Below are 72,089 nucleotides of genomic sequence, written 5' to 3'. Positions count from 1 at the left end.
CCTACGGCCTCCTCCACGTCTCCTGATGTACTGGCCTGTCTCCTAGTAGCGCCTCCATGCTCTGGACACTACGCTGACAGACACAGCAAACCTTCTTGCCACAGCTCGCATTGATGTGCCATCCTGGATGAGCTGCACTACCTGAGCTACTTGTGTGGGTTGTAGACTTCGTCTCATGCTACCACTAGAGTGAAAGCACCGCCAGCATTCAAAAGTGAACAAAACATCAGCCAGGAAGCATAGGAACTGAGAAGTGGTCTGTGGTCCCCACCTGCAGAACCACTCCTTTATTGAGGGTGTCTTGCTAATTGCCTATAATTTCCACATGTTGTCTATTCCATTTGCACAACATCATGTGAAATGTATTGTCAATCAGTGTTGCTTCCTAAGTGGACAGTTTGATTTCACAGAAGTGTGATTGAGTTGGAGTTACATTGTGTTGTTTAAGTGTTCCCTTTATTTTTTTGAGCAGTGTATAACCCAACCCTGATCTGTACTTCTCCACAACTTTGTCCCTGACCTGTTTGGAGAGCTCCTTGGTCTTCATGGTGCTTCTTGCTTAGTGGTGGTGCAGACACTGAGGCCTTTTAGAACAGGTGTATATATACTGAGGTCATGTGACACTTAGATTGCACACAGATGGACTTCATTTAACTAATTATGTGACTTCTGAAGGTAATTGGTTGCACCAGATCTTATTTAGGGGCTTCATAGCAAAGGGGATGAATACATATGCACGCACCACTTTTCTGATTTTAATATATATATGTGTACAAAATTTTGTGATATCCAATTGTGATCTTGTCTGATCGCTGCAACTCCCAAACGGGCTCGGGAGAAGCAAAGGTCAAGTCATACGTCCTCAAAAAATGACCCTCCAAACCGCGCTTTTTTACATCCACCCGCTTAACCCGGCCGCACCAATGTGTTGGAGGAAGCACCGTTCAACTGACGACCGCCGTCAGCCTGCATGTGTCCAGCCCACCACAAGGAGTCACTAGAGCACAATGAGCCAAGTTAAGCCCCCCCCAGCCAAAACCTCCCCTAACCCGGACGATGCTGGGCCAATTGTGTGCCACCCTATGGGACTCCCGGTTACGGCCGGCTGTGACAAAGCCTGGGATTGAACCCGGGTCTGTAGTGACGCCTCAAGCACTACGATGCAGTGCCTTAGACCGCTGCGCCACTCAGGAGGCCAGCCTAGTAATTTTTTTACCCCTACCTACACGTACATACCTACACGTACATACTACCTTGTACCCCTGCACATTGACTCGGTGTTGGTACTCCTTGTATTTAGCCTCGTTATTGTTATTTTATTGTTTTACTATTAAACTTTTTTATTTAGCAAATATTTTTCTTACTTTTTAACTCTGCATTGTTGGGAATGGGCTCGTAAGTAAGCATTTCACGGTAAAATCTACTTGTTGTATTCTGCGCATGTGACCAATCAAATGTGATTTGATTTGAAAGGTCAGACCCAGGCTCCTCTCCACTGATCTGTTGTAGTTGGTACAGCTGTCTGTACACGCTACAGCTACGTCTTGGAGCCGTCCAGCATCCACACGTGTCACAGTTGCTGATCAAGTCTGCCACGTCCAGTAATATAGAGCCCCAGTAGTAGTGGGCACTGATGGCTCTCTGGCACCGGATCAGAACAGAAGTGAGAGTAGGTCGGTGGGGAAAAGGGCCCATAAGCGGCAGTGAGTCCAGAAAAGATAAAAAGGCGGCCTGTATATTGCAGTGAAACTTTTGTTTACTATTCACAAAATGATTTACAAAAACATATCCATAAGAAGCAGCAGACCAGCATATTACACTGCATGACCAAACGTTTGTAGACACCTGCTCGTCGTTGGAAAGGAAAAGGCGCAACGCTTGCTCACCATTAAAAACTATTTCTTTAAAAAAAAAAGTTTAAAAGATTGATGTTTCAGCCTTCAATGGCCTTTTTCAGAATAATTACAAAGGAAATGGACAACTTCATATAGGGCATGGGGAAGACAATTAGGGGGGAAACTCTCTTCAGCTGGTGGTGCTAATGGGAGACGTGTGGTAGACCATACAGTGTGGTACTCAGTGTGTGGGGTACAGTGGTCAATGTCTTCATCTAGTGTTGAAATACAGCAGTGGAACCAGTAAAAAACTACTGGAAAACTGGGCAAGCTTTTTTCAACTACAGTAGGTGTAATTGATTTACAACCATTACTATATAATACATATTGAATATGTTGGGCATTGGAAAATAAATAATGGGGCTAAGCAAAACTAGTTATAACAACTAAAAACATCAAAAGCTTAGGCAAAGAGGTCTAACAACTGGTTTGGACAACAGTTCGTGAGCTTGTAAGCAGTTCATGAGCTAGTAAGCTTCCTCCATATGTAAACCAGAGGTACAAATGGGGGGGTGGGGGGGGTTGTCATTGGACCAACAAAGGGATGGGAACCTTCACAAAAGCATACTATAGTCCTTCTCTAGGTTAAGACCTCCGGGGACTAAAGTATATAAGGAATGGATCCAGAACGTGTCTCTGGACCTTCGGTGTTTGTCAACGTCACCTGCTCATGGAACATCTCATTCCAAAATCATCGGCATTAATATAGATGTGGTCCTCCCTTTGCTGCTATAACAGCCTCCACTCTTCTGGGTAGGCTTTCCACTAGATGTTGGAACATTGCTGCGGGGACTTTCTTCCATTCAGCCACAAGAGCATTAGTGAGGTCGGGCACTGATGTTGGTCAATTAGGCCTGGCTCGCTGTCGGCGTTCCAATTCATACCAAAAGTGTTCAATGGGGTTGAGGTCAGGGTTCTGTGCAGGCCAGTGAAACTCTGCCACACCGATCTCGACAAACCATTTCTCCATGGACTTCGCTTTGTGCACGAGGGCATTGTCACGCTGAAACAAGAAAGGGCCTTCCCCAAACTTTTGCCACAAAGTTGGAAGCACAGAATCGTCTAGAATGACATTGTATGCTGTAGCTTTAAGATTTCCATTCACTGGAACTAAGGGGGCTAGCCTGAACCATGAAAAACAGCCTCAGACCATTAATCATCCTCCACCAAACTTTATAGTTGGCACTATGCATTAGGTCAGGTAGCATTCTTCTGGCATCCGCCAAACCCAGATTCGTCCGTCGGACTGCCAGATGGTGAAGCGTGATTCATCACTCCAGAGAACGTGTTTCCACTGCTCCACAGTCCAATGGTGGCAAGCTTTATACCACTTCAGTCGACACTTGGCATTGCGCTTGTGTGCGGCTGCTCGGCCATGGAAACCCATTTCATGAAGCTCCCGACGAACAGTTATTGTGCTGACGTTGCTTCCAGTGGTATTTTGGTATTTTATTAGGATCCCCATTACATGTTGCAAAAGTAGCAGCTACTCTTCCTGGGATCCACACAAAACGTGAAACATAATACAGAATTACATAATACAGAACTACATACATTTTTAAAAAGGCACATGTAGCCTACATATCAATGCATACACACAAACTATCTAGGTCAAATAGGGGAGAGGCGTTGTGCTGCGAGGTGTTGCTTTATCTGTTTTTTGAAACCAGGTTTGCTGTTTATTTGAGCAATATTAGATGGAATGAAGTTCCATGCAATAAGGGCTCTATATAATACTGTACACTTCCTTGAATTTGTTCTGGATTTGGGGACTATGAAAAGACCCCTGGTGGCATGTCTGGTGGGAAAAGTGAGTGTGTCAGAGCTGTGTGTAAATTGACTATGCAAACAATTTGGGATTTTCAACACATTAATGTTTCTTATAAAAAGAAGAAATGATGCAGTCAGTCTCTCCTCAACTCTTAGCCAAGAGAGACTGGTATGCATAGCATTTATATCAGCCCTCTGATTACAATTAAGAGCAAAACGTGCCCCTCTGTTCTGGGCCAGCTGCAGCTTAACTAAGTCTTTCCTTGCCGCACTGGACCACATGACTGGACAATAATCAAGATTAGACAAAACTAGAGCCTGCAGAACTTGCTTTTTGGAGTGTTGTGTCAAAAAAGCAGAGCATCTCTTTATTACGGCTAGACCTCTTCCCATCTTTGCAACCACTGAATCTATATGTTTTGACCATGACAGTTTACAATCTAAGGTAACGCCAAGTAATTTATTCTCCTCAACTTGTTCAACAGCCACACCATTCATTACCAGATTCAGCTGAGGTCTAGTACTTAAGGAATGATTTGTACAAAATACAATGCTCTTAGTTTTAGAGATGTTCAGGACCAGTTTATTACTGGCCACCCATTCCAAAACAGACTGCAACTCTTTGTTAAGGGTTTCAGTGACTTCATTAGCTGTGGTTAATGATACGTATATGGTTGAATCTTCAGCATACATGGACACACATGCTTTGTTTAATGCCAGTGGCAGGTCATTGGTAAAAATAGAAAAGAGTAGAGGGCCTAGAGAGCTGCCCTGCGGTACACCACACTTTACATCACCGACCATTTCAAATCCCCCCGTACCTTCTCCGCTATGCAATCCGGTTTCCGAGCTGGTCATGGGTGCATCTCAGCCACGCTCAAAGTCCTGAATTATATCATAACCGGCATCGATAAAAGACAGTACTGTGCAGCCGTCTTCATCGACCTGACCAAGGCTTTCGACTCTGTCAATCACCGTATTCTTATTGGCAGACTCAACAGCCTTGGTTTCTCTAATGACTGCCTCGCCTGGTTCACTAACTACATCTCAGATAGAGTTCAGTGTGTTAAATCGGAGGGCCTGTTGTCCGGACCTCTGGCTGTCTTTATGGAGGTGCACACAAGGTTTAATTCTCGGGCCGACTATTTGCTCTGTATATATCATTGATGTCGCTCTTGCAGCGGGTGATTCTTTGATCCACCTCTACGCAGATGACATCATTCTGTATACATCTGGCCCTTCCAAACGAGCTTCAATTTCATACAACACTCCTTCCATGGCCTCCAACTGCTCTTAAATGCTAGTAAAACGAAATGCATGCTCTTCAACCGATCGCTACCCGCCCGCCCGACTAGCATCACTACTCTAGACGGTTCTGACTTAGAATATGTGGACAACTATAAATACCTAGGTGTCTGGCTTGACTGTAAACTCTTCTTCCAGACTCCTATTAAGCATCTCCAACCCAAAATTACATCTAGAATTGGCTTCCTATTTCGCAACAAGGCCTCCTTCACTCATGCTGCCAAACATAACCTCGTAAAACTGACTATCCTACCGATCCTTGACTTCGGCGATGTCATTTACAAAATAGCCTCCAACACTCTACTCATCAAATTGGATGCAGTCTATCACAGTGCCATCCGTTTTGTCACCAACGCCCCATATACTACCCACCACTGCGACCTGTATGCTCTCGTTGGCTGGTCCTCGCTACATATTCATCGCCAAACCCACTGGCTCCAGGTCATCTATAAGTCTTTGCTAGGTAAAGCTCAGCCTTTTCTCAGCTCACTGGTCACCTTAGCAACACCTACCCGTAGCATGGGCTCCAGCAGGTATATTTCATTGGTCATCCCCAAAGCCAAGACCTACTTTGGCTGCCTCTCCTTCCAGTTCTCTGTTGCCAATGACTGGAATGAATTGCAAAAATCACTGAAGTTGGAGACATATCTCCCTCACTAACTTTAAGCATCAGCTGTCAGAGTAGCTTACCGATCGCTGCAGCTGTACACAGCCCATCTGTAAATAGCCCATCCAACTAACTACCTACCTCATCCCCATATTTGTTTTTGTTTTTCTGCTCTTTTGCACACCAGTATTTCTACTTGCACATCCTCATCTGCACATCTATCACTCCAGTGTTAATTGCTAAATTGTAATTACTTCGCCACTATGGCCTATTTATTGCCTTACCTCCTTACTTAATTTGCACACACTGTATACATATTTTTCTATTGTGTTATTGACTGTACATTTGTTTATCCCATGTGTAACTCTGTGTTGTTGTTTTTGTCACACTGCTTTGCTTTATCTTGGCCAGGTCGCAGTTGTAAATGAGAACTTGTTCTCAACTGGCCTACCTGGTTAAATAAAGGTTAAATAAAAATAAAAATAAAAAACATGTCTGACATTAGAGATGCTTCCATTAAAGAAAACCCTTTGAGTTCTATTAGATAGATAGCTCCGAATCCACGATATGGCAGAGTTTGAAAAGCCATAGTACTTAAGTTTTTTCAACATCAGGTTATAGTCAATAATAAAAGGCTGCACTGAAATCTAACAGCACAGCTCCCACAATTTTCTTATTATCAATTTCTTTCAACCAATCATCAGTCATTTGTGTCAGTGCAGTACATGTTGAGGGCCCTTTTCTATAAGCATGCTGAAAGTCTGTTGCTAATTTGTTTACAGAGAAATAGCATTGTATTTGGTCAAACACAATTTTTCCCAACAATTTGCTGAGAGCTGGCCGCAAGCTTATATCCGCAGTTTGGAACTCGGTAATGAGGACAGACGATTTTTACACGTTACATGCTTCAGCACTCGGCGGTCCCATTCTGTGGGCTTGTGTGGCCTACCACGTCGCGGCTGAGCCGTTGTTGCTCCTAGGCGTTTCCACTTCACAATAACAGCATTTAAAGGTTAATCAGGGAGCTCTAGCAGGGCAAAAATTTGACTAACTGACTTACTGGAAAGGTGGCATCCTATGATAGTGCCACTTTGAGTCATTGAGCTCTTCATTCTACTATCAATGCTGGTCTGTGGAGTTGCATGGCTGTGTGCTCGATTTTATACACATGTTAGCGACGAGTGTGGGTGAAATAGTCTAATCCATTAATTTGAAGGAATGTCCACATACTTTTGTATATATAGTGTATGTTACAGCAGGTTGCTGATCAGCCCAAAGTGACACCTGTCGTCATGAAACTTTCATTCACTTTCTCCCTTTTTTGGACCACTCTGCGATGCGTGGCTTCCCCCCTCTATTCGATAATTCTGGGACGCCAGAAACCTTTCTTGTGATATAGAATTCCATCTTATAAATGGAGAGAAATAGAGAGAAATAAATGAATTGTTTAGGCCTGGGGAGAGGTCTGAACCAGAGAGAATTTAGCTCTTTATTTCAACACTAATTTCTGGTTATTTGATATTCTGCCCCAAGTCCCAGTGTGCAGGTAACTATCAAATCAAAGTTTATTTGTCACGTGTGCCGAATACAACAGGTATAGACCTTACAGTGAAATGCTTACTTACAGGCTCTAACCAATAGTGCAAAAAAGGTATAAGGTGAACAATAGGTAAGTAAAGAAATAAAACAACAGTAAAAAGACAGGCTATATACAGTAGCGAGGCTATAAGAGTAGCGAGGCTCCATACAGACACCGGTTAGTCAGGCTTATTGAGGTAGTATGTACATGTAGATATGGTTAAAGTGACTATGCATATATGATGAACAGAGAATAGCAGTAGCGTAAGAGGGGTTGGCGGGTGGTGGGTGGTGGGACACAATGCAGATAGCCCGGTTAGCCAATGTGTGGGAGCACTGGTTGGTCGGCCCAATTGAGGTAGTATGTACATGAATGTATAGTTAAAGTGACTATGCATATATGATGAACAGAGAGTAGCAGCAGCGTAAAAAAAGGTGTTGGGGGGAGCACACAATGCAAATAGTCCAGGTAGCCATTTGATTACCTGTTCAGGAGTCTTATGGCTTGGGGGTAAAAACTGTTGAGAAGCCTTTTTGTCCTAGACTTGGCACTCCGGTACCACTTACCATGCGGTAGTAGAGAGAACAGTCTATGACGGGTGGCTGGGGTCTTTGACAATTTTTAGGGCCTTCCTCTGACACCGCCTGGTGTAGAGGTCCTGGATGGCAGGAAGCTTAGCCCCAGTGATGTACAGGGCCGTACGCACTACCCTCTGTAGTGCCTTGTGGTCAGAGGCCGAGCAATTGCCGTACCAGGCATTGATGCAACCAGTCAGGATGCTCTCGATGTTGCAGCTGTAGAACCTTTTGAAGATCTCAGGACCCATGCCAAATCTTTTTAATTTCCTGAGGGGGAATAGGCTTTGTCGTGCCCCCTTCACGACAGTCTTGGTGTGTTTGGACCATTCTAGTTTGTTGTTGATGTGGACACCAAGGAACTTGAAGCTCTCAACATTTATTTATTTAAATGTATATATTGGGACGCAACTACCCCATTCTCACTAAAACACAAAGTTATGGCACAAATCGTACTTGATGCATTGTCTTCTTTACACTTTCTCACGTTTTTTTATGGGTTTAGCGATGTGAAATTGACATGCAAGGCACATTACCGCCATAGAGTGGGAAGAACTGATACAAGTACTCATACATTTGTTTCCCCTCCCATCATTGTTTTAATGTATATACAGCATTTCATTTTTTGTACTAGTAGCAATCTTAGCTGAAAAAAAGTTTAATATGATCTTATCTAGATTTCTTTCAGATTTAGGGGATTTTTCTTTTGCTAGTGCAGTGCTCATAAATCCCCACTAGATATCACACGTTGCACTTCATAAACCCATCAACAATTTGCAACAAGGTTGTCTATACAAATATTTCCATTGAGTTCAGACTTTTTTTGATTTCCTGATCATAATATATTTGTGTGATTTAACACTAAAGAACAACATGATACAAACACATGCATTACAATACACAATATTGGCAGTTTTAATCATCAGATCTACAGAACCACCATTTCAGGGACAAGAGTGCAATTGGTAATTTACTGTGAAATGTCATTAGTATTGGAAGGTTCAAAACTCCATCAGGTGTGTGTATGGTCCGTTAGTATCCAGCTTCAGCACTTGTCTGTTCCCATATGTTCCATGTTTGACAATCATCCCAGTCTCACTACTGTTACTGGACAAAGCCAGTTCCTTCTTACACAGGGAGACAAAGTTAGAATAGAGCTGTAGGCCCTCTTCTTTCCCAATGTTATGGTGGTACTGCATGCCCTTCCCTTTGGCCTTGCCTCCCAGTGTAGCCTGAGGCACGATGAGGACGTTCCCAGGCAGGTCCAGCACTGACACATACTTCCCAGAGTCAGCTTCACACAGCTTCAAGTTGAGCAGAGTGTTCACTGTGGAGTAGAGCAGAGGGATCAATAACCATTCAGTACTAGCAACATTGCTTTACGATTCCTTGAAGAGCAGTGACATTTACTCGTCACAGTATTGTGAAGCCCAGGTAGTTGCTTTTATTGCAGTATTGTCCAAAAACTGGAAAAAGCACAATAAATACCGATTTTTTGAATAATTTCCTCTGTAGCGCCTTTAAAAAAGCAGATGTAGACCACCATCCCTCTGTCAATCTGAAAACATGAAATCTTATGAGTAGCCATCCCCCAATTATTATTTTAGGCAAGGTGCAATTCTTATTCTGAGCAGGCAGACCATATTTGCACTTAAGAAAGTAGTTGAAAATAATTCAATAGTACCTCCACCCATTCAGCCTCAGACTGATCATCTGCAGGTTTGACCTGAAGCCTTGCATTGAGACACTGCTGAAGAACAGTTCTTGCTAGTGGAGAACCTGCCTTTTCAGTCATTTTGAAATTATATCTGCCTGTTTCTGATGATAAAGCACAAGAGGACTTTTAAACGGGACAGTGAGGGAAAATAACAGAAAAGAAACGAAAACGTTCGTGTCTCTGACACTCGCTTCCGGGTGAGGCTCCTCCTGACGCAAAGTTAACAAGTATACGTCATAAAAAATCGACATGCACTTGACCAATAACCTATTTTTTCTATGGCAATAACACAAGATGGCTCACTGTAGCTACAGTAAATTCTCACATTTATTAAAATTAACAACCGCTAACCTAAATAAACCAACAGTGTTACGGACAGGGAGAGACATTCAACATGCTCCACAACGCTGCAAATATTTCATACGTTTTCATAAGGTAATATTCTAGCTGTTGCTAAAATTGTTTACAACTAACTAGCGAACTAAACTCCACTCCATGGAGTGTTGTTTAGTTCGCTACAACTAACTAGCTAAGTAGCTTGCTACATGCTAGCTAAATAAATGCTAGCAAGTTTTGATTCACTCTACATAGCTAGTTAGCTAATCATTGCAAGCCATTGAGGCCAATTATGTAGCATGTTTGTTTACGTATCTGTATAACTATAACAAATTATAACTAACAGCAACACAATAAGATTTACATCATGTATCTACAGTACCAGTCAAATGTTTGGACACACCTACTCATTCAAGGGTTTTTCTTTATTTTTACTATTTTTTATATTGTAGAATAATAATGAAGACATCACAACTATGAAATAACACATATAGAATAATGTAATAACCCAAAAAGTGTTAAACAAATCAAAATATATTTTATATTTGAGATTCTTCAGAGTAGCCACCCTTTGCCTTGATAACAGCTTTGCACATGCTTGGTGTTCTCTCAGCCAGCAACATGAGGAATGCTTTTCCAACAGTCTTCAAGGAGTTCACACATATGCTGAGCATTCGTTGGCTGCTTTTCCTTCACTCTGCGGTCCAACCCATCCCACACCATCTGAATTGGGTTGAGGCCGGGTGATTGTGGAGGCAATGTCATCTGATAGCCCTTACACGGCCAGGAGGTGTGTTTTGGATCATTGTCCTGTTGAAAAACAAATGATAGTCCCTCTATGCGCAAACTAGATGGAATGGCGTATCGCTGCAGAATGCTGTGGTAGTCATGCTGGTTAAGTGTGCCTTTAATTCTAAATAAATCACTGACAGTGTCACCAGCAAAGCACCATCACACCTCCTCCTCCATGCTTCACGGAGGGAACCACACATGCAGAGATCATCCGTTCACCTACTCTGCGTTTCACAAAGACATGGCGGTTGGAACAAAAAATCTCAAATTTGGACTCATCAGACCAAAGGACAGATTTCCACTGGTCTAATGTCCATTGCTCGTGTTTCTTGGCCCAGGCAAGGCTCTTCTTATTATTGGTGTCCTTTAGTAGTGGTTTCTTTGCAGCGAAGGCCTGATTCACGCAGTCTCCTCTGAACAGTTGATGTTGAGATGTGTCTGTTACTTGAACTCTGTGAAGCATTTATTTGGGCTGCAATTCCTGAGGCTGGTAACTCTAATGAACTTATCCTCTGCAGCAGAGGTAACTCTGGGTCTTCCTTTCCTGTGGCGGTCCTCATGAGAGCCAGTTACATCATAGCGCTTGATGGTTTTTGTGACTGCACTTGAAGAAACTTTCAAAGTTCTTGTCTTAAAGTAATGATGGACTGTTGTTTCTCTTTGCTTATTTGAGCTGTTCTTGCCATAATATGGACTTAGTCTTTTACCAAATAGGGCTATCTTCTGTATACCAACCCTACATTGTCACAACACAACTGATTGGTTCAAACACATTAAGAAGGAAATACATTTACTTTTAACAAAGCACACATGTTAATTGAAATGCATTCCAGGTGACTTATCCAGAACAAATTCCAGTCCCCAAATCCAGAACAAATTCAAAGAAAGCGTACAGTATTATATAGAGCCCTTATTGCATGGAACTTCATTCCATCTAATATTGCTCAAATAAACAGCAAACCTGGTTTAAAATAACGGATAAAGCAACACCTCACAGAACAATGCCTCTCCCCTATTTGACCTAGATAGTTTGTGTGTATGCACTGATATGTAGGCTACATGTGCCTTTAAAAAAAATGATGTGTCTTGTTCTGTCCTTGAGCTGTTCTTGTCTATTAATGTTCTGTATTATGTCATGTTTTGTGTGGACCCCAGGAACAGTAGCTGCTGCTTTTGCAACAGCTAATGAGGATCCAAATAAAATACCAATACCTCATGAAGCTGGTTGAGAGAATGCCAAGATTGTGCAAAGCTGGCATCAAGGCAAAAGGTGGCTATTTGAAGAATCTCAAATATAACATATATTTGGATTTGTTTAACACATTTTTGGTTACTACATGATTCCATATGTGTTAATACATCATTTTGATGTCTTCACTATTATTCTACAATGTAGAAAATAGTAAAAATAAAGAAAAACCCTTGAATGAGTAGTTGTGTCCAAACTTTTGACGGGTACTGTATATACAAGTTACATTCAAGTTTATCATGTGTTGTTGATAAACTCAGTTGCTCATTCCATGATATGTCTCTGTACTCCCCAGACCTCAGGTCCTGAGAGGTCATTGCAGGAGAGACAGAAGCAGCACATGGCTCGCGGCTTGCCCAAACAAAAGCCCATTGCTGGAGTGAAACAAGTTATTGTGGTGGCCTCAGGGAAGGGGGGTGTTGGGAAATCAACCACTGCAGGTAAGCAGGTTCTTATTGGGCTCTCTGCTGCTCATCATGAAACATTTGCACAAATGTGTGCAATTTGCATACATTTCAACAGACAGTGGTTTGGTCTGATCTTTTTATCTTTATGAAATATATATTTTTATACAGTGTAGTCATTTGCTAGCCTACAACCTTTTTCCTCCCCTCAACAGTGAATTTGGCCCTTGGACTCACAGCTAATGATCCAGTAAGGAAAGCACCATTATTCATTTGCACATTTTGTTATTACTGTTGCATACCAATATTTGCCCAAATGGGTATGCAGAACCATGACAATCTGTCTCTCTCTGTTTTACTACATTGTCCACTCAGTCGCTCTTCATGTCTCTTTTCTGCACACAGAGTAAAACAGTGGGCATCTTAGACGCTGATGTTTACGGTCCCTCAGTTCCTAAGCTGATGAGCCTGAAGGGGAACCCAGAACTAACTGACAGTAGGAGACATCGATCTGAATGTAGTCTCGCTTTAGGAAAAACAAGGATGTTTTAGATGTATCCATTCATTACAGAGATCAAACTGAAAAGACAACCTATGTTTTCTTTGTGTTTTCAGACAACCTAATGAGACCACTTATGAATTTTGGGATTCCTTGGTGAGTATATTTATCTCCAATTGCCAGTGACAGGGGAGGTAAGCAAACAAATAAATCATTGAGTCATTGACTGTCATGTCCATCTCTCATCCTTCTGTCCTCAGTATGTCCATGGGGTTTCTGGTAGAGGATGTTGCACCCATTGTCTGGAGGGGCCTGATGGTGATGTCAGCTATAGAGAAGCTACTTAGACAGGTGGGGGAAACTGATCATTCATGTACACTGACCTACAAAGGCAAAGTGCGGTAACTATGAATTTGGTCCAAAATCTTTGGTCTGTTGTAATGGCCTTGTGTATATATAAGTAACAAGGCCCTAGGGGGTGTGGTATATGTCCAATATACCTCGGCTAAGGGCTGTTCTTATGCACGACGCAACGCAGAGTGCCTGGATACAGCCCTTAGCCGTGGTATATTGGCCATATACCACAAACCCCCGAGGTGCCTTATTGATATTATAAACTGGTTACAAACTTAATTAGAGCAGTAAAAAGATATGTTTTGTCATACCCGTGGTATAAGGTCTGATATACCGCGTCTGTCAGCCAATCAGCATTCAGGGCTCAATCCACAAGTTTATAATCTCATTAATGTGTTTTTTTGTTTTCTGAGACAAGAACAAGCCAGTCAATCAGAATATATCATGAAGTACCAGAATTTAGACAGAAAGACTTTGAAGTGAGATTTTGCAGTTAATGCACTTTGCTTTTGTAGGGCAGTAGAGTAATCCGTGTTAGTTTTTATACTAGCGATATCAGAGTAACAGCTACTAGAAATGTTAGGTCGCCATGTCTTTTTTTTGTTACCAATGCAGGTAGATTGGGGACTGCTGGACTACCTGGTTATTGACATGCCACCTGGGACTGGAGATGTTCAGTTATCAATCACTCAGAACGTCCCAATAGCAGGAGCAGTGATCGTGTCCACTCCTCAGGATATTGCCTTGCTGGATGCACGCAGAGGAGCAGAAATGTTCAGGAAGGTCAATGTACCGGTAAGAGCTTTGGATGCTAAATGCCACTTTATTCTTACTTCAATTCTTTTCAAATGACCTTGGTAAGGACAAAATACACATTTGTGAGATGTTGATCTATGCACACTGAACAAAAATATAAATGCAACATGCAACAATTTCAAAGATTTTACTGAGTTACAGTTCATATAAGGAAATCAGTCAATTGAAATAAATCCATTATGCCCTAATCTATGGATTTCACATGACTGAGGAATACAGATATGCAGCTGTTGGTAACAGATACCTTAAAAAAAGGTAGAGGCGTGGATCAGAAAACCAGTCAGTATCTGGTGTGACCACCATTTGCCTCATGCAGCGTGACACATCTCCTTTGCATAGAGTTGATCAGACTGTTGATTGTGGCCTGTGGAATGTTGTCCCACTCCTCTTCAATGGCTATGCAAAGTTGCTGGATATTGGCGGGAACTGGAACACGCTGTCGTACACATTGATCCAGAGCATCCCAAACATGCTCAATGGATGACATGTCTGGTGACTATACAGGCCATGGAAGAACTGGGACATTTTCAGCTTCCAGGAATTGTGATCAGATCCTTGCGACATGGGGCTGTGCATTATCATTCTGAGGTGATGGCGGCAGGATCAATGGCACGACAGTGGGCCTCAGGATCTCGTCACGGTATCTTTGTGCATTCAAATTGCCATCGATAAAATGCAATTGTGTTCGTTGTTCATAGCTTATGCCTGTCAATAACATAACCCCACCGCCACCATGGGGTACTCATGGTGGCATCAGCAAATGTTGACATCAGCAAACCGCTTGCCTACACAACACCATACAGGCTGTCTGCCATCTTTCCCGTACAGTTGAAACCGTGATTCATCCGTGAAGAGCACACTTCTCCACTGTGCCAGTGGCCATTGAAGGTGAGCATTTGCCCACTGAAGTCGGTTGCGACGCCAAACTGCAGTCAGGTCAAGACCCTGGTGAGGAAAACGAGCACGCAGATGAGCTTCCCTGAGATGGTTTCTGAAAGTTTTGCAGAAATTCTTCAGTTGTGCAAACCCACAGTTTCATCAGCTGTCCGGGTGGCTGGTCTCAGATCATCCCGCAGGTGAAGAAGCCAGATGTTAAGTTCCTGGGCTGGCATGGTTACACATGTTCTGCAGTTGTGAGGCCGGTTGGATCTACTGCTAAATTTTCTAAAATGACGTTGGAGGTGGCTTATGGTAGAGAAATGAACATGAAATGATCTGGCAACAGCTCTGGTGGATATTCCTGCAGCCAGCCTGCCAATTGCACACTCCCTCAAAACTTGAGACATTGGTGCTGTTGTGTGACAAAACTGCACATTTTAAAGTGGCCTTTTATTGTCCCCAGTGTAACAGTGTAGGTTCCGTCCCTCTCTTCGCCCCAACCCGGGCTCGAACCAGGGACCCTTGCACACATCAACAACTGACACCCACCGAAGCATCGTTACCCATCGCGCCACAAAAGCCGCGGCCCTTGCAACGCAAGGGGAAACCCTACTTCAAGTCTCAGAGCGAGTGACGTCACCGATTGAAACGCTATTAGCGCGCACCACCGCTAACTAACTAGCCATTTCACATCGGTTACACTAGCACAAGGTGCACTTGTGTAATGATCAAGCTGTTTCGTCTGCTTCTTGTCAGGTGGATGTATTATCCTGGCAAAGGAGAAATGCTCACTAACAGGGAGAAATACGCTTTTTGTGCATATGGAAAATGTCTGGGATCTTTTATTTCAGCTCATGGAACATGGGACCAACACTTTACATGTTGCGTTTATATTTTTGTTCAGTGTATATTTATATATATGTCACATCTCATAGGTCCTGGGCATAGTCCAGAATATGAGCGTGTTTCAGTGCCCCAAGTGTAACCACCAGACCCATATCTTTGGGGCAGATGGAGCAAGGGCTCTTGCTGATACTCTGGGAGTACAAGTATTGGGTAAGACCCATTTCAAACATAAATCATTACAGATTTCATTATTTCTCTCAATCTCATATGTAATAGAATGATAGTATAGTGTTGAGACTGATGTCTCTCCCTCCTCTGTCTAGGAGACATTCCTCTTCACCTGAGCATCAGAGAGATGTCAGACAGAGGCCAGCCTGTAGTGGTGTCCTCACCTGACAGCCCTGAGGTTGGTATGCTGCTTGGATGACAATAGACTGCCAATGTTTATCTTGACTATGTTGGAAAACAAACAGTGTATTCTTCACCATAACATTGTATACATTTTACACTTTTGAGAGTTTGCCATGTTAGTTTTCTACCTGGGTTTGTTTAATATGGCTGCCTATGCCTATTGTTTTAGGCTGAGGCCTACAGAAAGGTGGCGACTGCCGTGGTCCAGCGTCTAGAAGAACTCTCTGGTTGAGTTATTGCCCTCTACTGTGTAGGACAACTGGACAACTGGTCATCTACAGGAGATTCAGTGCATTCGGAAAGTATTCAGACCCCTTGACTTTTTCCACATTTTGTTATTCTAAAATGGATTTAAATCGTTTTTTCCCCCCTCATCAATATACACACAATACCCCATAATGACAACGCAAAAACAGGTTTTTAGACTTTTTTGCAAATGTATTAAAAATAAAAAACTGATAACATTTACGTAAGTATTCAGACCCTTCTCAATACTTTGTTACAGCCTCAAGTCTTTTTCGATCGATTACAGCCTTGAGTCTTCTTGGGTATGACGCTACAAGCTTGCCACACCTGTATTTGGGTAGTTTCTCCCATTCTTCTTTGCAGATCCCCTCAAGCTCTGTCAGGTTGGATGGGGAGCGTCACTGCACTGCTATTTTCAGGTCTCTCCAGAGATATTCAAGTCCGGGCTCTGGCTGGGCCACTCAAGGACATTGAGAGACTTGTCCCGAAGCCACTCCTGTGTTGTATTGGCTGTGTGCTTAGGGTCGTTGTCCTGTTGGAAGGTGAACCTTCGACCCAGTCTGAGGTCCTGAGCGCTCTGGAGCAGGTTTTCATCAAGGATCTCGCTGTACTTTGCTCCGTTCATCTTTCCCTTGATCCTGACTAGTCTCCCAGACCCTGCCGCTGAAAAACATACCCACAGCATGATGCTGCCACCACCATGCTTCATCGTAGGGATGGTGCCAGGTTTCCTCCAGGCGTGACGCTTTGCATTCAGGCCAAAGAGTTGAATCTTGGTTTCATCAGACCAGAGAATCTTGTTTGTCATGGTCTGAGAGACCTTTAGGTGCTTTTGGCAAACTCCAAGTGGGCTGTTGTGGGCCTTTTACTAAGGAGTGGTTTCCATCTGGTCACTCTAACATAAAGCCTGATTGGTGGCATGCTGCAGAGATGGTTGTTCTTCTGGAAGGTTCTCCCATCTCCACAGAGGAACTCTGGAGCTCTGTCAGAGTGACCATCAGGTTCTTGGTCACTTCCCTGACCCAAGGCCCTTCTCCCCCGATTGCTCAGTTTGACCGGGTGGCCAGCTCTAGGAAGAGTCTTGGTGGTTCCAAACTTCTTCCATTTAAGAATGATGGAGGACACTGTGTTCTTGGGAACTTTCAATGCTGCAGACATTTTTTTGGTATCCTTACCCAGATCTGTGCGTCGACACAATCCTGTCTCGGAGCTCTACGGACAATTCCTTCGACTTAATGGCTTGGTGTTTGCTCTGACATGCACTGTCAACTGTGGGACCTTATAGAGACAGGTGTGTGCCTTTCCAAATCATGTCGAATCAATTGAATTAACCACAGGTGGACTCCAATCCAAGTTGTAGAAACATCTAAAAAATGATCAATGGAAACAGGATGGACCTGAGCTCTATTTTGAGTCTCATAGCAAAGGGCCTAAATAGTTATGTAAATAAGATATTTCTGTTTTTTATTTTTAACAAATTTGCAAAAATGTCTAAAAACCTGTTTTCGCTTTGTCATTATGGGGTATTGTGTGTAGGTTGATGAGGGGAAAAAAATATTTTATCCATTGTAGAATAAGACTGTAACGTAACAAAATGTGGAAAAAGTGAAGGGGTCTGAATACTTTCCGAGTGCACTGTAGACCAGAAGAACCCTGCACTCCTCCATATCCCTAGCTGTGGAGTACGCACAAATCCTTGATGTCTGATCTGATTACATATCTGTTACACAGTTATTCTATGGAATGATGTACATTCCATGTAGTAAGTATGTATATCTAGACCGTGGTAGCATAATGTTCCGTTTCAATAGCAATCTGTCTCTTCAAACCAATGTGTATTCAGTATATAGATCCAGTATTCAGTGTTTAGTTTGATATTCAAATACTACACGTTTAATTCAAGCCTTGAGAACAAAATATACAGGCGACAGTAAACTAAATGAATGTGATTTATGCCCTAAAAGCGTAGAGCAAAAATAAAGGAATGCTTTATGTTGTTTTTTCTTTCTGACTTGATGCTTGATGCCTCTTTCTGATGCCTGGTGAGTTGTTCTTTTGTAAATGTTGTTTACAATATTTACACAATCTTCCATCTTCACGAAATGCAGCTAATGTTCTAGGTTGTAGGTTGTTTATTTTCATCTCTGACATTGGGAACATTAGCTGCATTTCGTGAAGATGGAAGATTGTGTAAATATTGTAAACAACATTTACAAAAGAACAACTCACCAGGCAACAACATTTACAAAAGAACAACTCACCAGGCAACAACATTTACAAAAGAACAACTCACCAGGCAACAACATTTACAAAAGAACAACTCACCAGGCAACAACATTTACAAAAGAACAACTCACCAGGCAACAACATTTACAAAAGAACAACTCACCAGGCAACAACATTTACAAAAGAACAACTCATTTGACTTGAAGCCAGTAAGGGTTGCAGTTACTCTCTATAAACACCTGGTGGCACTGCATATCAAATCAAACATCCCTCTTCCCAGGCCACCAGTCATATTTATTTCCTCATCCTGAGTTGGATGAGCTCTCTGTGACTTGTGCAAACAGGACCACTTCCTGCATATTTCTGTTGCTCCCTAGACTCCGCTAACTACAGCAGCTGTTTCGCTTCCAACCGAACCAACTGCCATGAAAGCCAGACGGCTCGGTGTCTTATCGGGTCAATGAGTGTTGAATGTTTACTACTGTTCTGTTCCTCTGTAGCTATGGTTATTCATTTGCATGCTGCTCTATATTGGAGGAACAGAATATGAAGTCCTACCAAAGCCCTCCGGACCAGTTCTTATTTCAGCAGCTCTGTCTGTGGTCTGAGGCCTGTCTTGTCCTGGAGACACTGTCTGGGGTTAAGACAGTGTGCCACTTACGAAAAAAGAGTGCAGTATAACCACAGTATGCGGAAACTACTGCGTCCAAAATACCACAGTCGGCCGCAGTTAAAAGTGCAGTTTCAAAATTGCAATCTTTTTTTGTAAGGTGTCAGATGGTCCCCATTAAGGAGGAAGTCCCACTGGCAGAGCTGTCTAGTTGTGGTTCTGTTTAAATAACTTGAGGATTGTGGTGTATTTATTTGCCATCTAGTCGTGTTTTCAGTTCTGTACACTTATTGTCTCCATCGTAAAAACATATGTTCCTTCAAAAACATAAATCTGCTTCCCGTAAATGTTGATATATTCCCGAAAGGGGAACAGTGTAACACGAAGAAGGAGAAGTGCGACTTAGAGATGAAAGATGGCTGTAGCTAATCAGGGCAGACATGCTACCTCAAGGTTACACAGACACACTCCCAACATACACACACCACAGGGCTGCTCTGTTTCTGAAAAGGCCAGCGCTGTGGAGGAAAAAGCTAACGGCTCCAAAGTGATGACTCCTGTGTACAGTAATTACTGCTGTGGCATGGCTTTTAAACACAGGACAGGCAGGGGGCTTTACAGATAGATAACAAGGATGTGTGGAGGATGGCCTCGTTTGCCAAGTTCTTCCTCCAGTTCTCTTTCTCTGAGAGAGAGAGAGAGAGGGTGTGTGTTTGAGTGTGTGTCAGAGCGAGAGAGAGAGAAGGGAAGAGAAAGCGAGAGTGGGAGAAATCCTTTCATGTGAGTCAGTACTGAGTGACTCCTTAGTGACTGGCATTCTTCCCTATGAGCAGCTGCCAGTGGCTCTTGCCCAGGCATGTGGTGTTTTTCTAGGCAGAGGGACACTACGTATTCCCATATAAACACAACAGCATGGTTACACATAGGTCAGCTGATTTACAGTATCTCCCTCTCTCCAGGTGGGCGAGCTCTCCGTCTCAGCCAGTGTCCCAAATGGCACCCTATTCTCTTTTTAGTGCACTGCTTTTGACCAGGACCTTTACTGCAATAAACGGACCATGATACAAAGGCCCATAAAGTCACTGACTAAGATATCCGTACTTACAGAATGAACTACTTCCTGAAGCTCTGTAAAAAATCGGGGGGAAACATAGAGAGAGGGGGTGTCTGGTATCAGTGACACCTGAGCCCTATGGACGTATATTGATTGTGAATTAATGTTAGTAACACAGATCCTCAATTGTAACCTTATAACATGGAAGGAAAATGAAATGAATATGTGTGTCTAAAGAGTTTGAACATTTCATAAATGTATCATTTGCAATGCACTCCATTAAAGTGCTCTAATATTGAAGCTTTCTTCATGCTGTATATGAGGACAGGATCCATTTATTGCTGTAAATCATCCTGCGTGAGAACACCCACATCTATTATATACGAGACAGACATATTTTATTGATTGAGGTTATGTTAAGTAGTATGTTTTTTTTGTTGAGAGAGCTACACTTTAGTGTTGAAAATCTCTGATTGAAAAGCTGGTTATTTTGTCTTTTCCGTTCAGCAAACCCATGAATTCAGTTGGGTTTCCTTCCAACGGTTCCCTTTGCTTCTGTCAGTAACTAAATGAAATATAACTCTATTGTTTTGAACGCCACATCCTGCATTCCAAAATTACAAAGGAATGGATTTTCAGAGAGCAAAAAAAAAGTAGCAAAAAAACATCTGTGATTTTCTGCAACTGAAGGCAGGGGCACTTTCACTTTCTAAAATCAGCCATTAAACCTGTCATTCAAAATACATAGCCCTGATACTGCTGTATGCTGTGACCTGTAGGCTGTGACCTTTTTGTTATCAGACAGATTCATATCATGAAATAACAACAACAATCTCCAGTCCTCATCGTCCCAGATAGATAAGGCAGCTACTAGCTAGCACCGGCACGACCATATGTAGCCGTAGGGTAGGATGGAGTTGGTGTTAATGGTGGGGGTGGATGAAGTCTCTCACACTCCAGCTCTAGGTGGTCTCCCCCCTATCCCACCTATCCATGGCCCCATCTCCCTTGACCTTGGGATCCCTGACCTGCCTGGCAGGCCCTAGCGTTGCTCCGTTGCCATGCCAATGCAGCTATGGCGGGGCTCTGGGTAAACAGCAGCAGCTGGTTCCAATTGTGCTGCGTCACTGGGAGGGCATGTGTAGGCTCAGAATGGGAGTGAAGGGGTGGGGGAGGTAGGGGTGAGGGTGGAGGGCAGTGGGGGGAGGGTGACTGCAGCAGCACCCCCACACACTCCAGTCATCTGTCTTGCAGTTCTGTTTCTCTGCATGCTGCTGCTGAGAGCTCTAGAACCAACGCAGGGTGTGATGGAGCATTGCAGTCTCAACACTGCGAACAGAGCTGAATAACAACTTGCTTTTAGTGCTTGCATATCTGTGCACAACAGGGGAAAATATCCATGTAAATCAGATGATATCCTAGGCCTAGGAGGACACAACAGTGCCACTGACACATTGAAAATGCAAATAAATGAACCGGGATGAACTATAGGACTGCTTGCTTTGGTAGCAGGATATACGATCTTTGCTCTCCTTTGAGTGAGATTGGTTTCAGCCGTTATAATTTGGAGTTCTTTATTTCAGTGTCAAGCCGTGTTTGAAGCTTATTAGTGCTCACCTGTCCCTCTGCAGCTGCAGAGTAAACAAAGGACCAAAGAGCCCAGTGGGCCACAGGCTAGGACGCAGGGGGACTCTCAAACACAATTGGCAGGAGACTAGATCTGAGGAGATTTAGAGTGAGATTTGGGGGTTGGGGAGGTGAATAATTCATGATTGTGGAGAAGAGAAGGGGACATTTTAGATGAAACAGGGGTACTGTGCCCACAGACAGTCAGGATAGGAGGCAAACAGAAGAAATCTTCGGTTTCGGCCTGCCCATGCATGGGCTTTTGATGTATGGGCGGACATGGCCATAGAAATGGAATTCAGCCTGATTGAGACTTGGGCTGGGCACTTCAATCTCTTTATCTCCCTCTCTGTGTCTGCTGCTGAAGGATGTGTGTGTCTGAGGCATGGGCCAGTGGTTGGGACGGAGAGAATGGAGGGGCTCACTGACGTTGCATCACCTCAGGGTTCAATTAAAAATAAAACTTAGGTTGCTATAGTAATAGGTAGCAACTGCACCATCAGCTCTCGAGGACATCCGCTTCTGTACCAGGACATGCTGCAACCTGATAAAATAAAAATCCAATACACCTTTATTTTGCCCAAAACTTAGAGTTGACTATGCACTGTACAGTACATCTATTCAAGGCTATTTTTTATTTGAGTGTTTGTCTGACAACCATTCAAATCCATAGAAAGAGACATAAAGCACATACTTGTCGTAAATTAAATCTCTATCTTCAAATGAATCATTTACCCACACAGTCACTGTTGTTTATTCAGTGAGAGAGATCAACTGCTACTCCTCTGGAAAATAAATAGTGTTATAGTCACTATTCTGTCACAGCATTGCATTGCTGAATTCTCCCAGTCTGAATGAGGAGGACTGTTTGGCTAGCAGGGCGTTGAAAGGCTCAAACAGATCAAGGTCTGCTGATAGACGATATTGACTCAATAGATTAAATTATTTCATGAAGGATTTCATAAAAAATATGGTCTGGATTCACTTAACTGTTTCACTAGTGATAGCAAGCAGGCAGTCCATACAGTATGATGTGTTTTGGGATGTTTTATGCCCTATTCTTGAGATGGATGACTGGACATTATGATTATTAATGACAAATATGATGGTGGTGGTTATTCTCGTGGCCCCTTGTATAAAGCCTATTTTGTGTTTCAGCTAAAAAACGACTGTACTGTGTGTACTTTACTGGATGTACCAACAGAGGAAAACAGTAATAGATGAATCACTTCCATTTCACCATCTCTCCCATAAAGATATAGCCTGTTGACTATTTTGAAACTTACGGAGATGATGCTTATACACTCTTATAAAAAAAGGTGCTCTCTAGAATCTTAAAGGGTTCTTTGGCTGTCCCCATAGGAAAACCCATTGAATAACCCTTTTAGGTTCCAGGAACCAAAAAGGGTTTTCCTGTAGGTACAGCCGAATAACCCTATTTGGAACCTTTTTTTTTGTAAATGTCGACAAAAAATGACAAAGATTGACCGAAACCAGTATCACCCCAACACAAAGCTACAGCGATTAATCAAGCTTTGTTTCCATTGTGAGACTATTTCCTCGGTTGAACACTAAATCAAATCAAATTATATCTTTTTTTGTCGGCCACGCACAGAAAAAAACTTGGGGTGTATGGCTCTGCGTTGCGTACCACAGCCCTTAGCCGTGGTATATTGGACATATACCACACACCATGTGGTACATCATCTCTTAAATAATTATGAATAGATCCACCATTGAGCACAAAAACAACACTTGTTACAGAATATTTTACATATAAATAACACCTGTCAGACAAACCATGCCTGACAACATGATCCAATAAGACAGAAAAATAGAAGAACATTTAAAGGCTGTGGACATTGTGAACTGCAGTCAAGTGTGTATGAAAGAATCAATGATTTGACGACAGGATCATGTAATCATTTCAAGGACAAGGATTGCTTAAGCGAAGTCTCGCCTGACCTGCATACAGAGAGCATGAAGACGCCATTGTCGTGAATTGAACACCAACCCTCTGTCACGCCCTGACCTTAGAGAGACGTTTTATTTCTCTATTTGATTAGGTCAGGGTGTGAGGTGGGGTGGGCATTCTATGTTGTCTATTTCTTTGTTTTGGCCGAGTGTGGTTCCCAATCAGAGGCAGCTGTCTATCGTTGTCTCTGATTGGGAATCATACTTAGGCAGCCTTTTTCCACCTGTGTTTTGTGGTTAGTTGTTTTCTGTTTCGTATTCTGTACCTGACAGAACTGTGCGCTTTCGTTTCATTTTTGGTAGTTTTGTTTTAGTGTTTTTGGTGAAAATGAACATTATGAACACTTTCCACGCTGCGCTTTGGTCTCATTCTAACGACAGCCGTTACAGAACTGACCACCACCAAAGGACCAAGCAGCGTGGTCAGGACGAATGGACCTGGGAGGAAATCCTAGACGGGAAAGGACCCTGGAGGCAGGACGGGGAGTATCACCGTCCGAAGGAGGAGATAGAGGCAGCGAGAGCAGAACGGTGACGCTACGAGGAACTAGCACGGCAACAACGGAAGCCCGAGAGGCAGCTCCCCCCAAAAATTTGGGGGGGCACACGGGGAGATTGGCGGAGTCAGGGTGGAGACCTGAGCCAACTCCCCGTGCTAACCGTGGGGAGCATGTGACCAGTCAGGCACCGTGTTATGCTGTGATGCGCACTATATCTCCAGTGCGCATTCATAGCCCGGTGCGCTCTGTGCCTGCGCCCCGCATTTGCCGTGCTAGAGTGGGCATTCAGCCAGGACGGATTGTGCCGGCTCAGCGCTCCTGGTCTCCAGTACGCCTCCTCGGTCCAGATATCCTGCGCCAGCTCTACGCACTGTGTCGCCAGTGCGCCTTCACAGCCCAGTTCGTCCTGTACCAGCACCCTGCACTTGCCGGGCTAAAGTGAGCATCCAGCCAGGACGGGTTGTGCCAGCCCTACGTTCCAGACCTCCAGTGCGCCTCCACGGCTCAGTATATCCTGTGCCAGCTCCACGCACCCGCCTTCCAGTGCGTCTCCCCAGTCCGGTGAGACCTGTTCCGGCTCCACGTACGAAGCCTCCAGTGATGATCCATGGCGCGGAGCCTGTAGTGATGATCCATGGCGCGGAACCTTCAGCGACGGTCCCCTGTCCGGAGCCTTCAGCGACGGTCCACTGTCCGGAGCCTTCAGCGACGGTCCCCAGTCCGGAGCCTTCAGCGACGGTCCAGAGTCTCCAGCAACGGTCCGCAGTCCGGAGCCTTCAGCGACGGTCCAGAGTCTCCAGCGACGGTCCGCAGTCCAGAGCCTTCAGCGACGGTCCAGAGTCTCCAGCGACGGTCCGCAGTCCAGAGCATCTAGTGACGTTCGGCAGTGTAGAGCCTCCAGCGGGGGTTCCCAGTTCGGAGCTTCCGACGATGATCCACGGTCCGGTTCCTCCGGCGACGATCCACGATACACAAAAGCGGAGGGATCAGCAGGCGGAGCGGTGGCTACACCCCGAACCGGAGCCGCCACCAAGGGTAGACGCCCTCCCAGACCCTCCCCTATAGGTTCAGGTTTGCGGCCGGGAGTCCGCACCTTTGGGGGGGCGGGGGGGGGTACTGTCACGCCCTGACCTTAGAGAGCCGTTTTATTTCTCTATTTGGTTAGGTCAGGGTGTGATGTGGGGTGGGCATTCTATGTTGTCTTTCTTTGTTTTGGCCGACTGTGGTTCCCAATCAGAGGCAGCTGTCTATCGTTGTCTCTGATTGGGAATCATGCTTAGGCAGCCTTTTTCCACCTGTGTTTTGTGGTTAGTTGTTTTCTGTTTCGTATTCTGTACCTGACAGAACTGTGCGCTTTCGTTTCATTTTTGGTAGTTTTGTTTTAGTGTTTTTGGTGAAAATAAGCATCATGAACACTTTCCACGCTGCGCTTTGGTCTCATTCAAACGACAGCCGTTACACCCTCACCAACACAGACAGACTTGAAGCTGGTAGAAGCTTCAGCCCTTAGTTCTTCTTCCTCCTTGCCATATAATTAAGTCAACTTAACATCAAAGGGTTGTTGTTTTCATTGAGGTACTTTGCATTTTCCTTACTATTTTGTAATCTGTTTCAAACATGCAATGACTCCGTATTGCAGGAGCAAGTTCACAAGATTATATAAAGCTTACATTTAATGATGCAGACTAAGACCTGTTACTGAAAATGACAGAACCATTTGGTTGTTGTGAGTTTCCTCCACAGGGTGATGAGTCAGCACAGCAGACCTGTTGTTGGAATGGGAGATACCGTTGGTAGTAGCACTGCTGGTGACTAACCATGGCTGTGTCCCAATTGACACCCTATCCCTTATACACTGAGTATACCAAACATTAGGAACACCTTTCTAATATTGAGTTACACCCCCCAGCCCCCCCTGCCCTCAGAACATACTCAATTCGTCGGCGCTCCACAATTCGAAGGCGTTCCACAGGGATGCTGGCCCTTTTAGGTGGTGGAGCATTCTTGATACACATGGGAAACTGTTGAGCGGGGGAAATCCAGATGCGTTGCAGTTCTTGACACAAACCTACCTACTACCATACCTTGTTCAAAGGCACTTAAGTCTTTTGTCTTGCCCATTCACCCTCTGAATGGCACACATACACAATCCATGTCTCAATTGTTTCAAGACTTAAAAATCATTTTTTAACCTGTCTCCCCTTCATCTACACTGACTGAAGTGGATTTAACAACTGACATCAAGGGATCATATCTTCCACCTGGATTCACCTGGTCAGCCTATGTCATGGAAAGAGTAAGTGTTCTTAATGTTTTGTATACTCAGTGTATAGTGCACTACTTTTGACCAGGGTCCATCTACTTTTGACCAGGGCCCATAGGTTCACTATACATGTATAGTGAATAGGGTGTAATTTGGGATGCACCCCATGATATCACAGAGAAGATTAGGCTTAATAAACAAACACATCAATACACCCAAGCTTATTCACCACCCACTACCATTTCTCCATGCCTTTACAGTGATGTAGTGCCATTGAGGCTTGTGGGAATGGACTGTGTAATAAATCTGCATGGTGTCGTGTTGAGAAATAATTTAGCTGACAGGCTGTCTTCACTGATGTTATCTCAGAATAATTTATTTTGTTGGCCATTTGCACTTTTTTCTGTAAGAAGCAAATTGCACGTGTATACTAGCAAATGATAAGTGCATACATTTCCAGTTCAACATGGGAGGCTGTCATTAAGGCCTTTTAACATTAGTATCTCCCATAGCCAGCTGTTTCATGCCTTCTGGAGGGCACCCCATAGAGCATGGAAAACCTCTCTCACACTGTTACCAACTAGTTTTCAATCAAAGAGGAATTAATTATTATGGTTCTTTCCCCTATGATATCAGACAGTGAACACCACCCACCATCATTGGCTTGAAGAGGGCCAAAAGCAGTTTGTCATAGTTTATTTAAAGGGTATATTGTAGGATTTCAAACATGTATAACCCATACATACCACATCCATAAGCAGGACATGAGCGTTTCATAACAAAGACAAATCAACAAAAATGTCAATCTGCAGTTGTTGACATGATGTATTGCTTATAAACATGGTATGAAGGGTTATGAATGTGTCCTTAGGTCCATTTTTTGTAAGAGGTACCAATATGAGTAAAAGGTGAGCTGAGATTTTACTTTATTAAAGCGGTACAGTTGTATACCTGCAGTCCCTCTCTGGCAAGAGCAGAGACATTTTGCATATCGCTCTAGAGGATGCGATGTGATCAAAGAGACAACAGTGAAGCAAGTAGGGGCTCGACAGCACCTGATGCAACGGTAACAAACACTAGCAACGAGCTTTAACTTTATACACATCATCCACCGATACCCTCAGTATTTGCACTCTGATATAATGTCAATCGGATCTGTACAATTGCTCAGTTCCGAGTTTGTCTTTTCATAAGGAATCTTTTAGCAATAGATTTTTCCAACACCTTGTGACATTTATTGATCATAAGGGCTATGTTTGCATCCCAACTGGCACCCCATTCCCTACATAGACTCAGACTATATTGATTGTGCAGGGCTGAAAGAGAAGGCTATTACTAAGGAGGGTGTAAGGACCAATGGTTGAGATTCACAAACAACACTTACATTAGATGAGAACACACACTACTGTCTGCTGCATCATGTCTATTTCCAGGTTGATACAGCATGATCTTCACACTTACAGGACATGGGAACCTCACACATTGTCTGCTCTTGGAACTGATTTGAATTGAACTATTGGCTTATAAAACAATGGTATTCAGTGTTATTCAGAGAGCGTCAGGTTACAAATAGGTTTCTGCTATCAGGTTTCTGGTAATCCATTGGATGCATAAAGGGCTCACAGATCACTGCATCTGTACATAGCTCATCTCTAAATAGCCCATCCAACTACCTCATCCCCCATACTGTTATTTATTTTGCTCCTTTGTACCCCAGTACCTCTACTTGCACACTCATCTTCTGCACATCTATCACTCCAGTGTTTAATTGCTATATTGTAATTATTTCGCCACTATGGCCTATTTATTGCCTTACCGCCCTTATCCTACCTCATTTGCACACTGTATATAGACTTTTTCTATTGCATTATTTACTGCATGTTTGTTTATTCCATGTGTAACTCTGTGTTGTTGTTTGTGTCGCACTGCTTTGCTTTATCTTGGCCAGGTCGCAGTTGTAAATGAGAACTTGTTCTCAACTAGCCTACCTTGTTAAATAAAGGTGAAATAAAATAAATAAAATAAATTAAGAATCGTGGTTTTGTTTTGAAAGGAGTAAAACCCGATTTTACAATTTCCCCATGATAAATTAGAAACAAAACAGCAGGCATAATGACTCCAGGACCAAGTCTGTACTAAAAGTAAAAGCGTCATCCTTCTTTAGAAATATATTTTCTCTTCCTATTTTTACTACAAAACTTGTGACAACAATGACACAGGGTTAAAGTTATGTTGATTGACCTTTGACAGGTAAGCTGCAATGCTCTGAGCAAGCGAGATTGTGAGAGAGAGATAAATATAGAGAGAGCTCTGAGTGTTTTAAGTTTGTAATGAACAGGCTCTGATTCCAATGCCTTGTTCTTCATATTGACGGATGGAAAGGTGCCAATCCAGAACACTAGGATCCTGTGTGAAACAACTCCCTCTTGTTCTCCACCATTCAGCGTTGGTTGGAAGAGAATGCGCACCTTCCCTAGAATATTTACGCTCTGTTTCAGTGTAGTTTGAAGGATAACATGAAAATAGGAACACTGAAGCGACATAAACAATTGGACAAAGCTTCCTCAGCCTTCCTGCTCGTCCCTGGTGTTTTGTGTCACTACAATTGCAGAGGGACAGCTGAGCCTGAGCCCACACCCAAAACAGACCCAGACAATGGAGCTTGGACTCCTAGCTTCACTGTTAGAGATATTGCATTATGACTGACAACAAAACAGCACAGCGATGTTTGGATTTCCAACTCAATGTAGAAAAGGCTTGTCTAAAAGGGTTGTGACAGTTGTGAGTGACACATTTTCTTTGATACAATGATCAGTCCTCTCATAAACTTCCTAGCACATTTTAGCATTTTACATGTACATTACAACACGCAAGTTGACCATCACATATCATGGTTGCATATGGATATTCTATCTACTAGCCGTCAATCCTTCTGGAAAGAACCAAATACATCAGTTTGAAATGAATTCTACAATGAATTTCCACTTCGATGACAAAAGAATCATCAACCGCAGACACACAAGTAGCAATGACACTAATGTGTATAGAACAGTGTATAGAAATATAGGCTATTGGTGAGTGAGAGACAAGCTGTAGTGGATTCCCCCTCCCCTCTAAGTCAAGATAAAAGCAAGAGCTTAGCAAACAAGGTTTGGCAAATCTGCTTAAAATCCACTAGCGGAGCATTGAAAGTAAAGGCCTTAGGGTGAGCAGCATACTATCTAGTATTAAAAACCTCACATTGCATTGCTCCAGAGAGCTGCGCACTATCCTGTGCACTAAAAATGTGTCTGTCATATAAAACCCTCATGGAATATTATTGTAATTCACATGGAATGTTAATGAAATTCTTCAGATTGATTATTTCGTATGTACATATCCCAAGAATGAACATGTTATAACCATGTAATAACATGGTTTGGCTCCACGCTACAACATAACCACCAATATGTGTCCGTAGCCTTAAAAAGTCTTCTGTATTTTCAAGTAAGAAAATCAGACAGGCCAGGCTGATGCACCATTTGAAAAATGTACCGTATAAATGCTACAGTCTCAATGAATATGTTTATTCTTGTTGACAATGTGCCATCTCCTGGGGATGATCCCCAGTCCTCGGTATGTTATCAGTATCACACAAATAGGCACACCAAACATTCAGGCATTAGTTAATGCATTGACATTCTTCATTTACACAATTACATAGCAACCATGCACGAGCGTCGCGCCCCCGCTTTGAGCCCTAATGGAAAAGTTACTGAGAGCGATGGTGAGAGCATTATGTATCAGTCGCCATTACTGACTGGGATGAGAGGGGAGGGAGCAAGGTCTCGGATTACACGCAGCTAACACCAATAACACTAAATATATGAAAACAATCACATTTTGAATAGAAAGAGTATACGCCGAACGCTCCCTGTGACTTAAAGGACACGAGCCGTTGAGAAATCGAATTTGCTGGAGTAAAATAATACACTTGGAATGCTATCTTTTTTTCGTGTCGGGAGCTGGGAGCGACCATGTTAGGTAGGGGAATGTAATTTGGAATGGACTGCATCGAGTTTCTTCATTAGCTACACTCTGGATAGCATTGTCTGTGTCAAGTAAATTCCAAATAGTTATATTCACGACCAAGGGAGGTAACAAAATATTCCGGCAAGGTCCTTGTAGTTTATATTTTGCGCTCAGTGAAATGTATTGTTCGACTAACACTATCTTGCTAGCTAGCCAGCGTTAGCTACAGCTTGCTAGCTAGTTGGCTAACCTCAGCCAGAGAGGATTGACTGGAAGCGAGCATTTTTTTGCGTGGTGTCGGGGCAAGGCCCGCGAGCTGGCTAGTCATTCTTTCCTGCAAATATCATTGATGGGTTGTCATTGTCATAGTTTCTGAATACAATGGCATAGTCAGACGTAGCCTTTTATTGCATGGGTTATTTTAATTGTACCAATAGTGCGCAGATTAAGCACGTCAGCTAGGCCAATTATTAACTTGCAAGCTAACGTTACTGTCTAGCTAATGAACCTATGATTGTTGCAAGATGATCGTTCATGTGTGGGTTACTCGCAAATTGTCTAGAACAGCATTCTGTTTTTAAATAACCTCTACATCTCGTGGTAGTGGATTGCTTCTAGTGAGTTTAACGTGTGCCTCCCCGGCGATGAAATTATTGGTTGTATGTCATTATCATCAATGACGGGGGTTGAGTAGGGCTCTCAGTTCAGAACGTAGTTAGCAGACATTGAATGAAATGTAGTCAGGTACTAGCTCCAACTATTAATGAAAGGAAGTCAAACAACGACAGAGTGAAGGTGGTAATGGTTTGCGATTGTCTACCTTCTCACTTGGATACTGATATTCACATATCTCGTTAATAACTAGAACGGCAATAGCTATGTAATAATAGCTACATTCCTGTCTAATACAAGCGTGGGACCGGCGTAGCTACATTATTGTGTCAGACGTCAATCTGACTGATTTGCTTGTCTGTTTGCTATGTAACATGTCATGATGGGGTGTGTTGCATGATTCTTACAACCATACACAGTGGAACAAATAATAGCCAGTATTGTTGTCAAAATATGCAGTAGATGTGGCAGGTGCAATAGTCTTCCAGTAACCTGCAACAATAGTATTGCTTGGAGTAAACTGAAACGTAATCCATATTGAATGATGATAAATAGTAGTTTATTTCTAAATTATTTGTGGGTCACTGGTTATTCCACTCAAAGTGGAAGAAATACGTTTTTTATGGAATTACCAATATTCTGTGGGGAAAATACACTATGAAAAGAGTCACTGACACTGAACATGGGATGTATTTGTTGTTTTACTCTGACAGATGGTACAGGTTTTATAAAAAATGGTATTTGCTACTAACATAGTCATTTCTGTAGGTTTGGCTTATGTGACAGTCTCTAGAGAGGGAAATAGCATACTGTTGCTGTTCAGATTTTATCATTAGGCCTGTGGACCATTTGCACCTTGACAATGACTCACTGCAATAACACACCAAATGTCACCCTATTCCCGTCATAGTGCGAAAGTTGTGCACTATAGGGAATAGGGTGCCATTTCGTACGCAAACCATATTAGGCCTATGAAATCAGTTTTTTGGGGTTCCTTTGTGTGTGTTTTTCAATAATACACTTTGTTTTTCAGGGAGGTGATAATAGGGGAGAACCAGCTTCCCAAGGATCTAGGAGGAAACAGGGATTCACCACTAAAGGGACAAAGCCATGATTGTGCAACACTACCCTATCTAACCAATGGGAGTGGAATGGTAGCTGTGCTGGTGGAAACCTTTCCTGAAAGTGACAAAGCAATGACAGGGGGAATATAATGGCCAAGAACAAGGAGGCACGCCCCCTAACATATGCTGTCAGTGTTGTCGGCCTCTCAGGGACAGAGAAGGAGAAGGGCAACTGTGGCGTGGGCAAGTCCTGCCTATGCAACAGATATGTGCGCTCCAACGCGGACAGCTACTACACTGAGCACACTTCTGTGTTGAGCACAATTGACTTTGGAGGTCGCGTGGTGAACAATGATCACTTCCTCTACTGGGGTGAAGTGCCACACCGAAGCGATGATGGGCTCGAGTGTAAAATTCAAATCATTGAACAAACAGAGTTCATTGATGATCAGACTTTCTTGCCCCATCGCAGCACAAATCTGCAGCCCTATACTAAAAGGGCTGCAGCCTCCAAGATACAGTCTGCTGAAAAGCTGATGTACATTTGCACCGACCAGCTTGGCCTGGAGCAGGATTTTGATCAGAAGCAGATGGCCGATGGGAAACTGAATGTTGACGGTTTTATATTGTGTATAGACGTGAGCAAAGGCTGCAATAGGAAATTTGAGGATCAGATGAAATTTGTCAACAGCCTTTATTCTCAAATGGTCAAATCGAAAAAGCCCATCGTCATTGCTGCAACGAAATGTGATGAGTGCGTGGAGCAGTATCTAAGGGATCTTCAGGCATTCGCTGCAAGCAAAAAGAACCTTCTTGTGGTAGAAACGTCGGCTCGATCTAGCATCAATGTAGACCTGTGTTTTAATGCGTTAACCCAGCAGATGGACAAAACACGAGGCAAACCCAAAACCATTCCTTATTTGGAGGCCTACAAAGTTCAGAGACAGTTAGTAGCCACAGTATCCGACAAGTTTGAAAAGCGGATTGTACAAACCGTCAGAGATTATCACACAAGTTGGAAAACGGTGAGTAACACGTTGAAAAACCACCCTGACTATGAGGAATACATCAACCTGGAAGGCACCCGAAAAGCTAGAAACACCCTCAACAAGCACATAGAACAGCTGAAGCAGGAACATATCAGGAAAAGAAGGGAAGAATACTTCTTGAGCCTGCCAAAAATTCTCAATAACTTGCTCAACAACTTGGAAGAACTTGAGAACCTGAGCTGGTCGGAGGCTCAAAGCATCTTGAAGAGCAGGGCTGAGTTTCAATTCTGGTTTGTGGTGCTGGAGCACATCCCGTGGGATGAGACGGACCAAATTGACAAAGTCAATGACAGAAGAGTGCCCTTTGATCTCCTCAAAACGTTGGAAGGGGAAAAGATTTATCAGAACCATGTCCAGCATCTGTTCTCAGAGAAAAGACGGTTAGAAATGAAGGATAGATTCAAGAAGACTTTGGATCGAGTCCATTTCATCAGCCCTGGACAACCCTGGGAAGAGGTCATGTGTTTTGTCATGGAGGACGAGGCCTACAAGTATATCAGTGAATCTGATCGCAGGGATGTTTACAGCCAGCATCAGCAGGAAATAGTTGAAAGGGCCAAAGAGGAATTTCAGGAAATGCTTTTTGAACATGCCGAGCTGTTTTATGACCTTGATTTAAACGCCACCCCAAGCTGTGACAAAATGAGCGAGATCCACACTGTGCTCAACGAGGAGCCCAGATACAGAGCCCTGCAGAAACTGGCCCCGGACAGGGAGTCGCTTCTCCTCAAGCACATCGGGTTCGTCTACCACCCCACAAAGGAGACGTGTCTGAGTGGACAGAGCTGCGTTGACATGAATGTCGAGCAGGTACTGGCTAACAGGCTAGTTCAGCTGGACCACAGTCGCTCTAATCTCTACTATAACAGTGCCAACATTGATAAAGTCAATCTGTGTCTCTTGGGAAGGGAGGGTCTCGCACAAGAACTCGCAAATGAAATCCGAGCTCAGTCCACTGATGATGAGTACACCCTGGATGGGAAAATCTATGAACTGGAGCTTCTGCCTGTTGATGTCAACTCAACGTTGCTCTTTAGCCATACATGGGCGTCGACCTTCAAACCTCACGGAATCTTCTGTGTCTTCAGCTCCATAGAGTCGCTAAATTGTATTGGCGACTGCATAGGGCGAATCAGGGCAGAGATTGCACAGAACAGGAGGGAGAGATACGCTCAGCCATTGCCATTCATTCTAATCCTAGCAAACCAGAGAGACAGTGTTTGCAAAAATATGCCTATCTTGAGGCATCAGGGCCAACAGCTTGCAAATAAGCTACAGTGCACCTTTGTAGACATACCCTCTGATACTTTTCCACGGAAGTTTAATGAGTTACAAATTAAACAGGCTCTCAGAGGAGTATTAGAAGGACTAAAGCACAACTTTGATGTGATGAGCCCTCTGCCTTCCATCAAAGACATGTCAGAGACTGACTTGAGGATCGTGATGTGTGCCGTGTGTGGGGATCCATTCAGCGTGGACCTCATCCTTTCACCTTTCCTGGATTCACATTCCTGCAGCGCAGGGCAACCTGGCCAAAGTAACACTCTGATCCTCAACAAAATCATTGGCGACAGTCGCAGAAGAATACAGGTCACAGTCCTCTCCTACCACTCCTCCATCGGAATCAGGAAGGACGAGCTTGTCCACGGATACATCCTGGTCTACTCGGCTAAACGCAAGTCCTCCATGGCGATGCTCAGAGCTTTCCTGGCAGAGGTCCAAGACGTCATCCCTGTTCAAATGGTGGCCATCACAGACAGTCAAGCCGACTTCTTTGAGAACGACGAAATCAAAGAGCTCATGACTGAAGGGGAGCACATCGCTACGGAGATAACCGCCAAATTCACAGCTCTATACTCTCTGTCTCAGTACCATCGGCAGACGGAAGTCTTCACACCGTTCTTCAACGAGGTGCTAGAGAAGAAGAGCAGTATCGAGAGCGCCTTCATGTACGACAGCTCTCGAGATTGCATGGGTGCGAGCGAAGATGTCTTCCCCCAGTCTCCCCACAGTCATTCCCCTGCTTACAATTACTACCCTGACTCAGAGGATGACACCGAGGCTCCTCCACCTTACAGCCCCATCGGGGATGACGTGCAGCTTCTTCCAACGCCTAGCGAACGTGCTAAGTACAGGATCGATCTGGAGGGAAACGAGTACCCTGTCCATAGCACACCTCTCAGTGACCACGAGCGCAACCACAGAGTGCCTCCCCCGGTTAGGCCCAAGCCTATACTACCCAAGTCCAACGTCAAGAAGCTGGACCCCAATCTCCTGAAGACCATCGAGGCTGGGATGAGGAGCAACAGACGACAACGCGGCCCCATGGCCCACGGTGAAGACGTTGAGGCGTCCGACAATTACGCAGACCCCATAGACACTCTCCTGAAATCAAAAGGCTTCAGCGACGACATCTACGCTGTCCCGGAGGACACCCAGAGCAGGATTGTCAAAATGCGCAACTCGTTTGGGGGGCTTCACGTCTTGCACGGGGATGAGGAGAACGGCTTCGACCGCAAGGCACAGGCCAGCAGGAGGCCCTCCAAGTATAAGCACCGCTCAAAAATCCTCTTCAGCAAAACCAAGATGTACCACAGACGTGTCCACTCCGACGTCAGCGACGATGAGTCTGGGCCGGCCATGCAGAAGAAGAAGAAGGGCAGGGCCCATCGGGGCAGTGAGGAGGACCCCCTGCTCTCCCCTGCTGACCCCTGGAAGGGAGGGATAGACAACCCTGCCATCACCTCCGATCCAGAGCAGGATGACATGAAGAAGAAAAAGAAGAAAACGCCAAAGACAAAGGAACCTAAAAAGGTAAGTGTTCTGATTTTTCATGTTCTGTGTAATTGTTTCTTATATAATTGTTTTAATGTTGTTTTAGATAGGCCTAATACTGTAAAGAGAAATCAAAGCTATTGTACATGTTATATGTAATTGTACATTGTCTAACAGCTGGTTATACAGTCCAGTGATCTCAAGCACTACACATGATTACAATGAAAGAGATTCAGAATCGTCTGCACTCATGCAGTGAAGCAAGTCGATGTTTTATCTATCACACTGAGAGCAAACGTGACTTGCAATTTCTGTTCAATATTGCAACATCACATATTCCTGGCCAAACATGCACTCCCATTCCTCAGCAGTTAAGACAAGCTACAACACAAGCAGTGACAACATAATCACGGTTAAATATGACCGCCATATTGCGGATAGCCCCTTCTGTTGTCATAGTTGAGGAGTGAGAGGAGATTTATGCAGTTGAAGAATATCTGGGCATCCCACTGTATTGTAATCTGGTCTGGATACAGTTGGCCAGATGTTAAAGGCATTTGGAGGCAGGCAGGGTTCCCAGGGCTTGGAGGAAGTGCACTGAGGCATGAATCAGTGGACAGTGTTTATGTCCAAAATGGCACCCTATTCCCAATTTAGTGCACTACTTTTGACTAGAGCCCTATGGACTCTGGCCAAAAATAGTGCAATATATAGGGAATAGGGTGACATTTGGGACATAAGGGAGAGATTGGCCTGTTAGACTATATTCTCCCTAACTTTATATTTTCACAGAAATACAGTAGGTAAACCAACACAGAAATACAGTAGGTAAACCAACACAATTACATTTCAAAGAGCTTGCTTCATTCTTCATTTTGTAAATGATTTGGTCTGCATATAATAGGGCAATCTATCATACGAAAATGTTTTGGCTAAAAGCCAAACTTCATATATTACAATCATGAATCGGTGACAGTACAGTAGCATTACTGCCATGAAGAATACTCTCATTGTTTGAACATTTTGCTTCCTTTGATAATCAGGCAACAGAACATTAAACAAAGAACAAAATATTATTTCTTGCAAGATGTTTTACACTTGTGGGGGATGACAACTCTTGAAGAATTGAAATTCAAAGGATTTACTTTTTTCTCTGTCTTGAAAACGATGCTGTAATGTTTTCTTTCACTTTGTGTTTTTGTGTTATTCACAGCCAAAATCCAAGCCCCCAAAGCCTTTGTACCCACCCACACGGAGGAACTGGGACAGCAACTACTTTGGTGTTCCCCTGCAGAACCTGGTCACCCCGGACCGGCCAATCCCCTTGTTCATTGAGAAGTGTGTGGACTACATTGAACGTACTGGTAGGTTACGTTTTATCAGTTCTCCCTCATCTCTGATTTGGGTTGTTGTTGCTATTTGAGTGTGTGAGCATGACGCTGTAGTAGTGTGTGTGGGCGTGCCTTCCATTTCTCTCTTGATCATAGGCAACCCTAAGTACTGTATGTTTTGCTATTTGGTTGGAATTCACTTGAGCTTTTTGTGGCCGCTGCTAACAAAATGTGGGATTTATTCCTGCTGCCTTTTCACTACTAGCTGACAGTTCTTGGGAGTTCAGTTCAATGATAATATGATAAGTCCTCTGCCCTAACAGACTGGCATGACCTTTATGACGGACCGTCATTGGAGTTTTGGTTACTGTTCAATGTTTCTCCTATATTTATTTAGCAGCGGCACACCGCCACTGTTAAATCAGTCGCCACTGAAAAAAAATAGACACAAAAAAAAAAAATATATACATATCGAGAGAGAGATTTTTTTATTCTGCCGAGACGTGCTTTTAAGATCAGTGACAAGTTACAACATCCGAACCTCCGAGAAACCTCCAAGGTAACTAGCTAGCTAATCAAATCAAATTGTATTGGTCCCATACACATATTTAGCAGATGTTATTGAGTGGTGTAGCTAGCTTGTAATCCTGGAAGTGTAGCCAACCCTATTAATAGATGTATAAATGTATGCCCCAGGAAGACCAAAGCCATCAACCCACCGCTGCTTCAAAAAATCCTAGGGGAAAGACTGCCGTTATTGCATTACAAACCACTGAATTCCAGGAAGAAGAGAGGATGAATTTATTAGATCTATGGTGTGGTTCCTTGTAAGGGTCCCCTCTTGTTTGTATCGACTTAACCTTGCTTAAGATCTTCTGAAGCGCTTACTTAGCTCACTTGATCCTTTTAATTGTTGGATCTCATAAAATGTTGGGGTTTAGTCTAGTGATTCATTAATTTGGCCCATGGGTTTTAAGCAAGCTTATTCACTGAGATGCCCAGCTACATTTGTTCATAATCCTTTAGTAGTCAAACGTAGCATTGTAGCAATATCGTTTCCCTTTGCAATGAAACAAAGGTCTTGACCCGCCCTCATTTCTGCAAAGTGTATCAGTCACCAGCTGCAAGCAATGACTGGGGAAAGAAGACTCTGCTAACTGCTTACACACTCAATCGCGGTTTTCGTTAAACTTGTCCTTTTTCCTCAGTAATAAATTGCGTTTCAAGGGGGGTAGAAGAGGGGAGGGCGAGCGACTGGGCATGGTGAATGATTAAATGGAATTTAATGTTGATGCATTTGGAAATCTCATTGGCCATTATTGTCTAAGCACTTAGCCTAATGCGAGAGAGGGCAATATTTTGAAGGCAGCAGCAGAAATCTCCCTCTAGGGTATTGGTTATGATATCTGATTTGTAAATCTGCAGTTCACAGTAGTGTCTGGAACTGGAAACGATATCCTCTCTGAGCTTAGTGAACCCGCCATGCAGCATTTGTTTTTTTCCTAGCTATAAGAAAGTGGTTTTCCATTAGTTTTGGGGGGTTGAATGTAATCTCAGAGCACATATGTTAACCCAAACTGGGTAAAAAAGCTGATTATTTTTGTTTGCTTTGAAGTAAGTGGAATAGATTAGAAGTCTGAACTAATTCTAGTAGTAGTCATTAGAAACTGCCTGCTATTGCTTTCAGGGGCATCGTGCCCCACTACTTCTTTTTACCATGCTTTGTAGCTGACCACCATATTCAATGGAAACATTGACTGGTAGGCCTACTAATCAATACCCAGTGAGTGAGTATCTTAGTAGTCGGTCTCAAACAAACCAACATGGTGGTACATTTCACACGGGTTCGAGTAGCCTAGTTTGTGGCCAAAAGAGTTTGGCTTCTGTTGGTTTCTTATGACAATTGTGATGAGACTCAGACAGGGCTTGAATTTAGCTCTGGGGACCTTGGTTTCCACTGGACTGGAAGTCCTGTGCTAAGAAAATAGTTATAATAGGTGGCAGACTAACATCGGATCACTGAACATAACATACAACAGCACAGTGCTGCAGAGTGCAGGAAGAGAGTGGCTGGTTTCATCAAGAGCCTGAAGAATGCTGAAACAAAATGAGCAATCACATTCAATTAACAGACACCCATGGCAGCCCATTTTCTCTCGCCATCTCTCCTCTCTCTCTCACCCTTTCTCTCCCCTGTTGCTATGGGCCCTCTCATCTCTCCACATCACAAAATGGAGGAAAGAAAATGAAAGAATTAATGACATGCTGCATAAAGAAGCATGTTCAGACTGGCATGCTGACTAGTAGCTAATCTTGGGTTATATATACAGTACCAGTCAAAAGTTTTTACATTGTAGAACTATTGTGAAGACATCAAAACTATGAAATAACACATATGGAATCATTGTGTAACCAAAAAAGTGTTAAACAAATCAAATTGCCTTGATGACAGATTTGCACACTCTTGGATTCTCCTCAACCAGCTTCATGAGGTAGTCACCTGGAATGCATTTCAATTAACAGGTGTGCCCTGTTAATTTGTGAAATTTCTTTCCTTACAGCGTTTGAGCCAATCAGTTGTGTTGTGACAAGGTAGGGTTGGTATACAGAAGATAGCCCTATTTCGTAAAAGACCAAGTCCATATTATGGCAAGAACAGCTCAAATAAGCAAAGAGAAACGACAGTCCTTTACTTTAAGAGATGAAGGTCAGTCAATCTGGAAAATGTCAAGAACTTTGAACGTTTCTTCAAGTACAGTCGCAAACACCATCAAGCGCTAAACCATCAAACTGACTCTCATAAGGACCGCCACAGGAAAGGAAGACCCAGAGTTACCTCTGCTGCAGAGGATAAGTTCATTAGAGTTACCAGCCTCAGGAATTGCAGCCCAAATAAATGCTTCACAGAGTTCAAGTAACAGACACATCTCAACATCAACTGTTCAGAGGAGACTGTGTGAATCAGGCCTTCATGGTCAAATTGCTGCAAAGAAACCACTACTAAAGGACACCAATCAGAAGAAGAGACTTGCCTGGGCCAAGAAACACAAGCAGTGGACATTAGACTGGTGGAAATTGGAGTCCAAATTTGAGATTTTTGGTTCCAACCGCCGTGTCTTTGTGAGACGCAGAGTAGGTGAACGGATGATCTCTGCACGTGTGGTTCCCACCGTGAAGCGTGCAGGAGGAGGTGTGGTGGTGCTTTGCTGGTGACACTGTCTGTGATTTGTTTAGAATTCAAGGCACACTTAACCAGTATGGCTACCACAGCATTCTGCAGCGATACGCCATCACATCTGGTTTGCGCTTAGTCCCACTATCATTTGTTTTTCAACAGGACAATGACCTCCTGGCTGTGTAAGAGCTATTTTACCAAGAAGGAGAGTGATGGAGTGCTGCATTAGATGACCTGGCCTCCACAATCACCTGACCTAAATCCAATTGAGATGGTTTGGGATGAGTTGGACAACAGAGTGAAGGAAAAGCAGCCAATAAGTGCTCAGCATATGTGGGAACCTCTTCAATACTGTTGGAAAAGCATCGCAGGTGAAGCTGGTTGAGAGAATGCCAAGAGTGTGCAAAGCTGTCATCAAGGCAAAGAGTGGGAAATGGTAAAAATAAAGAAAAACCCTTGAATGAGTAGGTGTGTCCAAACTTTTGACTGGTGCTAGTACTGGTACGAGAGAGAGATTTGTTTCCCCAGGGATTCACAATAGTAAGGAAGGAGTAGCCTGCTCCCTTGATGCACTTTTTCCATTAGTGGTAATGGAGGCCTGTGATGTTCACAAACAGCCATGGGCAGATAAAGCCGTCTCCCTGGATCACAGAGAAAGTCAACAGTCAAGTTAACCCACACCAGATGGATGAGGGGGGTCACAATAAGGGACGACTGAGTGACATTTGTGTACATAAAATGTAGGCTATACAGTAAGTAAAGGAGATGAATGCATTGGTATTCTATGAGCAAACCAGTATTTACTCCTAGCTACACTGAACAAAATATAAAAGCAACATTCAACAATTTCAAAGATTTTACTGAGTTACAATTCATATAAGGAAACAAGTCAATTTAAATAAATTAATTAGGCTCTAATCTATGGATTTCACATGATTGGGAATACAGATATGCATCTGTTGGTCACAGATACTTTAAAAACAAGGATCAGAAAACCAGTCAGTATCTGGTGCGACCACCATTTGCCTCATGCAGCGCGACACATCTCCTTCGCATAGTTGATCAGGCTGTTGATTGTGGCCTGTGGAATGTTTTCCCACTCCATTTCAATGGCTGTGCGAAGTTGCTGGATATTGGCGGGAACTGGAACAAGCTGTTGTACACGTCGATCCAGAGTATCACAAACATGCTCAATGGCATGACATGACATATATCTGGAAGAACTGGGACATTTTCAGCCTCCAGAAATTGTGGACAGATCCTTGCGACGTGGGGCAATGCATTATCATCCTGAAACATGAGGTGATGCTGGCGGTTGAATGGCACAACAATTATCCTCAGAATCTCGTCACGGTATCTCTGTGCATTCAAATTGCTATAAATAAAATGCAATTGTGTTTGTTGTCCATAGTTTATGCCTGCCTATACCATAACCCCACCGCCACCATGGGCCACTCTGTTCACAACGTTGACATCAGGAAACTGCTCGCCCACACGACACCATACATGCTTTCTGCCATCTGTCCTATACAGTTGATTTGTCCGTGACTCGCACACTTCTCCAATGTGTCAGTGGCCATCAGAGGTGAGCATTTGCATACTGAAGTCGGTTACGACGCCGAACTGCAGTCATCGTAACCGGTTTCTGACAGTTTGTGCAGAAATTCTTTGGTTGTGCAAACCCACAGTTTCATCAGCTGTTCAGGTGGCTGATCTCAGACGATCCCGCAGGTGAAGAAGCCGGATGTGGAGGACCAGGGCTGGCATGGTTACACGTGGTCTGCGGTTGTAATTCCGGTGGACGTACTGCTAAATTCTCTAAAACGACGTTGGAGACGGCTTATTGTAGCGAAATTAACATGACATTCTCTGGCAACAGCTCTGTTGGACATTCTTGCAGTCAGCATGCCAATTACATGCTCCCTCAAAACTTGAGACATCTGTGGCATTGTGTTGTGACAAAACTGCAAATTTTTGTAGCCTTTTAATATCCCCAGAACAAGGTGCACCTGTGTAATCTGTTTAATCAGATTCTTGATATGCCACACCTGTCAGGTGGATGGATTATCTTGGCAAAGGTGAAATTTGTGCACAAAATTTGAGATGAATAAGATTGTTGTGTGTATGGAACATTTCTGGGATGTTTTATTTCAGCTCATAAAACATGGGACCAACACTTTACATGTTGCGTTTATATTTTTGTTCAGTATACATTTGTTAGACACACAAGTAACTGAGACCAAAATTATCTTTTGCAATACTGACCTGGTTAACACTTCTGTATCAGCCTGCATGTTAAGTCCTCAACCCTCAGTATGTGTCCTGATTAGTAGGTTTTCCAATCGGACCACCGCTGCTGTACTTACAGATACCAGGCAAGAGGGGGAGCAGAGAGAGGACTCAGACCAACTCAATGGGGATGCAGTTACAATAACCATGAGCTTTTTCAGCATTCAAAGTGACTTTATGCTGAGTGGAAAAGCATCAGTCAGTTCTTTCACAGCAGTGTGTGTGTGTGCGTGTTTAGCCCCTGGATCTGAAGATTGGGAGGGTGGGGGTGGCGACTGAGCCGCGGCGTCCTGTTTATCATTCTCCTCAGTCTCAGGGATTACTCTGCTCCTCAATGGGCCAATGATTGTCAGGCGCCAGCCATGCTAGTTTCTGAGTTACTCGCGCTAGCCCTCAATGTCAAACATGACGAGGAAACGGATCTCGCTCTCGAGAATACTCACTGTACTACAGTCAATATTGAATAGGAAAAAGTAAAAGATTTGTTGACGTATTCTAACTTTGATTAGGCCTCTTCTATTCTTTTCTAGGTTTGTTTGTATGTGTATATTACCTTTTGTTTTGTTGAAGTCTTTTTCTGAGTGTCGGAAGTTGAGAGGGAGGGATAAGGTGTTACTGCGACAGTAACAGTAGCAGCCATAATTAATCATCTTTCCCTTGTTCTTTTGAAGTGTCATCTCTGGTGAGCTGTGATACTGCATTGAAGTGTTGCCATCTCTTTCTCTCTCTGTCTCCGTCTGTGTGTGTGTGTGTGTGTATATTGCCCTGAGGTCAGTCACAGCCTGTTCAGGTGATTTGTTAATGTCCAGGCAGGAGCTTTTAGCCAGGGCCTCAGTGAGCCAGGCCCAGGGGGAGAGCTCAGAGCTGGGTGGAGGGAGGTGCAGTAGTAGGGCCATGATCAGATGTACAGTATTAGTCAAGCCTCCTTTCAATCCAGCTCCAGCAGTAGCTTCGGGGTGGATGGGTGTCATTGCAGGCCCTGTGCTGTGTACTACTGGGGCATGGCTTTGCCTTGTGGGGTTGGGCATGACATGGCAGGCCCTGTGCTCCAGCTAGCAGCCTCTGGGGCATGGCTCTGCCCTGTGATGTGCCTCTAACTACCACCTGCCTGGCTCTCTCCCCTCCAGTCAGATGAACTATGACTCAACACCCCCCCCCCCCCCCCCCCCCCCACCATGACAATGGGGATCTGTGTCCCTCCAGACTGACTGAATGATTCGTCACACAAACAACAATCAGTTATGCATGGGACTTTGGGACACGCTCTTCTCTTTCTACAGCAATACTGGAACTGAGGGTCTGACCTCTGCTGGGCTGCTGTTGTGTTCTACTCTTCCTGCTACACTCCCCTGACCGTTGTGACTCAAGCACCTTGCTGGAGGCCAGCTGCAACTGGGGAATTTTGTGATGATGTGGCAGACTGCTTTTTCAAGGTCCTCACGGACGGGGCGAACGCTTAGCGGTCCATGTTGAACAAGACAAAGTCCTGTTATTCCCTTTGGCAGCTTGCTCTGCTCCGCTCTCTCCCCTCAGTCTGGGGCCAGAGGATGTCACAGAGGGAGCTTGAGTGAGTTGGATATGACAGAGCTGTCGACTCGGCACACATCAGGTCCTGTTCTTCTCTAGCTGTGGCTGCAAGCAGGCTGGGCTGGGTGGTGTTAAGCACTCTTCTTCATCCTACGCCTCTTGCTCTTTCTTCCTCCTCTTCTTCCTTTTCCACCTCTTCCTCCTCCACCTCCTCTAGCCTGGTGCTGGCCCTAGGAGGCCCCAGTGTTTTTGGGTCTGTGTATAACAGCAGGCCTGGGTCTTGTTCAGTAGAACACAGTGTTTGCAACGCAAAACGAAAATCTGTATTCTTATTGGAAAAGCTTATGTAGTGCCGTCCTGTTTCACTCTGATTCTAAATATTTTCTCACTACGCAACATGACCCTGTTCTGTTCTAAGCTGCCTGCCAGTGCCACCGACCCTCCCTAGTGAGTCCCACCACAGGCACCAGGGGTGGCCCTCCCCTTCCTCTTCTGCTGGCAGTCATGTCACATCAGCCTCACCATGGAAGAACAACACAACACAGCCTGAACAGAGCACACTCTGCCAACAGGCCCTGAACACTGTACTGGTTCCATCAACCAGCCCTACCCACCCCATAGCAAGGAGCTCAGAGTTCCTCTTTTCTGTTTATCAACACTTAACTGTTGGTATGGTAACCAGGGTCAAATTACCCTGAGTAATGCACTACTGACACACACCATAGGACATTTCTTCTTGTTTATGTAACAGTTTTCATGGCTCTAGGCTGGCAGTTGATCGGCGCTGGCATAGTGGCTTGGCATGTAGTCCTCCCCACATCACATCGTCGTTAGTATGACAGTGTTAACCAGCGTAGCTACTACACCTTAGGTATTAATACTTCTCAGGGCTGCTGGAGTGAAGTGTTTGAATGAGCGGATCATTGTGTTAAGCCTCTCTAACACTCTTAGCGTGATTAGCCTGTGTGTGTGTGTGTGTGTGTGTGTGTGCATATACTTGGTACTTTTCAGAAACATTTTCTAGGCTGCCAGCAAAAACGAAAAGTATTGAAAAAGTTTAAGGAATTAAAAGAATGTAGCTAGCTAGCTGTTGATTGGAAAGTTATTCCAATGTGTCATCACCATCAATATCTTTGGCTGATGTCATCAAAGCCTGAAAAAGTCAATTTCTAAGAGTAGAATATCAGCACGGCCTTATCATATACACTGTGTTCCTATTAGTTAAACTTTAAACTTAATTCTGATTACAAGCCTGTTTTTGTTGCTGGCATAATCCATCACATTTATCTCATTATATTCAGGCCAGGATTTTTAATGGGCCTCGCAGCTGTTAATCTTTTACAATAAGGCAACTAATGTAGCTTTGCTCTGCTGCTGCTGTCCCTGGTGAGAGAAGAGAACACGACCGAGAGGAAACAAAAGCGAAATGGGCAGGGGGGTGTAAGGAAAGTGGAACAGTGATGTACATCTTTCTCATTTACTGTCACATGCACAGATATATAAACTATAAACTCAGCAAAAAAAGAAACGTCCTCTCACTGTCAACTGCGTTTATTTTCAGCAAACTTAACATGTGTAAATATTTGTATGAACATAACAAGATTCAACAACTGAGACATAAACTGAATAAGTTCCACAGACATGTGACTAACAGAAATGGAATAATGTGTCCCTGAACAAGGGGGGGGGGGGGGTCAAAATCAAAAGTAACAGTCAGTATGTATCTGGTGTGGCCACCAGCTACATTAATTACTGCAGTGCATCTCCTCCTCATGGAGACCCTCTCAAGCTTTGTCAGGTTGGATGGGGAGCGTCGCTGCACAGCTATTTTCATGTCTCTCCAGAGATGTTTGATCAGGTTCATGTCCGGGCTCTGGCTGGGCAACTCAAGGAGATTCAGAAACTTGTCCCGAAGCCACCCCTGCGTTGTCTTGGCTGAGTGCTTAGGGTTGTTGTCCTGTTGGAAGGTGAACCTTTGCCCCAATCTAAGGTCCTGAGTGCTCTGGAACAGGTTTTCATCAAGGATCTCTCTGTACTTTGCTCCGTTCATCTTTCCCTCGATCCTGACTAGTCTCCCAGTCCCTGCCGCTGAAAAACATCCCCACAGCATGATGCTGCCACCATTATGCTTCACCGTAGGGATGGTGCCAGGTTTCCTCCAAATGTGACGCTTTGCATTCAGGCCAAAGAGTTGAATCTTGGTTTCATCAGACCAGAGAATCTTGTTTGTCATGGTCTGAGAGACCTTTAGGGGCTTTTGGCAAACTCCAAGCAGGCTGTTGTGGGCCTTTTACTAAGGAGTGGTTTCCATCTGGTCACTACCATAAAGCCTGATTGGTGGCGTGCTGCAGAGATGGTTGTCCTTCTGGAAGGTTCTCCCATCTCCACAGAGGAACTCTGGAGCTCTGTCAGAGTGACCATCAGGTTCTTGGTCACCTCCCTGACCAAGTCCCTTCTACCCCGATTGCTTAGTTTGGCCGGGCAACCAGCTCTAGGAAGAGTCTTGGTGGTTCCAAACTTTTTCCACTTAAGAATGATGGAGGCCACTGTGTTCTCGGGGACCTTCAATGTTAGTATCTCGACACAATTCTGTCTCGGAGCTCTATGGACAATTTCTTCGACCTCATGGCTTGGTTTTTGTTCTGACATGCACTGTCAACTGTGGGACCTTATATATATATATATATATATATATATATATACTGCTCAAAAAAATAAAGGGAACACTTAAACAATACAATGTAACTCCAAGTCAATCACACTTCTGTGAAATCAAACTGTCCACTTAGGAAGCAACACTGATTGACAATAAATTTCACATGCTGTTGTGCAAATGGAATAGACAACAGGTGGAAATTATAGGCAATTAGCAAGACACCCCCCAATAAAGGAGTGGTTCTGCAGGTGGTGACCACAGACCACTTCTCAGTTCCTATGCTTCCTGGCTGATGTTTTGGTCACTTTTGAATGCGGGCGGTGCTTTCACTCTAGTGGTAGCATGTGCTTACAGCCCAACACCGTGCAGGACGTTTGGCATTTGCCAGAGAACACCAAGATTGGCAAATTCGCCACTGGCGCCCTGTGCTCTCCACAGATGAACGCAGGTTCACACTGAGCACATGTGACAGACGTGACAGAGTCTACAGACACCGTGGAGAACGTTCTGCTGCCTGCAACATCCTCCAGCATGACCGGTTTGGCGGTGGGTCAGTCATGGTGTGGGGTGGCATTTCTTTGGGGGGCCGCACAGCCCTCCATGTGCTCGCCAGAGGTAGCCTGACTGCCATTAGGTATCGAGATGAGATCTTCAGACCCCTTGTGAGACCATATGCTGGTGCGGTTGGCCCTGGGTTCCTCCTAATGCAAGACAATGCTAGACCTCATGTGGCTGGAGTGTGTCAGCAGTTCCTGCAAGAGGAAGGCATTGATGCTATGGACTGGCCCGCCCGTTCCCCAGACCTGAATCCAATTGAGCACATCTGGGATATCATGTCTTGCTCCATCCACCAACGCCACGTTGCACCATAGACTGTCCAGGAGTTGGCGGATGCTTTAGTCCAGGTCTGGGAGGAGATCCCTCAGGAGACCATCCGCCACCTCATCAGGAGCATGCCCAGGCATTGTAGGGAGGTCATACAGGCATGTGGAGGCCACACACACTACTGAGCCTCATTTTGACTTGTTTTAAGGACATTACATCAAAGTTGGATCAGCCTGTAGTGTGGTTTTCCACTTTAATTTTGAGTGTGACTCCAAATCCAGACCTCCATGGGTTGATAAATTGGATTTCCATTGATTATTTTTGTGTGATTTTGTTGTCAGCACATTCAACTATGTCAAGAAAAAAATATTTAATAAGATTATTTCATTCATTCAGATCTAGGATGTGTTATTTTAGTGTTCCCTTTAGCAGTGTATATATAGCAGGTCGAGAGCTTCAAGTTCCTTGGTGTCCACATCACCAACAAACTAACATGGTCCAAGCACACCAAGACAGTTGTGAAGAGGGCACGACAAAACCTATTCCCTCTCAGGAGACTGAAAAGATTTGGCATGGGTCCTCGGATCCTCAAAAGGTTCAACAGCTGCACCATTGAGAGCATCGTAATGGGTTGCATCACTGCCTGGTATGGCAACTGCTTGGCCTCCAATACAAAAGATACAAAATATAGATACAAAAGTATCTATATCCACAGTAAAACAAGTCCTATATCGACATAACCTGAAAGGCCGCTCAGCAAGGAAGAAGCCAATAATCCATAACCGCCATAAAAAAGCCAGACTACAGTTTGCAACTGCACATGGGGACAAATATCGTACTTTTTGGAGAAATGTCTTCTGGTCTGATGAAACAAAAATAGAACTGGCCATAATGACCATCGTTATGTTTGGAGGAAAAAGGGGGAGGCTTGCAAATCGAAGAACGTTATCCCAACCGTGAAGCACGGGGGTGGCAGCATCATGTTGTGGGGGTGCTTTGCTGCAGGAGGGACTGGTGCACTTCACAAAATAGATGGCATCATGAGGCAGGAAAATTATGTGGATATATTGAAGCAACATCTCAACACATCAGTCAGGAAGTTAATGCTTGGTCAGTAATGGGTCTTCCAAATGGACAATGACCCCAAGCATACTTCCAAAGTTGTGTCAAAATGGCTTAAGGACAACAAAGTCAAGGTATTGGAGTGGCCATCACAAAGCCCTGACCTCAATCCTATAGAACATTTGTGGACAGAACTGAAAAAACGTGTACAAGCAAGGAGGCCTACAAACCTGACTCAGTTACACCAGCTCTGTCAGGAGGAATGGGCCAAAATTCACCCGACTTATTGTGGGAAGTTTGTGGAAGGCTAACCGAAACATTTGACCCAAGTTAAACAATTTAAAGGCAATGCTACCAAATACTAATTGAGTGTATGTAAACTTCTGACCTACTGGGAATGTGATGAAAGAAATAAAAGCTGACATAAATCATTCTCTATTATTATTCTGACATTTCACATTCTTAAAATAAAGTGGTGATCCTAACTGACCTAAGTCAGGGAATTTTTACTAGAATTAAATGTCAGGAATTGTGAAAAACTGAGTTTAAATGTATTTGGCTAAGGTGTATGTAAACTTCTTTTTTCATCCTATCTGTATCGACACATACTCCAACTACACACTTAATGAATGTTCTCTCCGCAAGGTGTTCTTGTGACCCTAGGTAACATGATCAGCTTGTCAAACTTGTCATTTTGGATTACAATGCCTATGTCTCTGTTCCTTCCTCTCATATCCAGTCACCCTGGCTGCAATCCAGTCAGCACTGGAAGAGGAGGATCGAGAGAGGAGGGAGATAGAGCGAAGGAGTTCATGTTAATGATTGCCTTCTCTGCTGCCCTCTAGTCAGTGCAGTAGCAGCGTGAGGCCCCAGTTGCCGTGCCTCCTCTCATCCCTCCATCCCTCATTCTGCTAAGTCTTCTCAAGTACCAGGGGAGCTGCTTTCTTACTGTCTGCTCTGCTGTAGGTGTACACATTCTTGATGGCACCTTATGTCCACAGACAGACCGATACTCAGACAGACGACGCTCTACTCCGCTCTGCCAACTGGGCTTGATGTCTATGAGCTCATCCTTTACTCTTTTACTCCTGGCTCAAATGCCTCTGCATGAAGGTAGTGCACTATATAGGGAATAGGGTGCCATTTGTGATGAACCCTGGATCAGTGTGCTCACTCAGCCCCAGAGAAGAGAGGAGCAGTTATGTGTCTTGTCTAGAGTATCTACCTAAGCTTGTCATCAAAGTTAACATTATAATTTTTTAAACCCTGGCCTGCTGGGTTAAAGTTCATAGAAGGAAATCAGTCACTTGGAAGCCAGGCTCAGCCAATCAGAATTAGTTTTCCCCCACAAAAGGGCTTTATTACAGACAATAAAAAAAAAAAAAAAATAATAATTCTAGAGTGGCCTTTCATTGTCCCCAACACAAGGTGCATCTTTGTATTAATCAGCTTGTTGATATGCCACACCTGTCAGGTGGATGGATTATTTTGGCAAGGAAGAAATGCTAACTAACAGGGTTGTAAACAAATATGCGCACAACATTTTAGAGGAAATGAGCTTTTTGTGCATATGAAACATTTCTGGAATCTTTTATTTCAGCTCATGGTACACTTTTCATATTTTTATATTTTTGTTCAGTATAGTTAGCGATGGTATCCTACTGTATTATGTATTTCTCCCAAATGCCTACCTATTCCCTTTTCTTTATTACGTTTATGTATTTTTTTACCCCTTTTTCTCCCCAATTTCGTGATATCCAATTGTTAGTTATGGTCTTGTCCCATCGCTGCAACTCCCGTACGGACTCAGGAGAGATGGAGGTCGACGCAATTCGTCTCCTGAAACACGACCCTGCCAAGCCACAATGCTTCTTGACACACTGCTCACTTAACCCGGAAGCCAGCCGCACCAATGTGTCGGAGGAAACACCGTACAGCTGGCGACCGGAGTCAGCGTGCATGCGCCCGGCCTGTAACAAGGAGTCGCTAGAGCGCGATGGGACAAGGACATCCCGGCCGGCCAAACCCTCTCCTAACCTGGACGACTCTGGACCAATTGTGCGCCGCCTCATAGGTCTCCCGGTCGTGGCCAGGTTAAAGCAGCCTGGGATCGAACCCGGGTCTGTAGTGACGCCTCTAGCGATGCAGTGCCTTAGACCGCTGCGCCACTCGGGAGACCCTTCTAGTGCACTACTTTTGACCTCGGCCCATAGGGTGGGCTATTTGGGATACAGCCTAGTTCACCCGTCCCATCTCCTTTCCTCTCCCGCATTGCATGGGGCTGGTGATTTATGGGCACAGAGGGCTGCAAGGAAGGACAATTATTAATACACTAGGCTGGAAATGTATGAGTCGGCTAGGATGCTCTGGTCTCTTAACACAATGTAGTTAGTTAGTTACTGTTACCACTGCATCCCAAATGACACCCTATTCCCTACATAGTGCACTACTCTGTGCTGTTGTCAAAAGCCGTGCACTATGTAAGGAATAGGGTGCCATTTAGGAAGTAAGCAAGCCTCCCTCCACTGAGCCTCAGCCTCCCTCCACTGAGGATGGAATAGGGCCCTAGACTCCAGTCCAGACAGAGTAGGTACTAGTTACAAACGACCAGAACATTTCATCACCACAACAGTCAAGTTCATTTTGGCGATATTTGCTTCCTTCTTAAATTTCTCTGACTGAATTAGTTGGGTCCTTGTCATGATCAATGGGTTTAATAAAACACTTTATTTTGTTATTTTTGTGGAATATGGATGGGAATCTGTGGCCTACTGTAGATACTGATGTAGGATAGCATTAGGTCAGGAGGATTGTGAAGATGGGAAATGATGGGAAGCTCTCAACTCTCTCAGCTCTGCCACCTGACTGGTTTTACACAGCATATTTCTCATGCCATTGTTGCCTAGAAGAGTTTGGCTTCTGTTTGGTTTCAATTGACAATTTTGATGCCAGAGGTCCTCGATGTTATTTAGCCTGGAAATTCAACTATGGGAAATACTGCCTACAACAGGGTTCCCCAACTGGCATCAGCTCCAAGTGATTTTAATTTTGCAAATCTGTTCAAAAAGTATTCCCATGCATAATATGTATGATTGTATACAAATGTAAGCAAGGTTTGAATTAAAATGTTTTAGTCAAACATATATGGTAGGGCTTCTTGCGGTCAATTTGCAGTCTACAAATTATTTGTAATTATGTTTTGGCCACCTGACCATCCGCTCAAAAAAACAAATTGTCCCGTGGCTGAATCTAGTTGATGATCCCTGGCCTGCAGGTTACCATGTCTAAGCCTAAACTCTATCTTCAACAACAGTGTTAACTGTTAAATCTGATAACTAGCTAACTGCTGACCTTTCTGTACTATCATCATGGGACAACCAGAGGCCAGGTGGAAGAGGTTTATATTCAGTTATTGGATTTTATTGTTGCCATGGTAATAAAACGATCCTGGCAGCTGTCCAGCAGTTAAACTAAACACTGTAGTGAATCGTTCCACAGTTTCTACGGCGATATGACTACTGAGGAACTAACTGTCACACCCATCCAAAAGGATATCAGAAGATTTATCTACCGCTGGAGGTTCAATTTAATCAGATTTTGAAATGCAAAAATTCCAGCGCTGCCATCAGTCTCCTCAGGTATTTCCTGAAGTTGTAGTTGTAGGGTGAGTCTATGTTCTGTAATAGCCTGGTCCCAGATCTATTTCTGCTGTCTTGCACCTGCAAACTCCATAGGAGTTGGCATTGACAAGACCGCACAAACAGATCTGGGTCCAGGCTAGCTCCGACTTCCAGACCCAGACAGAGTGAGTGTAGTAGTAGTGTTGGTGGAGATGGTGGTGCTGAGTTAGAGTATTTAGGGAGGAGGACAATAGAGCATCCGGCTTGTAGAACACATCTAAATTTGGATCACTTCCCCGTAGCACTTCCCTCCCTCACTCATTTGAGTTCATTTTGTTCTTATTGTCTTTGGCTGCAACCTTCCTCCTAGTCATTCGACTAAATAAAGCAGGAAGGGTCACATCCAGTCAAAAGCCTCGACCCGTCGGCATACACACACACACTAACACGCAATAACTAAAGCTGCATCCTGGTACAGATGAACTGGTGTCTGAATTACAACCATGAGGCGTGTGCATATATCAGCTAGACAGGACTGTTCGCTTGCCAGTCCCACAGTTTGAGGTCCGTTTCTCCTTAAAACCAGGGTCACACTCTTCTGTGAGTGTTGTTTCAACGATGGCATGGCAACAGTCAGAAAAGCCATGATGTGGGGTGGAACTAACAGGTGCTGTGACCATAGAAATAGAACGACTAGAACAATTAGGCTACATTCTATTTCTATGGCTGAGACCTGTGTCTATGTACAGTGCCTTCTCAAAAGTATTCACTCCCCTTTTACTTTTTCCACATTTTGTTGTGTTACAAAGTGGGATAAAAATCGATTGTCATTTTTTTGTCAACGATATACTTAAAATACTCTGTCAAAGTGGAAGAAAAAATTTGAACGTTTGTAAAAATGTAAAACTCATATCTTGATTAGATAAGTATCCACCCCTGAGTCAATACATGTTAGAATCAGCTTTGGCAGCAATTAGTGTCTTTCTGGGTAAGTCTTTAAGAGCTTTGCACAGCTGGATAGTACAATATTTGCACATTATTTTCAAAATTCTTCAAGCTCTGTCAAGTTGGTTGTTGATCATTGCTAGACAGACATTTTCAAGTCTTGCCATATATTTTCAAGCAGATTTAAGTCAAAACTGTAGCTTAGTCCTCAGGAACATGCAATGTCGTCTTGGTAAGCAACTCCATTGTATATTTGACCTTGTGTTTTAGGTTATTGTTCTGCTGAAAGGTGAATTTGTCTCCCAGTGTCTATTGGAAAGCAGACTGAACCAGGTTTTCCTCTAGGATTTTGCCTGGACTTAGCTCGATTCCGTTTATTTTTATCATACAAAACTCCCTAGTCCTTGTCGATGACAAGCATGCCCATAACATGATGCAGCCACCACCATGCTTGAAAATATGAAGTGGTACTCAGGGATGTGTTGTTGGATTTGCCCCAAACATAACGCTTTCTATTCAGGAATAAAGTACATTTCTTTGTCACATTTTTTTGCTGTTTTACTTTAGTGCCTTATTGAAAACAGGTTGCATGTTTTAGAATATTTGTATATCATGTTAAACACTATTATTGCACACAGAGTGAATCCATGCAGCTTATTATGTGATTTGTTAAGCTCAGTTTTACTCCTGAACTTATTTAGGCTTGTCATAACAAAGGGGTTGAATACCTACAGCTTTTCAATTTTAATGTATTTGTAAAAATGTTTAAAAACATAATTCCACTTTGACATTATGGGGTATTGTGTGTAGGCCAGTGACAGAATATCTAAATGTAATCAATTTTAAATTCAGGCTGTAACGTTAACATAACAAAATGTGGAAAAAGTCAAGGTGTGTGAAAACTTTCTGAAGGCACTGGATGTGAGCAAGTCATTAGACTGTGGTATTTAGCTTACCGCTGTCTTAGCATGCCTTCGGTCGCCTCTCAGAATAGATCCTAACTTACATTGAGTGGCTTTTTAAATGGCTTCTAATGGTGGTTACAGGAAACATTATCTTCACATGAACGAGTGGTTAGAGGAAATCAGAGCATAAGTCAGGAATGACAGCATTAAGAGGTAGTCAGTGTTACGCTCTATAAAATGGAAGCTCTTATCTCTATCTTATCATGCCATGGAAATGTCCTCAATGCTGCTCTTGTGCAGTGTTTTCTCTCTCTCTCTGTGTGTGTGTGTGTGTGTGTGTGTGTGTGTGTGTGTAGGGCACGCTTGTGTTCATGCTCCTGCCCTGCCTGTGAGCTTACATTCTGCTGACAGTGTCAGGAGGGACCTTACACCGCTGACCAGACTCACACACAAATTGCACAAGGACCAATTGGGAAAGGAAATGAATACTTTCCATAAGACGTTAATGTCATAACTAAGCTAGGGCTGTGTCCCAAATGGCCCTATGGGTTCTGGTGCACTATATAGGGACTTTGGGACGGAGCCTAGTCAGTCCTGTGCAGTGTGTGATTCACCTGGATTGCCACCTGCCATTTATCTGGCTGCCGGTGAGCAAGAAATTCAGCTCCTACCTGTTCCTCTGCACCTGTACTGCTGTGCTACAGTATTATAGAGTATGAACCCAGTGTGTCATCACATCAGTCTCACCTTGAGTGCTGTAAGAAAGGACCTGCTCTGACATGTTACAGCGTCTCAGGAATATATAGGCTTGTGGTGTGTGTGTGTGTGTGTGTGTGTGTGTGTGTGTGTGTGTGTGTGTGTGTGTGTGAGAGAGAGAGAGTGGGAGTGCCCGGCTATAGTATAAACTGCCTCAGTGCTGCTGCTCAGTGTATGGTGCTGCAAGGTCACACCCACTGCAGTTTGTCATTGCAGCGAGCACAGACAGAGCGCACATTTACTGCTTATACACACCCACCCACAGAGCTTGCATTATGCAGCTGATTAGATGCCCCCCAAGCGCTGTCCTCAGATCAGCTGGTGTGATCTGAGGACATCCATCCAACTGGCAAACTGATCAGGGTAGCCGCTAGGCTGCTTGTTGCTGCCTCCTCAAAGCATGGCCTCAGGATCCACAAGCTTTAACTGTGTCTGTCCCTTCCTCCCTGTCAACGTACGCGTGTGTGTGTGTGTGTGTGTGTGTGTGTGTGTGTGTGTGTGTGTGTGTGTGTGTGTGTGTGTGTGTGTGTGTGTGTGTGTGTGTGTAAGAGGGTTCAGCCATGCTTAATGCGGCTATGTCTGCATTTACATTTTTCTCTGATCTGAAATCACTGCTGGAGGGAAAACTGCTTTAGACTTCCCCCTACCCTTTTCCCAGTGGAAATCAAATTATGTTGATAGCAGGTCAGCCTAGTAGGCAGTTTTTTTGTACTTCATAATGTCTCTAAATATCTCTTATTTTGTCTTCCAGGACTTAATACAGAGGGCCTGTATCGTGTGAGTGGAAACAAGACTGATCAAGACAATATTCAGAAGCAGTTTGATCAAGGTAAAACACATCTGCAACTGTCAACTCACTTTAACTGTCAACTGCTCTTACATTATTTTCTCTTTTAAAAGCACATTTTTTCCCTATCTCATTCAAAATATGAATCTTTTTGTCACGGATCCCTCCGGATCTTTCATTATGCACACCTGGCCCCTATTCCCAGTGAATTAGTAATTGTAAAAGTGTGTCCTTGGTTTACCATTGTCCTGTCGATTATTGTTAGAATGTCCGTTGGTTCGTGTGAGTACCTGTGCTGTGTTTTGGGCTTTCGTGCCCTTGTGGATTGCGCAGATGATTACGGGTCTCGTCCCGTGTGTTATTTATTGGAAGTACTCCTCGCTCTTTTGTTTGGGTATTAACCCAGTGTTTTTATTACGTGTTTGTTTTGTCTTTGTCCCCGTGCCTTTACACGGCATGCCGTAATTTGGGTACAATAAAAAAAACTATTACGCATTCCTGCGTCTGTCTTCCGATCCCTTCATACCCACGTGACATTTTTGCCCTTAGTCTTTTTCTCTTGTTATTTATAAACTGAACACACATTTAAATCACACTGGTTCATTAAGATGTCAGAAGGAAAGGGATTGGTTGAGAAAACCAATAATGACTGTTCCCTAGGACTTTAAATTTCCCTCCTAATTGCTTAAATTCAGCCACAAGTATTATGGATATTTGTCCATGAAAGAGCTGGACTAGGTACAGTATTTGAGTGAATTACTGTTAATCAATGGGAGTCTTAAAACACAGGGGAAGGCTGATTGTATTAACCTGCCAATTAGGGATGGATGGGGTATGTTGCATAATATGATTTAGAATAGATGTTGATATAGTCACCACTCGGCTGCATAGAGATCCTTCTGCTCCCTTCTCTCGCTTGCTTGAAAAATACTGGTATGTATATAGTGCAATTTGACCTGGACCGGGTCAAATTGACTTACACAAGCAATCAATTAATTGCATTTTTATTTTCTGTCTGGAATTGAATTACTGCATAGGCTCACCGGTTGGTTGTATTTCCCTGAGTGGAATGATGGCCATATATCTAGTTTCTCCCGTCTGTAGCCCGTTTCCCTTTTTGTTTTCATCCATCTTTCAAATCCAATACCAGTCAATCTGAGCCATCGAGCTGTGCAAAGGGGCTGGGTGGAAAAAATCTTCCTTCCACTGAGTGGCCAAATGACTTCCTATCCATGAGAGACAGTTTGCCCAAAAGAGACACTATGGGCATCAATCTGCCTGCTGGCCCGGAACCATTAGTCCTCCTTCCACCCGCTCTTCTTCTTCCTGTCTCACCCGCCCCTCTCTCTGTTTCTCTTCCTCTCTGTCCTTCTTCTCTTCTCTCCACCACAGGAATTTGTGAATTAAGTGCATTTTTCTCCCTCTCTTGCCCTTTCTGCAGTCTGGGAGAGAGATCTACTCTGACAGCTGTCAGTTCACCTTAGGCCCTGTCCTGCCCTCACTAGCTCTTTCTCTCTCTCGGCCTTTTCCTCTCACCACTCTTCTTCTCTCACCCCCCCTCTCTCTTCCTCTCCTTTTCTCACTTACTCCCCCGCTCTCCTTCACTCGCTCCCCCTCTCTAATAATAATAAGTATTAATACATATGATTGTGTTTTTCTAAAATCCAAAGACTCTTTGTGAGTACTGTTAATTTTCTTCCCCTCACCAATCAAACCCTGACCCCCCCCCCCCCGCAGACCACAGTGTGGACCTGATAGTGATGGACGTGGCTGTGAATGCTGTGGCGGGGGCTTTGAAGGCCTTCTTCGCTGACCTCCCTGATCCTCTCATCCCCTACATCCTGCACCCGGAGCTGGTGGAGGCAGCCAGTGAGTACTGTACTGTTAGTTACACATGCTCTGTCTGTCAGTCTGGAGAGCTGACCTGGGTTCAGATACTATTTAGTTTCTTTCAAATGCTTTTAGCTACGCTTGGTTGAGCTTGCCTAATTCAATACTCCCAAAAGTGGCAGAGCAAACCCCGCCAATCTGGCACTCTCAGGCAGGCTAAATTAAATGCGATTCAAAGAAAACAAATCTTATATCAACCCATGTCAGGTCTGTAGAGGCCAGTGTCCTAACTCAGTAACTAACAGCTGTGGGGAGGGTTGACACCCAGCACCTCAGCCTTCCTCCCCTCAAATCACACCCAGCAGCTAGAGAAGATGAGGTCAGCCAGTTCTTTCTCTCTCTCTCTATCTCTCTCTCTCGATGGGTTTTAACAGTACCCCAGTTTTTCCTTTTGTCCTGCTCAGTTCATTGTGTCGTTTATTTTACTGTCACATTTCAGGTGCAGCCTGTTCTGTTTTTGAACCTCAAGTGTACTTTAGCTGGTAGAATGTATCAACGCTTCATGATGTTGGATGTTTGCCAGGAAGAGTGATGGTGCTATATTCCAGTTTATAACTACAAGCAGATGTGAACGAAACGTAGTATTACCCCGTGGCTTATATGCTTTATATTACGTCTCAGGCAGTGTTTCTCCTACCATTATACACTGAGTGTACAAAACCTACTCTTTCCATGACATAGACTGACCAGGTGAATCCAGGTGAAAGATATGATCCCTTATTGATGTCACTTGTTAAATCCACTTCAGTCAGTGTAGATGAAGGGGAGGAGACAGCGGCAGGCCAGTGGTCGAAAACGGTCATTGATGAAAGAAAAGGAGACTGCCACGAATTGTTCAGAGCAAAAGACGGGCTACAGTTGAACTGCCAGTCCAGTACAACATTGGTGCCCAATGACTCATAAAAGAATGCACAACTCGTCGTACCTTGACTTGAATGGGGTATAGCAGCTGACGACCTTACAGAGTTCCACTTCTTTCAGCAAAAAACAAGAAACTGCAGTTGCAGTGGGCTAAGGAACAAAAACACATGACACTGGAAAATGTGAAAAACATTGCTTGGTCAGATGAAATCCAGTTCCTGCTGTTTCACGCTGATGGGAGGACTAGGGTATGGAGAACCACATGAGTACATGCATCCATCATGCTGCATGTCAACATTGCAGGCTGGTGGTGTGGGATGTGTTTTCATGGCACACATTGGGCCCCTTGCTAAAAGTAGAGCAATAATTAAATGCCACAGGATATCTGAACAACATTGCCAATTAGGTGCATCCCTTCATGGCAGCAGTGTATCCATCTGCAAATGGATTTTTTTCTGCAGGATAATGCCCCATGCCACAAGGCTAGGATTGTCTAGGAATGGTTCCACAAACATGACAGTGAATTCAGCTTACTGTAGTGGCCTGCCCAGTCACCAGATCTCAATCCAGTTGAGCATCTGTGGGATGAGAAGGAACGAGCTATTCGGAGTAGAGATCTACTGCCAGCCAACTTGACACAACTGTGGGAAGCATTGGAGTCAACGTGGGCCAGCATCCCTGTGGAAGGCTTTCGACACCTTGTAGAGTCCATGCCCTGACGAATTGAGGCTGTTCTGAGGGCAAAATGGGTGCAACTCGATATTAGGAAGGTGTTCCTAATGTTTTGTACACTCAACATATATATTAGGATTATCTCTGTCCCTTCCTCTCACATCTAAAAGCTTTTGCCTTCAGTTGAACATTTTGGTTGAAGAGGCATTAGATGTTTATTTGGGGACCTTTGCGGCTCGTTTACAAAATTATCAAGGTGCAAAACTGGTGCCAGGGCAGGGTATTTCACTACATTCGCAATAACATCTGCTAACCATGTGTATGTGACAAATTACATTTGATTTGGTAGGGCAGGTCTGTGCCTCTTGAAGCACTAGTTGGTGAGTGGGTGTTGTTTCCTCCATGCCCCTCATAGTGTCTCCCTTAGTACCATCCAGTCACCTCCTCTCATAGAGTCAGCTGGAAGGAAAGCAAGAGATAAATAAGAGATGCTGCTGAGATACTCACCCTTTCCTGCCAGTACAAACTGCTCACCTTCTCTCTGAATGGATGTATACACACTTGTCTCAGTGTTTCTGCTGTAGAACTACATGCCTGCATTAATATTCCAACCCCAGTTATAATTCACACCTTTAAGTCGCATCACACTCAGCTCACAGCCGTCTTCCTGAAAGACGAATTCCTGCCCAAGGATGCCAAAAGATTTTCATGCATCTGCATTATTTCCCCCTGCCTGGTTGTCTCTGTGAGCGTCCCAAATGGCAACCTAGTCTCTATAGTGCACTACTTTTGATGGGCCCTGGTCAAAAGTAGTGGACTAAATAGGGAATAGGGTGCCATTTGGGCTACATACTTTGTGTTGCTGTAGGATATCATCCTTGCTTGAGTCATCTAATCCTGGGCCTACAGTAATGTATTACTGATCACTGTTGAAACCAACCCAGCAGCCTCCTTCCTCACTGTCTGTCTCGCTGCTGCAGATTAATGTCCCAGAAATAGGTCCCCTCCCTCCCTCCTGGGGAGTAGAGAGAGGGAGGGAGGGAGGAGAGAGATAGAGGCCATTGGTTGGTTTCAATGAGGGGGGAAGATGGAAGTAGACAGACCTGGAGCTTGTCTCTCAGGGGTTTGAGCAGCTCTGCAGAGCTGAGCGTTTCCCTCTGACAATTTTGCAAGCAGCGTAATGTGGAGGTGTTTGGAGGACCTCCAAGTCTCAGGCTGCGTCCCAAATAGCACCCTTTCCCCTATGTAGTGTACTACTTTTGACCAGGGCCATTGGGTAGTAGTATCACTATATAGGGAATAGGGTGCCATTTGTTATGCAGCCTGTCTCAGTCCGGGCCAGCCTTGGTGCACCACGCTCAGTTCTGGGGCAAGTAGCACATACACTCATTCCTTTTGTGACGTTCTGACTTAGGGATCTTAACAGTTAACCGCTAATCGGTTAGCCGCCAAAAAATACATTTGACCGGTCATGCTTTTCAGTCTAGGTTCATTTGCATAATTCAGTGGAATTAAATTGCCTCGTGTGAATTTTTGCTAGTCGTCATGCACACAGCATAGAGTCTAGTCTGAGGAGCGGAATGGCCTATCAGCTGTCAGACAGTGTGAGACCAGCTGGTACTGGAGTGAAACGTGCTTTTATAAGCCCAGTCATTGCGCAACAAATAACAGTTCTAAATGCAGTTGCGTGTTAAGAACTGTTTTGATGGCCATGATTAAAAAGAGCTACTATTTTTATTTCTCAACTCATAGCTAAAACACGCTTCCCATTTGCCATTTGAGTGCATAGGCTATAGTCAACGGTAGGCTGGCTATTAGCAGCTATCACCACTTTACAATGGGAGCTTGAGGCTGTATAAATGTTTGAAACCTGAACTTAACTTCAAATAATGAGGAATGTCTTACCATGCTTCAAAGTAGCCTAGTCCAAATCCAACCAGAGAAATGTGGAGGCAAGACTTCCTCATGCAAATAACCAACATTTCACTCCTGTTTTATTGGTTTTCATATCAACTTTATTTTGTTGTCCAGAAGCCAAAGGCACCATCCTAGTCATATTAGTTGTTGCTATTAGATCAAATCAAATGTTATTTGTCACATGTGCTGAATACAGCAGGTGTAGACCTTACAGTGAATGAAATGCTTACTTACAAGCCCTTAACCAACAATGCAGTTAAGAAAAATACCAAAAAAAGTAAGAAATAAAAGTAACAAATAATTAAAGAGCAGGAGTAAAATAACAATAGCGAGGGGGTGCCGGTTAATTGAGGTAATATGTACATGTAGGTAGAGTGTTAAAGTGACTGTGCATAGATAATAACAGAGTAGCAGCAGTGTAAAGGGGGGTGGGGGGGCAATGCTAATAGTCTGGGGTAGCCGTTTCATTAGATGTTCAGGCGTCTTATGGCTTGGGGGTAGAAGCTGTTTAGAAGCCTCTTGGACCTAGACTTGGCTCTCTGGGACCGCTTGCCGTGCGGTAGCAGAGAGAACACTCTATGACTAGGGTGGCTGGAGTCTTTGACAATTTTTAGGGCCTTCCTCTGACACCGCCTGATATAGAGGTCCTGGATGGCAGGAAGCTTACCCTCTGTAGTACGCACTACACTCTGTAGTGCCTTGCGGTCGGAGGCCGAGCAGTTGCCATACCAATCAGTGATGCAACCAGTCAGGATGCTCTCGATGGTTTAACTGTCGAATCTTTTGAGGATCTGAGGACCCATGCCAAATATTTTCAGTCTCCTGAGGGAATAGGTTTTGTCGTGCCCTCTTCACGACTGCCTTGGTGTGCTTGGACCATGATAGTTTGTTGGTGATGTGGACCCCAAGGAACTTGAAGCTCTCAACCTGCTCCACTACAGTCCCGTCGATGACAATGGGGGCGTGCCTGGTCCCCCTTTTCCTGTAGTCCACAATCATCTCCTTTGTCTTGATCACGTTGAGGAAGAGGTTGTTGTCCTTGCACCACACGGTCAGGTCTCTGACCTCTTCCCTATAGGCTGTATCGTCGTTGTCGGTGATGAGTCATGAGTGAACAGGGAGTACTGGAGTACTGAGCAAGCACCCTTGAGGGGCCCCCGTGTTGAGGATCAGTGTGGCGGATGTGTTGTTACCTACCCTTACCACCTGGGGGCGGCCCGTCAGGAAGTCCAGGATCCAGTTGCAGAGGGAGGTGTTTAGTCCCAGAGTCCTTAGCTTAGTGATGAGCTTCGAGGGCACTATGGTGTTGAACACTGAGCTGTAGTCAACGAATAGCATTCTCACATAGGTGTTCATTTTGTCCAGTTGTGAAAGGGCAGTGTGAAGTGCAATAGAGATAGCGTTCATCTGTGGATCTGTTGGAGCGGTATGCAAATTGGAGTGGGTCTAGGGTTTGTGGGATAATGGTGTTGATCTGAGCCATGACCAGCCTTTCAAAGCACTTCATGGCTACAGACGTGAGTGCTACGGGTCGGTAGTCATTTAGGCAGGTTACCTTAGTGTTCTTGGGCACAGGGACTATGGTGGTCTGCTTGAAACATGTTGGTATTACAGACTCAGACAGGGAGAGGTTTAAGATGTCAGTGAAGACACTTGCCAGTTGGTCAGCGTATGCTCGGAGTACACGTCCTGGGAATCCGTCTGGCCCTGCGGCCTTGTGAATGTTGACCTGTTTAAAAGTCTTACATCGGCTGCGGAGAGCGTGATCACACAGTCATCCGGAACAGCTGATGCTCTCATACATGTTTCAGTGTTACTTACCTTGAAGCGAGCATAGAAGTAGTTTAGCTCGTCTGATAGGCTTGTGTCACTGGGCAGCTCTCTGCTGTGCTTCCCTTTTTGTAGTCTTAATAGTTTGCAAGCCCTGCCACATCTGATGAGCGTCAGAGCCGGTGTAGTACGATTCGATCTTAGTCCTGTATTGATGCTTTGCATTTTTGATGGTTTGTCAGAGGGCATAGCGGGATTTCTTATAAGATTCCGGGTTAGAGACCCGCTCCTTGAAAGCGGCAGCTCTACCCTTTAGCTCAGTGCAGATGTTGCCTGTAATCCATGGCTTCTGGTTGAGGTATGTACGTACGGTCACTGTGGGGACGACATCATCGATGCACTTATTGATGAAGCCAGTGACTGATGTGGTGTACTCCTCAATGCCGTCGGAAGAATCCCGGAACATATTCCAGTCTGTGCTAGCAAAAAACAGTTGTGTAGCTTAGATCCCCCTCTTTGTACATTTCTCCTGGAGGTTTTCATCTCTGTCAGATGGAACCGCTCGCATTAGGTGTGCTGTTTATAACAGTGGTTTCCTGCTAATAGCATTTTGGCAAATTAAGTTTTATTGGCTGCTACATTACAGCCATGCTCAATAATAGCCTTTTGACTGGAAGACGATAGGTTTGTATACATGTATAGTATACATGTATAGTAGTATTTTCTGTTGGTCACGTAATTTTACTGTTTGGAAAAAATTTAACTGTTTATTGACCGGTTAATGAGGGTCGGTTAGTCAGCAGCAAAATTGACTGAAGTTTGCATCCCTAGTTTTGACAATATTGATTAGCTTAGTAGTCTCAGCCAGGTGACCTCCACAACAGTCCTGGAGTCAGAGTTTTTTTTTCTTACCCACCTTTTCTCCCCAATTTTGTGGTATCCAATTGTTAGTAGTTACTGTCTTGTCTCATCGCTACAACTCCCGTACGGACTCGGGAGAGGCGAAGGTCGAGAGCCATGCGTCCTCCGAAACAGAACCCAACCAAGCCGCACTGCTTCTTAACACAGCGTGCATCCAACCCCGAAGCCAGCCGCACCAATGTGTCGGAGGAAACACCGTACACCTAGCGACCTGGTCAGCGCACACTGTGCCCGGCCCGCCACAGGAGTCGCTAGTGCGCGATGAGACAAGGATATGCCTGCCGGCCAAACCCTCCCTAATCCAGACGACGCTAGGCCAATTGTGCGCTGCCCCGTGGGCCTCCGCGGCCGGCTGCGACAGAGCCTGGGCTCGAACCCAGAGTCTCTGGTGGCACAGCTAGCACTGTGAAGCAGTGCCTTAGACCACTGCGCCACCCGGGAGGCCCCAGGGTCAGAGTTTTTGACAGGCTATGATAAGGTATATCTGAAAGGTCTAATATTAGACTTTGTTAAATGCTTTTTGAAAGGTTTGATATGCTAATGCATGGTTTGTCCCTACGTCTTTTATTACTTGGCAATATTACATGGGAGTTAGGTCTACTTATCTAAGATAGTGCTGCTATTATTAAACAGATAGTGACAAGAAAATCACTGAGACAATGTGCTCCCAGATGATACCGACAGTGCTATATCTGCTTAAGGCTCTAGCTAGTGTTTTAGTGTGTTTGTTGTGTGGGTGGTTATTGGCAGCCCCGTCGCCTTTCTGCTATTCCTTTTCTTTTTTCTTCTCCCAAGAGAAGGAATTAGTAAAAAGCTAACTCTGTTCTCCTCCTCCTTTCAGAAATTGTGGACCACATAGAAAGACTTCAAGTGCTGAAAGAAATAGTGAGGAAGTTCCCTGCCGTGAACTATGAGGTGTTTAAATACGTCATCACTCATCTGAACAGGTAAGAGACAACACTGTGAACCTGGATCAGAAAGTGTCTCAGGCTGCCTTCAACTGACTGATACTGGGTGGAATCTGAAGTAAGCTGTGAAGTATACACGATGTTAGTTACGTGACAGTAATCATGAAAACAACCATGTCATGTAGTTGGACCGAATCGTGTTCAGTAGGGAGAATTTAGTTTGAAACGGAGAGATACTACCTGAACATCTCCGTTTTCCTTTGTGATACACTATATGACCAAAAGTATGTGGACACCTGCTCGTCGAACATCTCATTCAAAAATCAAGGGCATTAATATGGAGTTGGTCCCCCCTTTGCTGCTATAACAGCCTCCTCTCTTCTGGGAAGGCTTTCCATTAGATGTTGGAATATTGCTGTGGGGGCTTCAATTCAGCCACGAGCATTAGTGAGGTCCGGCATTGATGTTGAGTGATTAGGCCTGGCTCGCTGTCGGCATTCCAATTCATACCAAAAGTGTTCAATGGGGTTGACGTCTGGGCTCTGTGCAGGCCAGTCAAGTTTTTCCACACCGATCTTGACAAACCATTTCTGTATGGACCTCGCTTTGTGCATGGGGGTATTGTCATGCTGAAACAGGAAAGTGCACAGAATCGTCTAGTATGTCATTGTATGCTGTAGCGTTAAGATTTCCCTTCACTGGAACTAAGAGGTCTAGACCGAAACATGAACAACAACCCCAGACCATTAATTCTCCTCCACCTAACTTTACAGTTGGCATTATGCATTGGGGCAAGTAGCGTTCTCCTGGTATCCGCCAAACCCAGATTCGTGAAGCATGATTCATCACTCCAGAGAACGTGTTTCCACTGCTACAGTGTCCAATGGCGGCGAGCTTTACACCTCTCCAGACGACGCTTGGCATTGCGCATAATGATCTTAGGCTTGTGTGCAGCTGCTCGGCCATGGAAACCCATTTCATGAAACTCCCAACGAACAGTTCTTGTGCTGACGTTGCTAACAGAGGCAGTTTGGAACTCGGTTGTGAGTGTTGCAACCAAGGACAGACGATTTGTACGCTCTTCAGCACTCGGCGGTCATGTTCCTTGAACTTGTAGCTTGTGTGTCCTAACTCTTCATGGCTGAGCCGTTGTTGCTCCTAGACATTTCCACTTCACAATAACAGCACTTATAGTTGACTGGGGCAGAAATTTGACAACTGACTTGTTGGAAAGGTGGCATCCTATGCCGGTGCCACGTTGAAAGTCACTGAGCTCTTCAGTAAGGCCATTCTACTGACAATCTTTATCTATGGAGATTGCACGGCTGTATGCTCGATTTTAAATACCTATCAGCAACGGATGTGGCTGAAATTGCAGAATCCACTAATTTGAAGGGGTGTCCACATACTTTTGTATATATCGTGTATATATTGTTCCGGAGACCAGGGTTCACTTCTCTGTATCCCACTCTAATTCTGTACCTGCCTAAATAAAGTACAACATTAGTAAGGTTGGAATAAATCAATGAAATTGTGTTTCCCCAGGGTGAGCCAGCAGAGTAAGACCACCCTGATGACGGCCGACAATCTATCCATCTGCTTCTGGCCCACATTGATGCGTCCCGACTTTGAGAACAAGGACACACTCTCTACCACCAAGCTCAACCAGTCGGTCATCGAGTCCTTCATCCAGCAGAGCCACTACTTTTTCTACGGCGGAGACATCCAGGAGAGCTCCAGCACCGAGAGCACCCCACCACCCCATCACTGTCACAGCATGGTGGAGGCCCTGCTGCCCCTGCAGCTGCCCCCTCCTCTCCAGCCCCAACAGATCCAGCACAGTATGTCCCTGCAGCCTGACCCACTCATATAGACCCCCCAGAGCTCCAGAGCCCCAGGATCAGAGGACCCAGGTGGGGTAGGGAGTAGGCTTGGCTGGGAGTGGTGCTGCCTGGTGGGGTTGCATGGGGTGACGTGTCCTCCCTTCCCCCTCTCTATGGAGTCCTTCTGACTACAAAACAACAACATTACATTATCACCTTTGTTTTCTGCTCCCTTTGACTGACTGGATTCAGGGGTGACTAACTGATCTAGCTTGTCCCCCAGGAATAAATAAAAAATTGCATTTTTCTTCTTTCAGTGCCGTACCTTTACCCGGTTTCAGACAGATATGACATTGCGGGTTGAGACTGTCCACCCGATACTCTGGTGATGAACACCTACCTTAATAAAGACACTGTATGCCTCCAGGAGAGGGGGGGCACAAACATGTGATGCGGAAATGATTTGTTCAACTCTACACCTTGCAAAATATGAGGAAAATATATTTATGATAGTTGTTTTTTTGTTTTTGTTTATTTGATTAAAAAAAGAAAGTCTGACTGTCAAAAACCCTCCATTCATTCAAGTGAACTTGACATTACATGATGCACAATCTGTTATAATGCTTCTACCAGTGTAGACATTTGGCCATGATGATGATGGATTCTTGTTTTTTTAGCAGTATGATTTTTGTTTTTAAAGGGTTCGAGGGAAAGAAAGACAGTGAAAGTTAGCAGGCTGGTGCTGTGGTCTTTGTCTCTCACCCGGCTCTCAATGCCTCGTAGGGGACTACGTGAAAGACTGACGGTGTCACTGATGCTGTACTGCACCAGGCTGGGACATAACAGACAGACAGGCAGACAGACTGCCTGGCCTCTTCTCTATCTCCTATTGGAGCAGAACTCATGCAATTCCTGAAGCTTATGAAGGGAGCATCCCACTACTAGAACCCTACTGGCACATCTCTGCGTTAACTCTGAAACAAACGCATTACAAAGCAGTCTGGGGTCTTTTTCTTGTTCTGTTCTTTTCTACGTAATTTTTTGTTTGTTTAATTGATTGAATGTCTCGGTGGTGGTGCTACCCACCGAAAAGAGACATTTGTGTTGTTCTTCTGTTGAAAAAAATGTGCATGTCTTTTTTGTCACTTAAAAATGATGATGAACGATTAAAAAAGAAAAAAAGACTGAACTTACAACTCAAGATTAACAGCTTTCATTCAGATCATATTTTTTATCTAACTTGATTGAGGGAACATTGAAACGGGGGTCAAATTGTATGTATTGTTCATTCATTATTTTTGTCATGCAAAGATGTCAATTCTTAATATCATATTTTGGTTATATGTCTAATTGTTTCTCTTAAATTAGGGGGAAAGTATATATATTTATCAGCAAATAAGATTGCTGATATAGCAAAATACCATGGGGTACTGAAATTCTGTATAATCTTGTAAAACCTACTATAATCAGATTTCTTTGTTATGATAAACAAACATTTTGGGTTAGATTAATTGTACTTAATTCCCTTCATTTTATGAATACAGACTCATTGCTTCTTTGTAGATGGTACTGCATTTTGTTTTGCTGTAAGTAAAAGATGCTGCTTAGAAAGTTCTGGAAAGGAAAAGTTTAAGTTTTGTGATGGAGTGAAACAGATTGACAGATAGAAGACATCTTCAAGACTATGCCTGTGACTGAAATGGCACACTATTCCCTATGTAGTGCACTACTTTTCACCAGAGCCCTATGGACCCTGGTCAAAAGAAGTTCACTATATAGGGAATGAGGGTGCCATTTCAGACGCATCCGATTATTATTGTTATTTTTCTCTATAGAGACACTCCAGATCTGGGGTTGGGGAGAGAAGGGATGGCGAAAAGAAGTGTGAAGCAGCTGCTAGGTAGAATATACCTTTTGTGTAGTTTCAATAAAACGCAACTTTATTTGTTCATAAGATCTGCCTCATTCAAGCCAGTGTACAAACTCTTAAGATTTTAACATCTGCTATGTATTATAGTAAATAAATGATTTTGAGAGAAAAAAAAATCAAGAGTTTTGTTTCATTTTTTCCCACCTTAAGTCTAAATGGTGTTGAAATATGCTCTTATGTTTCTAATACAGCTGGGAATATTATTACATGGTTTGGTCAGTGCTGGACTGGACTGACATGCTATAGTATGAAGGTCATATTTGGTAGCTGAAGAGCAATGCAACACAATCAACATGTGACAGGACTGGAGTCATATTCATTCATTCTTCAAGTTTATCTGTTTACTGCAGATCCTGCTTTGAGTTTCAGAATGAGTATTGAGTTCAGCTGGTTCAACCTAATTAATTTGATGTCCCAGTCACACATCTCCCCAGGTGAGAAGTGATGAAAGTGCGCCACCTAGTGGGGAAACATTCTAGCAGCAACATAAAAATATGTATTTTATAATAAAATAAAGTTTGACTGATTGATTATCTCAGATGTATCATTATTTAAATGTCTATTTCAATAGAATAATCACAAAAATGAAATAAACAGCAACATGCGCAATCTGGAAAGGTCATTGCCTTAGGTCAGATATTTCTATTAAGTATTTTACCAGGTAAGTTGACTGAACACGTTCTCAGTTACATCAACAACCTGGGGAATATTTACAGGGGATTTAGTCATTCCACATTTTACTAGGCAAGTCAGTTAAGAACAAAGAAGTTTGCAATGAAATTTCCACTTATAATCGTCACTTCCGGTTCTCGTTCCAGTCTTCCAATAATCACTATTTTTTGGCATTGCCTTATCAGTTGTTAATTGAATATTACATTTTACATTTGAGGTATAGACACGTATAACGCCTCATAAGAGAGGAAGAGGCAAAGCCAGAGGGATTCTCCAAAAGTGTTCAACTGTGACATCATCTCTCAGAGCAGTCATCCCTCAGGGTCTCTATGCTGCCACCTACTGATATGTCATCTCTCAGAGCAGTCATCCCTCAGGGTCTCTATGCTGCCACCTACTGATATGTCATCTCTCAGAGCAGTCATTCCTCAGGGTCTCTATGCTGCCACCTACTGATATGTCATCTCTCAGAGCAGTCATCCCTCAGGGTCTCTATGCTGCCACCTACTGATGTCATCTCTCAGAGCAGTCATCCCTCAGGGTCTCTGCTGCCACCTACTGATATGTCATCTCTCAGAGCAGTCATCCCTCAGGGTCTCTATGCTGCCACCTACTGATATGTCATCTCTCAGAGCAGTCATCCCTCAGGGTCTCTATGCTGCCACCTACTGATATGTCATCTCTCAGAGCAGTCACCCCTCAGGGTCTCTATGCTGCCACCTACTGATATGTCATCTCTCAGAGCAGTCATCCCTCAGGGTCTCTATGCTGCCACCTACTGATATGTCATCTCTCAGAGCAGTCATCCCTCAGGGTCTCTATGCTGCCACCTACTGATATGTCATCTCTCAGAGCAGTCATCCCTCAGGGTCTCTATGCTGCCACCTACTGATATGTCATCTCTCAGAACAGTCATTCCTCAGGGTCTCTATGCTGCCACCTACTGATATGTCATCTCTCAGAGCAGTCATCCCTCAGGGTCTCTATGCTGCCACCTACTGATATGTCATCTCTCAGAGCAGTCATCCCTCAGGGTCTCTATGCTGCCACCTACTGATATGACATCTCTCAGAGCAGTCATCCCTCAGGGTCTCTATGCTGCCACCTACTGATATGTCATCTCTCAGAGCAGTCATCCCTCAGGGTCTCTATGCTGCCACCTACTGATATGTCATCTCTCAGAGCAGTCATCCCTCAGGGTCTCTATGCTGCCACCTACTGATATGTCATCTCTCAGAGCAGTCATCCCTCAGGGTCTCTATGCTGCCACCTACTGATATGTCATCTCTCAGAGCAGTCATTCCTCAGGGTCTCTATGCTGCCACCTACTGATATGTCATCTCTCAGAGCAGTCATCCCTCAGGGTCTCTATGCTGCCACCTACTGATATGTCATCTCTCAGAGCAGTCATCCCTCAGGGTCTCTATGCTGCCGCCTACTGATATGTCATCTCTCAGAGCAGTCACCCCTCAGGGTCTCTATGCTGCCGCCTACTGATATGTCATCTCTCAGAGCAGTCACCCCTCAGGGTCTCTATGCTGCCGCCTACTGATATGTCATCTCTCAGAGCAGTCATCCCTCAGGGTCTCTATGCTGCCACCTACTGATATGTCATCTCTCAGAGCAGTCATCCCTCAGGGTCTCTGCTGCCACCTACTGATATGTCATCTCTCAGAGCAGTCATCCCTCAGGAAAAGTGGGGGTGTCGAAAGGTGTGGGCGTTTCGAAAGGAACTATTTAAGGAGAAGTGGGGATTTCGAAAGGAGTATTTTAACACTAGAAGCACTGGAAGTTAACTACTAAAACCGCCATGACTTGATATTTCAATTATTAGTATTACTTCAAATATTCGACCATAAATAAAACATTGTAAAATGAATGCATTTTTTTTTATAAGTTAAGGTAGTTAAGATTAGCTAGCGTTTCCATTTACGAAAAACGTAACGTTACATACATGGCAACCGGTAGGTAACGTTCAAAGACACAGCTCAAAATGAGTGAATAGTCATTTTTTTGAAGTTCCTTACTGTCATCTCTGCAGACCATGCCTAACGTCCGATAACCCAAACGACGTCTTGATTGGCACCTTTCGAAACCTCACTTTACCTGAGCGGCGATGCAGTGTACTGAGAGATGACATATCCGTAGGTGGCAGCAAACAGACCCTGAAAGATGACTGTCCTGAGAGATGATGTCGCAGCTGGACCCCTCTCCGATAACCCGGCCCAGAATCTGTCTGATTCAGGTGGCGTTTTTCTTTTGTTGCTCACCAAGCGAGGAGTTTTTGTATGGAGGTTAAATGAGAGTGTCGAATTGGGTTAACAAAATATTTCATGGCATATTTGTTACATATGGTTTATTTGATCCTATTTCAGGGTTGTAATGATTAAGTTGTTACGAATGTACTGATATAAGTAGGACACGTGACATCCTGGCAACTTCGAGAAAAAAAATGACTTTATATGGAGTTGGGCCTGGTCGACACTAGTTACCAAAAGCGTAAAGTCATAAACCCTGCATATTTCAAAAATGTCCCTTCTTTAAAATGTGATTTCAAACCTAACCGTAACCACCCTGCTAACATTATGTCTAACCCTAACCTTAAATTAACACCAAAAAGCACATTTTGGTTTTCATTAATGTTTAGGATAGGCTGTAGACAATTTGGACTTTGTGGCTGTGGTAACTAGTGGCAACCGTTGCGCCTGTTTTTCCCATAAGTATAACTGCCCTCTCATTGGCTAGAATGGTCCCACCTAATTTGAAGACATTTCTTTTCATTATTAAATAGGTCACTAGAGTA

At 44.0% G+C, this 72,089-nt stretch overlaps 3 protein-coding genes across 3 annotated transcripts; 2 read left to right on the top strand and 1 right to left on the bottom strand.

Moving 5' to 3' along the window:
• Positions 1–8,094: 8,094 nt before the first annotated feature.
• dtd2 (D-aminoacyl-tRNA deacylase 2) lies at positions 8,095–9,652 on the bottom strand. The gene is made up of 3 exons (XM_029729743.1): positions 9,416–9,652; positions 9,220–9,289; positions 8,095–9,058 (listed from the first exon to the last, which is right to left on the bottom strand). Exons 1-3 carry the CDS (start codon positions 9,524–9,526, stop codon positions 8,733–8,735), a joined length of 507 nt encoding a protein of 168 aa, XP_029585603.1. The 5' UTR covers positions 9,527–9,652; the 3' UTR covers positions 8,095–8,732.
• Positions 9,653–9,693: 41 nt separating this feature from the next.
• On the top strand, positions 9,694–16,412 carry LOC115172363 (iron-sulfur protein NUBPL). The gene is made up of 10 exons (XM_029729742.1): positions 9,694–9,883; positions 12,121–12,265; positions 12,445–12,479; positions 12,635–12,725; positions 12,845–12,884; positions 12,989–13,079; positions 13,698–13,877; positions 15,713–15,833; positions 15,947–16,029; positions 16,204–16,412. The coding sequence occupies exons 1-10, from the start codon at positions 9,743–9,745 to the stop codon at positions 16,264–16,266; spliced, it is 990 nt and encodes a 329-aa protein (XP_029585602.1). The 5' UTR covers positions 9,694–9,742; the 3' UTR covers positions 16,267–16,412.
• A 13,870-nt stretch (positions 16,413–30,282) lies between these two features.
• LOC115172362 (rho GTPase-activating protein 5) lies at positions 30,283–68,730 on the top strand. The gene is made up of 7 exons (XM_029729741.1): positions 30,283–30,556; positions 32,190–36,083; positions 37,258–37,408; positions 55,887–55,964; positions 57,660–57,791; positions 64,795–64,900; positions 66,407–68,730. Exons 2-7 carry the CDS (start codon positions 32,370–32,372, stop codon positions 66,732–66,734), a joined length of 4,509 nt encoding a protein of 1,502 aa, XP_029585601.1. The 5' UTR covers positions 30,283–30,556; positions 32,190–32,369; the 3' UTR covers positions 66,735–68,730.
• Positions 68,731–72,089: the final 3,359 nt, after the last annotated feature.

Source organism: Salmo trutta, chromosome 33 (assembly GCF_901001165.1).
Source record: "Salmo trutta chromosome 33, fSalTru1.1, whole genome shotgun sequence".
NCBI classification, from domain to species: domain Eukaryota; kingdom Metazoa; phylum Chordata; class Actinopteri; order Salmoniformes; family Salmonidae; genus Salmo; species Salmo trutta.
This window is presented reverse-complemented; position numbering and strand designations above follow the sequence as displayed.

Coding starts and splice junctions, on each gene's coding strand:
- dtd2 (XM_029729743.1), bottom strand. CDS start 9,526: ATGACTGAAAAGGCAGGTTCTCCACTAGCAAGAACTGTTCTTCAGCAG. Junction 9,290..9,415: donor CTGAGGCTGAATGGGTGGAG/GTACTATTGAAT, acceptor TCATGTTTTCAG/ATTGACAGAGGGATGGTGGT. Junction 9,059..9,219: donor GGAAATTATTCAAAAAATCG/GTATTTATTGTG, acceptor TCTACTCCACAG/TGAACACTCTGCTCAACTTG.
- LOC115172363 (XM_029729742.1), top strand. CDS start 9,743: ATGGCTCACTGTAGCTACAGTAAATTCTCACATTTATTAAAATTAACA. Junction 12,726..12,844: donor GAACCCAGAACTAACTGACA/GTAGGAGACATC, acceptor TTGTGTTTTCAG/ACAACCTAATGAGACCACTT. Junction 15,834..15,946: donor TCTGGGAGTACAAGTATTGG/GTAAGACCCATT, acceptor TCCTCTGTCTAG/GAGACATTCCTCTTCACCTG.
- LOC115172362 (XM_029729741.1), top strand. CDS start 32,370: ATGGCCAAGAACAAGGAGGCACGCCCCCTAACATATGCTGTCAGTGTT. Junction 36,084..37,257: donor AGACAAAGGAACCTAAAAAG/GTAAGTGTTCTG, acceptor TGTTATTCACAG/CCAAAATCCAAGCCCCCAAA. Junction 55,965..57,659: donor TCAGAAGCAGTTTGATCAAG/GTAAAACACATC, acceptor CCCCCCCCGCAG/ACCACAGTGTGGACCTGATA.